General features: G+C 37.4%; 4 protein-coding genes and 1 non-coding gene across 6 annotated transcripts; 4 read left to right on the top strand and 1 right to left on the bottom strand.

The window, feature by feature from the left end:
* The first annotated feature begins 24,464 nt into the window (after nucleotides 1-24,464).
* Nucleotides 24,465-27,517, top strand: LOC107794709 (large ribosomal subunit protein eL14z). Its single transcript, XM_016617230.2, has 5 exons — nucleotides 24,465-24,580; nucleotides 24,704-24,805; nucleotides 26,598-26,727; nucleotides 26,853-26,965; nucleotides 27,291-27,517. Exons 1-5 carry the CDS (start codon nucleotides 24,578-24,580, stop codon nucleotides 27,345-27,347), a joined length of 405 nt encoding a protein of 134 aa, XP_016472716.2. The 5' UTR covers nucleotides 24,465-24,577; the 3' UTR covers nucleotides 27,348-27,517.
* Nucleotides 25,648-25,729, top strand: LOC142172283 (small nucleolar RNA SNORD34). The gene has a single exon (XR_012701655.1). It is a non-coding gene; the product is annotated as a small nucleolar RNA SNORD34 (small nucleolar RNA).
* A 1,004-nt stretch (nucleotides 27,518-28,521) lies between the features above and the next one.
* Nucleotides 28,522-33,631, top strand: LOC107794710 (vacuolar protein sorting-associated protein 2 homolog 3). The gene is made up of 11 exons (XM_016617231.2): nucleotides 28,522-28,680; nucleotides 29,184-29,228; nucleotides 30,677-30,711; nucleotides 30,903-30,953; nucleotides 31,054-31,158; nucleotides 31,253-31,324; nucleotides 31,742-31,813; nucleotides 31,923-32,003; nucleotides 32,343-32,378; nucleotides 32,498-32,553; nucleotides 33,375-33,631. Exons 1-11 carry the CDS (start codon nucleotides 28,647-28,649, stop codon nucleotides 33,424-33,426), a joined length of 639 nt encoding a protein of 212 aa, XP_016472717.2. The 5' UTR covers nucleotides 28,522-28,646; the 3' UTR covers nucleotides 33,427-33,631.
* A 2,828-nt stretch (nucleotides 33,632-36,459) lies between these two features.
* LOC107794711 (uncharacterized) lies at nucleotides 36,460-47,240 on the top strand. Of its 2 annotated transcripts, none has more exons than XM_016617233.2 (3): nucleotides 36,460-36,938; nucleotides 45,683-45,876; nucleotides 46,869-47,005. In XM_016617233.2, the coding sequence occupies exons 1-2, from the start codon at nucleotides 36,582-36,584 to the stop codon at nucleotides 45,842-45,844; spliced, it is 519 nt and encodes a 172-aa protein (XP_016472719.2). In that variant the 5' UTR covers nucleotides 36,460-36,581; the 3' UTR covers nucleotides 45,845-45,876; nucleotides 46,869-47,005. The 2 variants fall into 2 exon arrangements, with proteins under 2 accessions (XP_016472719.2, XP_016472718.2); XM_016617232.2 differs by having other exon boundaries at nucleotides 36,463-36,938; nucleotides 46,851-47,240.
* Nucleotides 47,241-47,469: 229 nt separating this feature from the next.
* On the bottom strand, nucleotides 47,470-53,464 carry LOC107794712 (casein kinase 1-like protein 10). The gene is made up of 14 exons (XM_016617236.2): nucleotides 52,712-53,464; nucleotides 52,522-52,562; nucleotides 52,026-52,095; nucleotides 51,564-51,712; nucleotides 51,364-51,459; nucleotides 51,071-51,141; nucleotides 49,698-49,759; nucleotides 49,528-49,591; nucleotides 49,337-49,421; nucleotides 49,024-49,150; nucleotides 48,820-48,893; nucleotides 48,669-48,729; nucleotides 48,443-48,576; nucleotides 47,470-48,051 (listed from the first exon to the last, which is right to left on the bottom strand). The coding sequence occupies exons 1-14, from the start codon at nucleotides 52,785-52,787 to the stop codon at nucleotides 47,791-47,793; spliced, it is 1,371 nt and encodes a 456-aa protein (XP_016472722.2). The 5' UTR covers nucleotides 52,788-53,464; the 3' UTR covers nucleotides 47,470-47,790.
* Nucleotides 53,465-72,089: the final 18,625 nt, after the last annotated feature.

The raw sequence follows: 72,089 nt of genomic DNA, 5'->3' as shown, positions 1-72,089 counted from the left end.
ATTCACGGTTTAAAACACTGTTTAGATGATTTTTCTTCATCGCCTTCACGAAGAGAAATTTTTCGCGTTGACCGGTCAACCCAGAAATCCTTCTTCGCGTTCGCGAAGAACAAAACTTCGAACCAGAAACCAACAATTTTGTCCGACACAGAAATGGGCATAACTCTCTCATACGATATCGGAATTCGACGATTCTTATTGTTATGGCTCCGTAATTATGATACGAATCTAATGGTTTAATCCAATCATAAATCAAAGGTCGTTTTCCCAATATAGTGCCCTTTATGCCTAAAGAAACGACGCTGAAACATCAAATAAGAGCGCGACACAACCCAAACACCTCTGAAACACACCCGAGGCCCCCGGGACCCCGTCCAATTACACAAATCAGTCCCAAAATATAACATGAACATGCTCGAGGCCTCAAATCACACAAAACAATATCAAAACTATGAATCGACGATCGAAACCTTTCTTTAGACTTCCAAACATTCAAACTTCGACTAACGCGATCGATTCATTCTTAATCATTCCGGAATGACGCTAAACTTTACGCACAAGTCACAAATCACGATACGAACCTATTCCAAGGCTCGGAACCTCAAACGGACATTGAGAACACCAAAGTCCACTTCAAATCAAATTTAAAAAATTTTAAAACCTTCAAAATGCCAACTTTCTATATTAAGCGTTGAAATGCTTTCGGACCACTCGAAATCATCATACGAACCTATTGGAACCTTCAAATCCCGATTCTGAGATTGTTTACTCAAAAATCAAACCTTAGTCTATTCTTCCAACTTAAAGTTCCGAAATTAGAATTTTTCTTCCGAATCAACTCTGAACTCCCCAAAATCCAATTCCGACCACACGTACAAGTCGTAATACATGAAGTGAAGCTACTCAAGGCCTCAAACCATCGAACGGCACGCTAGAGCTCAAATCGACCGGTCGGATCGTTACACTAAAAATCGAGGGAAAAAATCCTCAAAAGATTTTATTTTATAATTTGTTACAAATGTTATTTTGTTATATGATCATTTTCATATGAGATCAGAAGATTTTTGTAGAGTTATTTTTTTATATTCAAATTGTAAGTTAGCATAGGGAATCAATTCCTCTCACTTACGCAAAAGTTTTAGTTCGCTCTATCCCCCTCAGCTTCAGTATTTTCTATTTTTAACACGTTCTCCTCAACTTAAATTTTTCTTTATGCTCAGTTTTTTGAGGATTAAGTTCAAAAAATATGTCTAAGCAAACTGTTCTCACATACGTGTGATAGCTATTTCATGTGTATTTTTAATGGGGCCTGTACAATTTAAATCAATACTTTTATTTTTCAAATAAAGGTATGGGAGAAGAAAAATTAAAGCACAAAAGAATAGCTTTGTGTTTGTGTTAAAATAATTAAATACATTGACAAAATGCATAAATAAACACTCAAATTTAGCCCTAATTATCAATTTAACACACAAACTTATCTAATGATCAAATTGATACATCTTGTCATAAGTGTGCCTCGTGCACATCCCAGTCCGGCAGACCTCATGCATGTGCTACAAGCGTGAGTGATGTGGCAAAGTAACAAATAACAAAGTGACACATGCAGATTTTTATAAAAACGGAAAGAGAAAGTCACATTTATGATTTAGCTGCAAAAAAAGAAGAAAAACATTTAAGAGTCACAACAATTGCTTGGTGGATTTTAAACACCACTCTATTTTTTATATTAAAATTACAATTTAGAGTTAACTTACAATGTATTATGATTGAAAATATTAGAATATGTTATATATATATCACCAATAATTGTTAGAAAAATATCATTTATCTCTCCGGACCTTTGTTACAAAAAACTAATTAGAAAAGATAAAAGATATGGCTTGCGTAATTTGTTATGCCAGCTATAAAAGAATAAATTGCATTAGAATTGGTAAAATTTTGTGGAGTTCATAGTTACATGAGAGGCTCCCGTCCGCTCTTCAATCAATGATCGGATACTTCCTCTTAATTGCGGGTGCCCATGCTTTAATTCGAAAGTACTAACTAATGATGAATCCCTAGGTATTTAGTGTCTCCAATTTGAACTCGTCATTATTGGGCCAGGTTAGGGTAAGCCATGTTGATCAGTCTATGAGCTTAACCAACCCATTTGCACATAGTTCGAAACTTAATTGTGGTATTTTTGGACTCAAATGACCTTAATAGGTAAAAAATAAATAAAAAATTGGACGCCATTATATATATAATGTGGTTATTCAATGCGCTATACTTTAACTGCACGTTTGTCCGTTAAGGTATAGCGCGGTGAATAGCAACGCAATATTTGAACTTAAAATGAGCGGGAAGGTATAGCGCGCATATGTATCGCGCTATAATATAGCGTGGTACATATGCGCGCTATACCTATATAAAAAAGCGTGCCTACTTCTTCCTTCCCCACAGACGCGACCCCCCCCCCCCCATTTTTAACGAAAAAAGTTTGGTTGGAGCCCACCGGTCCCACCAAAGTGTAGATTCTCGGTATTGTAGTAAAATAACATCGTATCTAAGGCGTTATCACGTAGTGGGTTGATCGTTTCGGCTCCAAATCATCAAATCTTCAACTTTAAAAAAAAATTAAAATCGAGGTATTCTGACTTAATTTTTGTTAAAACTCATGTATAAAAAATGTCTATTAGTTATTTTTTATTGTGTTCTATGTTATTTCGTGATTGTTGTGCGATCTAATTAGTTTGTTATTTTTTATCCGGATTATATTATTAGTGTGCTAAAAAATTAGTAAAATAGAGAAATTGTTATTTTATGAGTAATTAATGTTTTTAGTTGTTATAAAAAATGGTAATTAGTTATTTTTTACTGTGGTATATGTATTTTTGTGATTGTTTTGTGATTAAATAAATTTGTTATTTTTTATCCGGATTAGATTATTTATGTGCTAAAAGATTAGTAAAATAGATAAATTATTATTTTAGAAATAATTAATCTTATTTAGATGTTATTGTTGTACATATATTAATATGTGACTTTAATATACAGTGTTTGTCCCAGACATTCTGCGCTAGACATATACACTACATGTGGGAATTCATTAGGGGCCACCCACTCCATCCCCGTATAGTTAGATGCCTTCAGGATACGAGTTTCTACATGATCAAAGAGATCGGTCGGTTGCAGTTCGACTGGGTGTTGATCATGGCTATTATAGAGCGGTGGAGACTGGAGACGCATACGTTTCATCTACCCATCGGCGAGGCGACCATCACACTTGAGGACGTGGAGGTTCTTTTCGGGCTGCCAGTTGATGGGTTGCCTATAGCTTACCCGCATGCTCTCGGAGATTATAGGGGATTGCATTACATGCATATGTTGCAGCGGATCACCGGATTCCAGCCAACGAAGGAGACGACATTTAGTGGAGCCACTTGTTTGAAGTTGACGCCCGTACGGCAGCATCTGGATGCGATGAATGCAGAGATTACGGATGATTCACCGTCGAAGTTTATCGATCAGCACATGAGATTGGTGCTGCTGCTGATGTTTGGTGGTGTACTGTTCCCGAACACTTCGGGAAACCTAGTCAGCTTGAGATTTCTACATCATCTTGAGCAGCTAGATTATTTACCTGGTTACAACTGGGGTGCAGCTATTCTAGGTTACCTGTATAGGCAGATGTGTCGGGCGTGCATGGGCACCTAGAGAGACGTTGCCAGATTTTTACCACTGCTGCAGGTGAAAACATAGTCAATTCTTTTCATGATTATAACATACATAGGGTGAGAATACCTTAAATTTTACGTCCACAATCTATATTAGGTTTGGGCCTGGGAGTGGTTGCTGCAGTTCCAGCCACTTCTACCACTCATCGCTCCGGATATACCACCTCCATCGTTTATCTATTTAGCTTGGAGGTGGGTTGATAGGCGAGGATACGGACGCGAGGTCGAGGCTCGACATTATCTCCCATATTATAGGGATTTGTTGGATTTGCTTGAAGGCGAGCAGGTACATGGATTCTTAAGTTTACTTGGCCTGGCTTTATATGTGTTGTGTTTACTCACGATTCCTTTGTTTGATTAATAGTTCTTATGGAGGCATATGGAGGCCATACAATGACGTGCTCATAGCTGGTTTGCCTGATTATTGCTCCCGCGATCAAGCTATGTGGAGCTCTTCTGTCCCACTGATATGTCTTGATATTGTCAAGCATCATGCCACCGAGCGAGTCCTTCACCAGTTTGGTCGACCGCATCTTGTACCTATTATGCCTACTTGGCTTAGGACACATTACCAACGGGATGATAGTTCCAGGGTTGACCAGACATACTTGGACTGGCTAGGGGCCTAGATTGAGGTTTGGGACCAAAGGTATGACCTGATTCATCCACCCCCTGCACCTGAGCGTACGCATGGCGAGCATGAGTATATGGGATGGTATCGCAGTGTTACCCAACTTCATGTCGGGAATCCCATTCATCGCGCTGTTGGTCGATACATTCCATACATTGGGAGGCATGAGGCACTGGAATGTTATTTGTTATACTTACTTATAACGTTAAATTATCATTATGTAATTAATATTTGACATGTTATGCAGGCTAATGGATTACATCAATTCTACCAGTTGGGACTGCAGATGTTGCATCATACCGGCGAGGGAGCGACAACTTTGCACGAGTATGGTCGTCAGGTTACAGATCTGGCTGCTCGAACATTGAGGCATGCCCGAGATTATGAGCGATTAGGATACGAGGCTGCTGATGTACCACCAGAGGACTACTATCGCGGGCCACCAATAGAGCTTGAACGTGGTAGACGTGGCAGGCATGGCCAGAGAGGAAGGGGTGTCCCACAAGGTCGTGGTGGTCGGCGAGGATGGAGTTCCCCGCAAGGGGGCGTTGAGGCACCCGTGGAGGATATTAGAGATGATCAGTCGGGTGACCACCCTGAGCCACACGATGTTCCTCATGATATGCCGTCATTCAGCCTGTAACTGTCGCCATGGACTTCGCAGTTGACCCCGTCAGCTCCATTGTTGATCGCGGGCACGACCATTACGCAGCAAGAGTGGGATCAGTATTTTCCTGATCGACTAGGGCCATCGATGGTTGATGAGGATCATCTGATACGAGAGGTGCATAGTGGGCGACGACTAAGTTATAGTTCATTATCGAGGGCTGCCGAGGATGTTTCACATACTTCATCTACTCCAGTGCACCCCGATATTCTGACAGAGCAGTGTGTCGCTACTCAGGCGTAGGTTTGTTTGTATTAGTATTATTTCTATTTGTTTTTATCTCATTGATTGGTTATCAGTATCTAAAGCATTTTTTGTTTTTTAAGACATCATCACCGCCTGTCACATAGGCCACTTTGTGCGATACTGACATGCTGGAGACAGATAATTTTATTCGGGAGCCCGCCGAGACCATGGTATGACCATTAAAAAAATTTAGCTAACGCGTACGTTAGTAATTTATATTTCATATACTAAAATATCTTATTATTATGTAGGTTACTGCTGGACTGACGGTCGCTTCTACCGAGTCTGCCAACCTTACCGACGATCATGCTGCAGCGCACCCTCCGATAAAAAAGCGACGTGATGAGGATGATCCTGATAGCGTAGCCGGGCGAGATGGGATGCGCCTCAGGCCGGCCAATGCTTTAAAGCATACAGGTTGTGGGACACATTGACATTTATTATTATCTGTATATATGACACTAAATATATAATATCAACATTATTTATGTTTTAGATAATTTGCGCATGTGTTTTTATTTCTCGGGTTATTTATTAGTTTAATACTACAACACACAAAAAATGACAACTTAACATAATTTAAATTCGGTACAATTAATGATAATACATGACACGTAAAACATAAAGATAAAATACTAAACTCAACACATCCATGTATTTGTTTAGTCACTATCGCCCATTATTCTGTGCTTCAACCACTTAAATTTCTCTTCCAACATATTTTTCTTCTTTTACCTCTTTTAGTTTATGCTTCACTGCCACAAGTTGTTGTTGTAGTTTAAAGATCTAGAGTTCGTATTCACCGGTCATATTCCAATCATAGTGCAAACATGATTTGCAGTATTCCTGGTTAATGGGTTCATCATACCATTCTTGAATTCTACACTGATTTTTGTCCTACTAATGGGGATTATAACACAATATTATTAATTAACAAGTTATAACAAAAATACTAACTAACGGTTTTTCCAAAATAATCACTTATAAGTTGTTGACAGATCCAGCGTATGCGCCCCAAATTGCAATTTCACCAACATGGCTTCAAAATCGCATGTTTGCCACAATAACACCTTGGTACGTCATTGCGTCTAGACACTTCGTAATGCAAGAAAAATAAAAAATTAATGGAAAGTTTTCCTATTTGTTTCATTAAGCGCAAATAATAACTAAAATGCGCTGGGCTTTTATAGGCAGCAAATACACATAACACATATTGGTAGCGCGCTATGTTTCGCGTGATAATGATTCTTTAGGATACAAGACAGCTTTTCCATAATAACAGCTTTTTCAGATCGACACGATAATACACATAACGTATATTGGTGGCGCGTTATATTGCGCGTGATAATGATTCTTTAGGGTACAAGACAGCTTTTTTAGAACGGCAGCTTTTTCAGGTCGACAAGACAATACACATAACGCATATTGGTGGTGCGATATATTGCGCATGATAATGATTCTTTAGGTTACAAGACAGCTTTTCCAGAACAACAGCTTTTTTAGGTCGACAATTCAATACACATAACACATATTGGTGGCACACTATGTTGCGCGTGATAATGATTCTTTAGAGTACAAAACAGTTTTTCCATAACGACAACTTTTTCAGGTCGACAAGACAATACACATAACGCATATTGGTGGTGCGCTATATTGCGTGTGATATTGATTCTTTAGGGTACAAGATAACTTTTTCAGGTTGACAAGACAATACACATAACACATATTGGTGGCGTGCTATGTTACGCGTGATAATGATTCTTTTGGGTATAAGGAAGCTTCTTAAACGGAACCAAAAGATCTGTATTCAAAAACCATTTGAAGAAACATTACAACATCCATTACAAAAATGACACTAACAATTAATAAGTGGTTCAAGAAGAGGCAAAATGGTGAAGGATGTTCAACAGATCCCCATGGAACACGTCTTAACACTATCGATCCCTACATTGAAAAAAATATGCTAGGTTGTTATACTGATTTGGTTGATGAGAAGTGGCATGGTGTTCTGCGTCCCTTAGAAAATAAGCCTATCAATATACACACTGATCTTAAAGTTGCAGGGCATATTATTGAGGGTGAAGCGCATTCTACAAAGCATGAAGGTATGCGCATTTGGGGCGAAAAACTATAATGGGTTCCCCTTTACTCAAAACGATGTGATTATGAAGTACTATGTCGTTGACATGGGCTTGTTGTGCCACAAGCACTGTCTGTAACCTTACACATATACACACACACACACACACACACACACACACAAAGATGAACCAGAAGTGATTCGACATTTGATGAAGGAGATTCTAAAGATGGAAAAGGCACTAGTTATTCATCATACAATGGATGATCTTAACTACCTGGGAGGAACAGAGGATCAGTACTAAGATTTATTAGAAAATAAAAAATTGCATAGAGACAATGATTATCCTGTTTTCCCAATAGTTGTCTAGAGGGAGGGACTACCTAAGTTTCTACCGCAGACGTTGGACGTTTGAGTCCCATATTGTTGTAGAAATCAAGCAAGTGATCTTATTGATGATAGCGATGAAATATGAGAAATGTGTGTCAATTGGAGCCTAGATTACGATGCCCTCGGTCCCGAAGGGTGTGTACACGATGTTGACGAAGAAGATGAAGACAGTGACAATGAAATAATGCCAAACATAGACGATAATGGCGAATGACAATTTTTTTTGGAGGGGTGTATGTTAAATTGTTGTACTAAAGTATTAATGTTAAAAATCAATTAGATCTAACCCCAATGGAAACATAATTTTATTTTATACATTTTGCAAGCTGAACATTTACATACATTTAATATAACAAATTACTGCAATAAAACACTACATGTATCCTTGATAATTGGGCACATTGGATGAACTTCCACCGGGAGCTGAATTACCACCGCTACCCAAACCAGCTGAAGGACATTTACGACGGTCGGGTCATGTTTGGGAATATATGCCACATTTACGCGCATAAACGGTATCACCAACATTCATTTTATTCCGTATACGCGTTCTTTTTTACACCTGTCGTTGACGCACATAATCCTTGTTACACACCATTTTAAATGGTTCTGTCGGCCAATAATGCTCAGCACCCACTGGCTGCAACTGTCCACTATAGGTGTTTAAGTATGCATCAATACTAATTTCTTTATCAACGTACCTCGTTGCCGCAAAACCTGTATGTTGAAGGCAATTCATGGCATGTGAGCACGACATATGATAGATGGACCATTTCCCACAGGAGCATAAACTTCTGGCTTCATTGACGGTGTGTGTATTATTCCCCCGGTTGTGATGAATAGCAGTGTGAACTTCAAAAATATTTTGCTCGTTACAATACTGTAAAAATGAATGCCACTGTGCTCACTTTCGGTATTTCTCAAATCTTTTCATTGGTATTGGCATAAATTCAACACCCCTTTCCATCAATGATGATCCACCTCTAGATCTTTCAACAAACCTCTCCGCCATCTACTTGAATGACATCTGTACCATGGCAGTGACATGCAATCTACGTGAAGACTTCAATAACCCGTTTAAAGACTCTGACACATTTTGTAGTGATAATTACCCATATTCTTCCACCATCCGCATGCAAAGTCCACTTGTCAAGCTCATATCGCATCAACCAACTATAGGCTCCTTGGTCTTAGTGTCTGATCATTTCCATTCGCTTCCTGAATTTACACTATTGGTGATCTGTTGGATCCATCCACATTAAATCATGAAAGTCTTTGTTCGGATAAGCCCTCTAGAAGTTGTCCTTCAGGTGCCTCACACAGTAACGGTGGTAGGCATACGGTTCCTGCCATGCACACAAATTCTATACAGAACTTAAAATACCGCCATGCTGATCAGATATTAGACAAATACATGAATGATGTCTGACAACGTTATCCTTCAAGTGGTTCAAAAATAATGTCCACATCTCTTGGATTTCATTGGAACAAATAGCAAATGTTAGGGGAAATATACTTCCATTAACATCTACTGGAACGGCGATCAATAACTTAATATCATACTTTCCATAGACATGAGTGTCGTCTATAGATATTACCGGCCAACAATGCACAAAACCATCAATGGATGGTATAAATGCCCATAACACATATTTGAATATGTGTTCTGGTATTTCCGGACTCCGTTCAAGCTTCCATTCAATAACAGTCCCATGGTTAAAGTGTTGCAATGTGGCCATGTATCTGGGTAGAGAGGCAAAGGACTTATCCCAGTTACCATAAACAATTTCAAACGCATATTTTCTCCCGAGAAATGCCTTTCTTTTGGTAATGGTACATCCATATACATGGTGGATAAATGTTATACACTCTTTGATCTTGTACCTTATGGATGCTTCAATGTGTGGAATCAAGACAAGAGAAATCAAGTCAACATTCAAGTTAAAATAATTCCCACTGAATGTGTCCATTTCATAATTATGGGTGCCAATGTATTTACCCACAACCCACATATTTGTTTTCAGCTTCCTCGCACGCAGCATCCAATTACAACCTTGAAATCATCTATGGCAAATAACCTTGTATACTTTTGGAGATGACTCATGAACCACGATCTCATGACACTCTTTTATGCTGTACATTTTCACCGCCCTGCTTAGACGCTCTTTATCAGCAAAAATCATGCCCTTTGACATCACTGATGCTCTAGATTCATCCCACATTGTTGTCCGAATTTTATCAAGATCCCTTGTGAGGGCATCCACATCCGGCATACTTGGAAAATGATAAAGGTAGGGAATCTCCCTTTAATGAAATAGCACATGTGACTCATACACTCTTGGTCTAACGGGAGGTGGAGAATGCTCCCTCATCAAATCAGGTTCAGAATTCTCGTCCTCATCATCATCACCCTCATCAGGGAAGGGTGTGTCATCTCCAAATTCATCAGCATTGTTGTCATAATCACTATTCTCTTCCTGACTCTGCGCATCTTCCAAATCCCATTTAAATATGTCGTATTCGAGTAATTGAGTAAAGACAGGACATTCAAGTTGCTCGTTTTCACTGCACAACCAATAAAATAATAAGTTTCTCAAATTCATCCAAACTTTACATATACACTTTATCACTTCACTTACAAATCATAATGTGTTGCTATCCCATGATGTACATTATCCTGTTGATGATGACTCCCGGATGGACAACCATGATCCAACACACCAAACCTAGGCATATTCCAACTGGCAGTTGGTTCATAACTTGTAAAATTCATATATGGCCGGTACCCCCTGTGGAATATATGAGTATTAATACAAATTTAATACATAAAAATAAACATCGTAACACAAAGGAAAATTGAAGTTTACCACTCGGCTTGTGGATTATGTAAACTAGAGGAGAAATTATTTCCTCACTCTTTATTCGCTCGCGGAGATAAGTTTAGATCAGGCCAAACTCTTTCACACAGAACCTGTTCGGCTAAAACTTCTCCAAAATAACCATCCGATGATTGAGGGATATCCCTACTTTGCGAAACCACATTATTACGAACGTTTTCAGCCTTAACGTACATTTCCAACATTTTTATCACAAGAAGTTCCCGATGTTCATCCAGAGTCCTCAAAAAATCTTTTAGAGTTTCATCGTCTTTGATGTTAAACTCAGCATAGCAAGCAACCCCTTGCGGAGTAACAGAATACGGATATCTTCCGGTTACTTTAATATTCACTGAACGTTTGCTCACACTTATTTTTTTACGTAACAATGATACCAATGTGTCGTACTCCATTATCAGTGGCAACTTAACATGACACTGTGGAGAAAAACTATAGCGTATTGAGTTATTCTCCACCACAACCTCACCCCCTCCAATATAATGAAACCCTAATTTTTCGCTCTTCTAACATTATGACAAAATACAAAATAACTTAACGAACAAATATTTCGGAAGACTTGAAGGATCCTTTTGAATAGGGAAAAAACCAGTCTGGGGGGTACAATGATTTGAGGTATAACGCCTTATATATGGGCGCTATACCCAGTTGAATTATTGGTGTATCATTTAAGCCCAGAACAATTATTTGTGGGCCCAATACTTAAGTATCGCCTTAAATATGCGCGCTATAGGTATAGCGCGGTGAATAACCGCGCTATAGGTATAGCGCGGTGAATAACCGCGCTATATATATAATGGTGCCCAATCTTTTTCTTTTTTTACCTATTATGGTCGCTTGAGTCCAAAAATACCACAATTAGGTTTCGGACTCCAGTACATGATCAAGCACACACATTTGTTACATGTGTAATCTAGAAATAGGACAAGGTAGTCATTTTTAGATACTTTATTTAAAATATTATTAATTTTATAATAATGTTATAAAATAATAAGAGCAGAAGAATAGTATTGAAGAGAAAATTAGAGAAAGACTTCTTATTGATTTGGGAATAATAGCAATAGAATAAAACCTCTCTATTTATAGGGAAAAGTGACTTATCCACCAAGTAACAAATCCTAAAATCTCTCTAAAATACAAACATTCACCTTAAATACAATTCTATTTATAACACTCCCCTTTAAATGTATATTCAACAGATAATGTGCCTCGTTAAAACCTTAACTAAAATAAAACCCAGCGAAAAAAAATTTCAGTGAAAGAAAAAGATAACACATATCTAACAATACGTCTTTTGGTTGCCTCGTTAAAAACCTTGCAAGGAAACTCTGGTGGAAAAAATCTTGTAAGGGAAAAATAATATAACGCGTATTAAATCCCCCTGACGAGAACATCAATTCACATCCTTGAGCCTTCGCATTCCAATCTTGTGCACCATCTTCAAAAGATCGTTGGTAGAGATTTGATAAATAAATCAGCCATATTAACTTGATTGAATATGTTGAACCTTGAAATTATCATTCTTGATAGATGTATTGTCTTCATATGATCTTGTTGGAAACGTCATTTCAATATCTTCACATAGGGGTAAAACTCTTGCTATCATATTATCATGCTTATAGTTATAGCACTTCAGGACCAAGAATTATATATGGTTTAAGCATTTTAAATGGTTCATGGATTGTCATATAAGTATAGTCAAATAAGTCATATAAATAAACTTTAGATGCATATCAAGATTTGATGTCATACTAGACAAATAAGATAGATAAAAGTGATTGCACACTCTGTTGACTTTATACTTTCAAGTATTTGAACTACATGTTCAAAACTACATGTCTTTCATATGAAACCAATTATATTCGAATTGTGTCTCTTCCATTTGATCAATTAAGATCCTCATCTATACTTAGAGCTATCATAGATGTCATCTACGAACATTTTATATCAGTTCCAATATTTTTTCATAAAGACTTAACATAGAGATCTCTTCCTTCATATTTTCAGGTACCTGAACCTCTCATAAGATTTTATGAAGTTTTATGTCATGTAATCTGCTAGATCACTTGCCTCCTTATCATGATCATTTTAATCATTTGCTTATCTTCTTTGTCAAAAATTTTATTTGAAACCAATTTGTCTATATGCTTCGTACCATAGACTTTTTCCTTCTAGGACTTATTCTAATATGAGCATTTGTAGTGAGAATGTAGTTACTTTCTTTGGGTCAACAAATGCGCCTGGCATATTTTTCAATACATTGCAGATGAATTGTCTTGTTATGAACTTCAAGTTCATATTATCTTATTGGGGATCTTGATGTAGAAATGATAATTCATTCCACGTAACTTTTTTCTCAATTGTTTATCACGTCTCCTCATCATGTTAGAAAAACTAACTTGCTTCCTCAACTTTGGAAACCCACCTTTGTATGTTATGGTATTAATCAAAATATACATTGCACGTCAATAACAATAAGATGAATTATTTGATTATTGACCCTTAACCACTTGTGAGGGGGAGAATGTAATATACTTTCGTATATAACATATATCAAACTGATATAGATAACTTTATTCTCATAAGCAATAATTTAGCTATTAAGTGGAGGCACTTAATAAATCATTTTGCTAAACCAACTGTGATGTAAACCAACTTATCAAGATGAACTGTCTTGAATAGAAAATATGAAAATTATGCTCTAAATTAAATTATTGATCAAGTTACCTCGCAAATATCATGTTGCAGGTTAATAATAATCGCACATGTAACCATCTCATAGATGCATCATATGTGGTATACATGAAAGGTGAATGAGCCCATATTCATCTTTGATATTTCCAATATTCATGGGATTCAATCCCAATTTTACTTGGTCTATTAATTAATGAGAACAAACAACATAAGAGAATTCGTAAGGAACTTTCTAGTTCTTTAATATTTACCCATGTGAATTCTTTTTTATTTTTTCGCATCATACTTAATTTAACATGGCTAAACCAATTATGTCATTTGAATAAATTATCAATATTGATAACTTTAGGTTTGCACCCTGAGTGTGCAATTATCAATAAACTCCAAGTTTATTATGATATAAGTTTTTATATCGATAAACTTCTACCTTATTGTGAAATTTTTTTATTTGTGTAGTACAAACTAGAGAATAAAGTGGGTAGCGTTTCACATATATATTACCCCATTACAAGTTGTAGTAATAGAAGATATTAAATCTTTCCTTTATTTATAGTCTTAGTATAACCAACCGCTTTCGCGCATATTTTAGAAACGAAATAAATTTCTTTGAGACTTACTGCGACACAATACTGTAAGGCCCAGTAAATTTTTTTCCTAAAAGCCCGGATTTCGTGATGCCAATGTAGGCTTAGAGGTTAATAATAGTAGAAGGTTCAGACTTTTTGGATTGAACAGTGCGCTGGGAGTTGAAGGAAAATGTTGAGCAGAAGTACGCATTTCTGCAACCTATTCGGTGGTCGCAGAATCACTCTGCGGACCGCAGACTAGTCGTAGAGTAGGGCAGATTTATGGGGCATTTTTTATGCCCAATTTCGCGGTCATTATGCGACCGCATAATCGTTTCGCGGGGCCGCATTCTTGTCGCATATCCCGCCTTGGGATTTTTCTGAGGGAGGTTCTGCAGTGCACTATGCGACCGCAGAACAGGTCTGCGGGTCGCATAGTGACCGCAGACCAGATCAGTTCCATTCTAGTTCTTGCCCCTATTTTCGCGGTCATTTCGCAAACCGCATAACCTCTATGCGGTCGCATATGCGACCGCAGAACCTGTTCCGGAGCTTCAATTTTGGGGTTTTTAAACCCGACCCTATTCCGTTAAAACACATTCCATGGACCATTTTGATCATATCTTCTGATATTTTTAGAGTGAGAGAGAGGGTCCTAGAGGAAGAAGTGATATTCATCAAATTGTTCTTCAATTCTCACTTAAAACTTTGAATATTATAAAGAGAGGCACCTAGGTCTTCTTCTTAAGAGGTAAGATTCTATCACCCAACCTCTTAAGTTCAAAATGTAACTAGAATGGGCCATTAGTAAGGTAATTCATGGGGATGAGAGTCTTTACCTTGCATGCATGTGTTACTATGGTATGTGGGGAGGTTGTGAGTTAAAGATAGAAAAGATTATGGTGTGGGTTGGTGGAGTCTTTCACAAAGAGGACCTTAAAATATTTATGCACACATGGTGTTTGATAGAATGCTCAAGTGAGCTAGAATTATGATCACCTTCCTAATTTTGGGTTCAATTTTGCTATATTGCTAAAATAGATTGAAGTTGCTAATATTCCGGAACATCTTAGAGTTTTAAGAGGCTCAATTGAGGTATGTTGGTTAAACCCCTTTCTTCTTAGAATCGAACCCCACGGTATTCATGTAATTGGAGTAAGCCCTTGATCATTATAGAATTGGCGATTTCTAATGTGTTTGTGTTGATGGATGTAAGTTCAATATTTACTCTAAATGCTTCATCATGTTATCTTGTTATTTGAGGATGCGTTCCAAATGTGGAATATGTGCTAGTAATGTTAAGACTTCATGTCAGGATCGAAATAAAGGTTGTTATGCCAATTTGTATGAAAAACCTCTATGTGCCTAAGACTCCCAACTTGCTCATATCTGAATTTAACGTCTTGAATGAGAAGCTTTATTGTTGTTGATAATAATAATGTTGGAATGTAGAAAAGAACTTGAATTATGAAATACGGCCTAGCGCCAAGAATAACTTTATAATTGGGGCCACTCGTGCCATTGTATTGAAAGTATGGGAAAGAAATATGAATGGAGATGACAGATTGAAAATGGGTGATGTCTCAAATGAGATGTCCGAGCTGATCGGGCCGAGAGCGGACTCCATGTACGAACACATTGGTATTGTAGATGAAATTGTAAAAATGGTTGATGTCTCAAATGAGATGGCCTAGCCGATCGGGCCGTGATCGGATGCCATGCCGCACACATGGCGGTACTATGCTGGAAAAAATAATGAAATTGTGGTAATGTCTCAAATGAAATGGCCTAGCCAATCGGGCCGAGATCAGACTCCGTGTAAGAATACGGAGGTATTGTGAATTGTGGAATATCGGTATTAAAGGTCACCCAACCTAATAATACGGAAATTGACTTGAAAATATATATGATCCTTAACATTGTTGTTTCTATATTATTTGAAGCCCTTATCGAATTCTTGATTGTTCCTCTTGTATTATTATTCATTATATTGAGTTGGTGCTTAGCTTTACATAATAGTGCTATTCGACGGTACTAACGTCCCTTTTGTCGGGGGCGTTGCATCTTTAAATGGATGCATGTGGTTACATAGCAGACAATGTTGATCACAAATAGTGTGCATTCTCTTCTCATCTGACTCGGTGAGCCCCATTTCAGTCCGGGGTCATGTATTGTACCTTTTGTTTATATTGTGGTCACTTTTGAGGTATAGCCGGGGCCTTGTTGCCGACACCATCTTGACTCTCTTTTGTATCTTTAGAGGCTCCGTAGACACTATGTGGGTTGTACATGGGTGCTAGAAAGGTCAAACGGAATATGTTGTATTTTGAATTTCTGTTCCACTAAATCACAAAATGTATGCCTTTTGAAACTTAACAGGAAGTAGCAAAAAAATGAAATGGTTTAGTAATGTCTATGCATATGGTCCTTCTATTGTTTAGCTAATAAAAACATGCCTTCTCTTATCATGGGTGAGTTGGGTAGAAGGTATCTAACAGGTTTGCTCAGTCGGGTTCACTCGGCTGAGCGCCGGTCGCACCTCCCGAGGTTGGGGCGTGACAAATACTTTATTGATAATCAATTTTATTTCTCCAAAATAGTATAATTTTCTCTTATATAGCTCTCAATTAATTTTGTACTATCACATATTCATTAACATCTATATAATAAATATATCTTTCAAAGAGAAAGTTATACTATTATGGTCATAGTCAAAATTATTATAGGTAATATATGTAACTTTCATTACTTTTGCCCTGTAATAACCACATTGCCATAATATTTTGGCATAATCACAATAGGTACATGACCAATGACCATTCATGACATAATAATAAAATTATTTTCTTATTTCATCTCAAATCTCTATCAGAGGTGAGTGTGGTATATTCACTATCACTAGCACGTTCATATTCTTCCAAAAATGAATATGTATTTATAAATCACATGTTTTCACATTCACATCATGAATGAACCATAATCATCTATATGTGCTTTACGAAATCTCATGTCAAATCGATGACAAACACTACTTTCACAAAGTGAAAGATTATTTTGAGAATCCTTATTGTTCTCATTACCACAATGATGACGACTATAATCTCTTCTATTGCCACGTCCATATTCATTGATACCTTCATGGTAATAATTTTGTCTTCTTTTAGACTTATTACATATTGCTACCACATTCTCTTAAGGGAACGAGAATGAAGAAAATTCAATGAGACAAGTTTTCACTTCTTGTGCTCACAATAATATATGAATTTGATCATGGCACAATTGTCACGACCAAAAATTTCGCATGTCAAGATGGTGCCTATCTCAATACTAGGCAAGCCGATAACTTCAATAAATCATTATAATCTAATAAGTTTGAAGACATAATATTTAGTTTAATAGAAAATTCCACAAATACGGATACAAATACACTCCCAAAACCCGGTATCACTAAGTACATGAGCATCTAAATGATAACATAATCCGACTAATAAAACACTGTCTGAAAATATAGAACAATACAAATAACTGAAAGGAAAGAAAGCCAAGGTCTGCGGTCGCCAAACAACTACCTCGATAGTCTCCAACAGATAAAACTCTGAAATCTAGCAGTTGTTGTATCCGGAAGTACCTGGATTTGCACACGAAGTTCAGAGTGTAGTATGAGTACAACCTACCACATGTACTCAATAAGTAACAAGACTAACCTTTGGGCTAAAAATAGTGACGAGCTCAACAGGTACATTCCAATATAGAAATAACAGTACAAAAATGTAGGCATGTTCTCAAGTTCAACATATAAGCTCAATACAAGTAAAATAGATCAATTATACATGATATAAGGAGTATGATATCTCTATATCTACATGCCAAAATACATGCTATATGTGATGTACCACAATGGAAACCTCGTGTACTCCTACTCTGAGAATACTCAATCACTCAGTACTGTATATGGCAAATCCAGCCCAGGGAAGATCCATCCCCAAATATATATTACTGACAGTCAGCCACTCAGTACTGTATAAGGCCAATCGAGCCCAGGGAAGATCCATCCCTCAATATAGATAATTAGGTAAGATCCATGCCATGAAATATCCATCAAAAAATATAAATGATTCGGGCAAGATCCATGCCCATGGAAGATCCATCCTTCAATATAAAATCAATTGCGCTTACTGTGTGGGGTGCAAACTCCAAAGAGGCTCCTTCAGCCCAAGCGCTATAATAGACAGATCCAGGCATAAATAAATAAAATATGTTGCGGCGTGCAACCCGATCCCATAAATATCACTCACAATCTCCAGACTCTCGGGCTCACAATGACATGAAAATCAACCCGACATAATGATATGATGTATCAATGAATGACAACAGAGACTGAGATATGATATGCAAATAATAGATGTGACTGAGTACAAATTATATTTTTAAACAATTAATTCAGCAGCAACACGACCTCTTTGGGTCCCAAAAATATCGTCACGTAGCCTAAACATGATCTTTAATATGAGTCTCAACTTAATTTCTCTAACACGTGGAGGATATGTGGATAATGACTTGATTATTTGATTATGCAACTCCACCAGAATCAATTAAGTCACAATTTGTATGGTGCACACCCACACGCACGTCACCTAGCATGTGTGTCACCTCCATACAATTCACATAACATGAAATTCAGGAATTTATACCCTCAGAATCAAGTTTATAAGTGTTAGTTACCTCAAACCATGCAATTATTTATTCCAATCAGCCTTTTCCTCGCGATTCGGCCTTCAGAACGCCTCGAATTTAGTCACAATAATTCGATACAGTCAACAAAAATTATAGGAATCAATTCCATATGAAAATAGTAAATTTTCCAACAAAAATCCAAATTCAACTAAAATATCATCAATGGGGCCCATGTCTCGGAACCCGATAAAAGTAATGAATTATGAACGCCCATTCAACCACGAGTCCAACTATGCCAAATTTACCAAATTCCGACATCAATTCGACCTTCAAATCCTCAAATCTTATTTTCAAATCCCTATGCCCAGATCCTCGAATTTTACCTCAAAAATATGTAATCTAGTCGAAATACTCAATGATAATTCAATATTATTGACTAACAATGATCACAATTGATTTACCTTAAGTTTTCCCCAGAATTCCCTCTGAAAAATCGCCCCATACCGTGTTGAAAGTCTAAAAATGACAAAAATGTCGGAACCCCTCTGTTTGTACACTACCGAGTGCTTTCGCACTTATGGCCAACTTCCTCACTTCTGCGGTCATGTCTTCTGCATAGCGGAGCTTCCGCTTCTGAGGAGTCGCATGTGCGACATTTCCATCGCTTCTGCGAAGCCAATTCCCCTTCCCTTTTGCGCTTATGTGATCTACCCATCGCAGGTGCGACCTGCTTGTGCGGTGCACCTGCCCGCTTCTGCGACCACTGCCCTCCTTAGCCTAGGCCACATCTACGACCATTTTATCACTTATGTGGTCGTGCATCTGCAACTATTTCCATCGCATGTGCGATTGCACCAGAATTGGAAAAATTCCAGAATTGCTTCAAGTCCCATTTTTTTGATCCGTTAACCATCCGGAATCCACCTGAGGCCCCCGGGATCTCAACCAAATATACCAATAAGTCTCAAAACATCATACAAACTTAGTCGAGGCCTCAAATCACATCAAACAACGCTAAAATCACGAACCGCACCCCAATTCAAGCCTAATGAAAACTAACAAATTCCAACTTCTACATTCGATGCCAAAACCTATCAAATCAAGCCCGATTGAGTTCAAGTTTTGCACACAAGTCATAAATGACATAATAGACCTATTTTAATTTCCATAATAGGATTCCGACCCAGATATCAATAAATTCAACTCTCGGACAAACTTCCAAACTTTCAAGTTCCTATTTTTGCCATTTCAAGCCAAATATAACTACGGACTTCAAAATAAATATCCGGACACACTCCTAAGTCCCAAATCACCATACGAAGCTATTGGAACCATCAAAATTCCATTTTGGGGTCGTTTATACATATTACATTCTCCAGTAAGTTATTTCACTTAAGCTTTAAATATTGAAACTAAGTGTCCCAATTCATTCTAAAACCTCCCAGACAAGTCACATAATTATAATTGAATACAGGATAAGTAGTAAATGGGGGAACGGGGCTATAATACTCAAAATGACCGGCTGAGTCGTTACATTCTCCCCCTATTAAACAAACGTTCATCCTCGAACAATTTTAGAATCATACATGGAGTGTCAAATTGGTGTGGATATTTGCTCCGCATCTCCCGCTCAATCTCCAAGGTAGATTCTCCGACTTGCTGGCCTCTCCACTGCACGTTCACTGAAGCTATGTTCTTTGATCTCAACTTTCGAACCTGCCGGTCCAAAATGGCTATCGGCTCCACATCATAAGTTAAATTACCATCCAATTGAACCGTACTGAAATCCAAAACATGAGACATATCTCCGACATACTTTCGGAGCATATATATATATATGAAACACTGGATGAACACCCGATAGATTAGGTGGCAATGCAAGTTCATAAGCCACTTATCCAATCCTTTTAAGTACTTCAAAAGGCCCAATATACTGAGGACTCAACTTGCCCTTCTTCCCGAACCTCATAACACCCTTCATAGGCGAAACTCAGAGTAGTACCTTTTCTCCTACCATGTAAGCAACATCGCAAACCTTCCGGTCGGCATAACTCTTCTGTCTAGACTGCGCCGTGCGAAGTCGATCCTGAATCAATTTAACCTTTTCTAAAGCATCCTGAACTAAATCAGTACCTAATAGCCCAGCCTTACCCGGCTCAAACTAACCCACCGGAGACCAACACCATCTCCCATATAAACCCCCATACGAAGTCATCTGAATACTCGATTGGTAGCTGTTATTATAGGCAAACTCTGCAAGTGGCAGAAATTGATCCCAAGAACCCCAAAAATCTATAACACAAGCATGTAGCATATCTTCCAATATCTGAATAGTGTTCTCGGACTGTCCGTCCATCTGAGGGTGAAATGTTATACTCAACTAAACTTGTGTGCCTAACTCTCGTTGCGCTACTCTCCAAAACTATGATGTAAACTGGGTGGCCCCGATCTGAAATAATGGACACTGGCACATCGTGAAGGCGGACAATCTCACGGATATGAATTTCAGTCAACCACTATGAAGAGTAAGTAGTCCCAATTGGAATAAAATATGCGGACTTGGTCAACCGATCCACAATCACCCAAATAACATCAAACCTCCTCAAAGTCCGTGGGAGTCCAACTACGAAGTCCGTGGTGATACGCTCCCATTTCTACTCCGGAATCTCAAGTCTCTAAAGCAATCCGTCAGGCCTTTGATGCTCGTACTTCACCTGCTGACAATTTAAACACTGAGCTACACTGAGCTACAAACCCCACTATATATTTCTTTATACATCTCCACCAAATAATGCTACCTCAAGTCATGATACATCTTTGTGGCACCCGGATGAATGGAATACCGCGAACTGTGGGCCTCATCAAGAATCAACTCACACAGTCCATCTACGTTTGGTACACATATCCGACCCTGCATCCTCAACATCCCATCATCTCCAATAGTAACGTCTTTCGCATCACCGTGTTGAAATGTGTCCTTAAGCACAAGCAAATGAGGGTCATCATACTGACGCTCTCTGATGTGGTCATATAAGGAAGATTGAGATACCACACAAGCTAGAACCCCACTGGGCTTCGAAATATCTTATCACACGAACTGATTGGCTAAGGCTTGTACATTTGTTGCAAGCGGTCTTTCACCAATAGGAATAAATGCCATGCTACACATACTCATTATCTTCATACTCAAGGCATTGGCCACCACGTTGGCCTTCCCGGGATGATACCGAATAGTAATATCATAGTCCTTTAGCAGCTCCAACTATCTCCGCTGCCTCAAATTTAAATTCTTCTGTTTGAATAAGTGCTTAAGACTCCGATGATATGTAAATACCTCACAAGATACACCGTAGAGATAGTGCCTCCAAATCTTTAATGCATGAACAATAGCTGCCAACTCTAAATCAAGAACATGGTAGTTCTTTTCATATGGATTCAACTGGTGCGAAGCATAAACAATCATTCTACCCTCCTATATTAAGACACACCCAATACCAATCTGAGAAGCATCACAATATACATTATAAGAACCCGACGATGAAGGCAAAACTAGAACTGGAGTTATGGTCAAAGTAGTCTTGAGCTTCTGAAAACTCTCTTCACACTCATCCGACCACCTGAATGGAGCACCCTTCTGTGTCAATTTAGTCACAGGCGCTGCAATAGACGAGAAACCCTCCACAAAGCGATGATAATAACCAACCAAGCCGAAAAAACTCCGAATCTTAGTAGCTGAAGATGGCCTGGGCCAACTCTGAAACTGCCTCTATCTTCTTCGGATCTACCTTAATTCCCTCACTAGATGCTATGTGTCCCAATAATGCCACCAAACTAAGCCAGAACTCACACTTAGAGAATTTGGCATAAAGTTTCTCCTCCCTCAACCTCTGTAGTATAATACTCAAATGTTGTGCATGTTCCTCCTGGCTACGTGAGTACAACAAGATATCATCAATAAATACTATGACAAACAAATCAAGATACGACTGAAATACACTATTCCTCACTTCTGGGAGACTGCTTCTGCGGTCCTGTCTTCCGCACCTGCGGACCTTCCACTTCTGCGGTCCAAAATCCGCTTATGTAGAGTCGCATGTGCGACATTTCCATCGCTTCTGCGAAGCCAACTCCCCTTCCTCTTTTCCGCTTCTACGATTGACCCATCGCACGTGCGATCCACTTCTGCGGTCCACCTGCCCGCTTCTACGACCACTGCCCTCCTTAGCTCAGGCCATACCTGCGACCATTTTGTCGCTTCTGCGGTTGCGCACATGCGGCCATTTCCATCGCAGGTGTGATTGCACCAGAACTGGAAAAATTTTAGAATTGCTTCAAGTCCTTTTTTTTTTATCTGTTAACAATCCGGAATCTACCTGAGGCCCCCGGGACCTCAACCAAATATACCAATAAGTCCCAAAACATCATACGAACTTAGTCGATGTCTCAAATCACATCAAACAACGCTAAAACCACGAATCGCACCCCAATTCAAGCATAATGAAAATTAACGAATTCCAACTTCTACATTCGATGCCGAAACCTATCAAATCAAGCGCGATTGAGTTCAAATTTTGCACACAAGTCATAAATGACATAACAGACCTATTCCAATTTCCATAATCGTATTCCGACTCCGATATCAATAAAGTAAACTTCCGATCAAACTTCCAAACTCTCAATTTTCTATTTTCGCCATTTCAAGTCAAAATTAACTACGGATTTCAAAATAAATATTTGGACACACTCCTAAGTTCGAAATCACCATACAGAGCTATTGGAACCCTCAAAATTCTATTTTAGAGTCGTTTACACATACTTCATTATCCGGACAGTTATTTCACTTAAGTTTTAAATATTGGAATTAAGTGTCCCAATTCATTCTGAAACCTCCCCGACAAGTCACATAATTATAATTGAACTCAAGATAAGCAGTAAATGGGGGAACGAGGCTGTAATACTCAAAACAACTGGTTGGGTCGTTACAACGACATAGGAATTTTACAGTTCTGGTAGTTATAATTTTTTACAAACTCTATTAGAGTTATAATCAAATTTATTGTCTTTGCTTGTATTTAAAATCAAATTATAGAATTTCAAGAATTTAAAAGAAAAAAATAAGGTAGAATACTTACTTTAAATCCAGAATTTATTGACGAAGGAAGTTTATGGAACAATTGACAATCATTATGCTCAATATTATATACTAGTTGAGCATCATGCACGTATCCCAAAGCTTGTGACCAAAGCAGATGCCTCTACTTAATTGGTTAGAGTCTCGTGCTGATAACGTGTTATAAAACAATAAAAGAAGAAGAAGAGTATTGCACTGAAAAGTAGAGAGAGCATTTTTATTGATTTGGGATTAATTACAATGGTATAGAATTCCTCTATTTATAGAAAATATAGACATTCACCTTAAATACAATTCTATTTATAACAAATATATTATAATTTTTAACCAGATATGTCAAACTTCTTATCGCCCCTCTACTTCATTCCGCGAGTTGAAAGTTCAACTTCCACATAAATTTAAAGCTGTGAACTGTCAAAGCTTAATTTCGACCCAGATGTTTCAACTTCAAAACTTAAGTCTAAAATTTGATTCTAAAAGTTAATTTAGCTATATTTTAAATAGCGGTCCTAAAAGCGACTATTTATGCGCTTCACCTAATTTTATGGGCAAAGATCATTAACTTGCGGCCGAAATTATTTGTATATGATAGCCGCAAAAGTGTATAAAATTGATATATTTTTTATATATAACATACAAAAATATTTATATATATAAAAATATATATTTTTCGGCTATTATTTTGAGAACGATTATACAATGTCATTTTTCCAATTTTCATCGACGAGAGTTCATCAATCTGGGCCTAAGCCCATTTGATATGACACTACAGTAGCCCATTACCCGAAGCCACAAAAACCATTTCCCTTCGTCGGAAACCCTACACTTTCTCCTTTTACCTCTCTCTCCCCTCCGCAGCTTCACTACTCCTTCAGATCACTGAAAATGGTGAGTTTCTCTACAATTTGTGTCGTTCAACTTCTCTAATTCACTTCTTAACTTCTATGCATTTTCATTACTTTGATTTTATTTTTTGAAATTTGAAAAAAATTGCTTGATTTTATTGTTTAGCCGTTCAAGAGGTTCGTTGAGATCGGAAGAGTTGCGCTCGTTAACTACGGGAAAGACTATGGGAAGCTTGTCGTCATCGTTGACGTCATCGACCAAAATAGGGTACATTTGATTACTGTTTCAGTTTTGTTACTTGATTTTAGCTGAATGTTTATGTTTACTTGATTAAGGTGGCGTTTTGTTTTTATGTTTGCAACAATTGAGTTTGCAGACTCAGTTTGTTTGACTTTTTGCTAATATATGTTTGCTTGAGCTGTTTTAAGATTTCCAAACTCAGTTTCCAGAATGGATATGGAGGATTCATATAGCTGACTCAAACTACTTTGGCTTTAGGTGTAGCCGTTTTAGCTTTTTTACTTTCTAGCTGTTTGAAGGGGAGCCTTGGAGCAATAGTAAAGTTGTGTCTATGTGACCTATAGGTCACGGGTTTGAGCCGTAGAAGCAGCCACTAATGCTTGCATTAGGGTAGGTCACGCCCCTTGGGTTGCGGTCCTTTCTTGGACCCTGCTGTGAATGCAGGATGCTTTGTGCACTGGGCTGCCCTTTTACTTTCTAGCTGTTTATGCACCAGTTTGTGCTCACCATGAGTATTCCACCGTGTAGCTGCCACATCCCATTTACCCGCTGTATCTGTCCGCCTAGGCTTAAGTAGATGTGATGAAGTCACCTAGCATTTTTTGTTTGAACCCTGGTTTCCAAAGTTTCACCACTTCATTGACGGCTAGGCACACCCTTGGATGCTACATCCTAGCTATTTATAAATGATATGTTCAAGACTTAGATATAGAGGATTCATATGGTGTTTCCCAACTATCTTGGTATTGAGTGTAGTTGATAGCTTAATCGATTGGTCTTAGCACAGATGCAAGGTTCCTAGTCACGTCTTTGGGAACAATACATTAGATTTGTCTTTTACTTTGTCAGTTTTTAATGAAGGATCTGTATATGGCCTATGATGGAATATGATAATATGCCTACATTGTCTGATCATATTAACTTGATTGAGGAATATTTTCTGAGGCCTTGTATTATGGATTCGAGAATAGTAATCTGTGACTGTGTAACTAGAAGCTCCCACCTCCCTGACCATTTTATTATTGAATATCTGTCTTTGTTGCCTAAGCAATTCAAGTGTATCCTTGTTTCATAAAGTTCTGCCGATTTAATGTAAGCGAGTGTCATTGTTGTAATGTTGTTGGCTCTGTTTTCTGTTATAATCTTGTACCAATATCTTAGGGTTGTCACGTTTCTGGTAGTATAGCGTAGACTACTATGTTCCTTTTGGATTGAGGTGTAGATACTGGGGGGTGAAACTTTACTTTTCAAATATGAAAAAAATCAAGAAAAGTGATGAACCTTTGCCTCTACACGGTTGTTGAACTCTCCATTGATGGGTCCAGTGATTATATCTGTTTATGTGTTAATGTAAGAGCGAAATTTTGCTATGTGGGGCACGGTTTGGTACCCAAAATGTGAAAACGCCATTGTTTACTTGTCCTGAACTCATCATCTGATGAAATTTTTTCATACCCCAAGGGATCATCTTATCTTCTTAAGGAACCATTCAAACATAGACTTCCTGCCTCTTTCTATTTTTCATGTTATTTCACGCTTACTCATTCTCAACAGTTAAAAGAAAAATCTCAATTGCTTCTTGATTTGTTGAGTTTAGTTTTAATTTGGACAGATGGTAACCAGTGCTTCCCCCCCCCCCCCTTAAAATCCCTCCCAATTAGGAGTATCTATAGTGTTTCCACACTTCCCTCCAGCATGACTCGAACCCAGGACAGATGGTAGCCGGTGCTTAATTGATAGATAAATTAACTTTGGAAAATATGATGAAAATATGAATCTTATCTATCCTAATAATTTTGCTATCTCTTTAAATTGATAGGCTCTTGTTGATGCTCCCGACATGGTGAGGAGCCAGATAAACTTCAAGAGGCTTTCACTCACTGATATCAAAATCGACATCAAAAGGATTCCAAAGAAGAAGACCCTGGTTGCTGCTATGGAGGCTGCCGGTGAGTGGCTATAGTTTCTCTTCTAGACGATATGGAGCAGATATTACTTTAGCAGTTCTTTGTCTATCCTATATGTTAGAAAAGTTTGTAAGGTTGACTATTTTCATTTGCTTTATGTCCTTCAGATGTGAAGAACAAGTGGGAGTCCAGTTCATGGGGAAGGAAGTTGATAGTGCAGAAGAGGAGGGCCTCACTCAACGATTTTGACAGGTTTAAGCTTATGTTGGCAAAGATCAAGGTGCGATTGCATATGTATTCAAGTTAACTTCATCTAACTGCATTTAGCCCACTCATACCAATATAACTCAGTGGACTTTATGAGAAATATGGTTTACATGATAGGGTTAAAAGAATGGTTTTCATTAATTGAAAAAGCAAAATGCATATGCCAGGCTTGTGGTAGAATGTGTTTCTTACTTAGTCTCGTGCCAAGTATACTCCTGAAACAAACCTGCATGTTCTTGTGTAAACAATCCGAATATCGCTTGGCTTACTTTTAATTGCATAAGTATTTTATCCTTGTGGGTTTGTATCAATCTGATTCATGGGTGTTGATATTGCAGAGGGCCGGTGTCGTGAGACAGGAGCTTGCAAAGCTTAAAAAGGAGACTGTGGCTTAAGAACTTTCTGAGTAGCCACATTGGTTTAGAACAATTTTGGAAGTTGTATTTTTTTTTTTACCTTGGGGAATGTATTCTCAATGAAAGAACCCCTGTTCTGTTTTTCTTGTTTCTTCGATTGCTTCGAAATTATCTTTCTAATCTATGATGATGAACTGAGGATTTCTTGCTGAGTTATTTCAAAATGTTTGTCATAGATTATTAAGTAATGAGTGTGTTAGCCAAGAATCTGAAAAAGCGTTTTATCTTGATGCTGTCTTGTTTTTTAACACAATCATATGATAACATGTCCAAAGATCCCTATATGGTGCTTGGATTTGGTTTGGTTTACTTTTGGAAATCAATATTGAGAGAAGGTAGTGTTTGGACTTCAGATTATGTCTAGTTTCTAGAAGCATTCAGCTGTAATTATTGAAAAATAAAATCTTCTTTGAATAACATTCAATTTCTGGGAAAATTTGTAAGGTGAAATAGTATAGTTGGAACCTCTGAGAATTAGTTGAATTAATCATTAATTAATGAAAATGGCCAACCAGTAAAACAAATCGGGACGAAAAGAACAATTAACTTTCCGATATGCTGTTTTAAACACTGCAATATATTTGTTTCTGAAAAGAAATTATCAGCACCTACTGTTTATTCTAAACTTGTGGATGTATGATACATATCATTCAATCACGGTAAAATATATGTATTCTCACTTTAGTTTATAACTTGGTTTAATATAAATTTTCATGTTGCGATAAGTAGTTTGCCTCTTAACATTAAGATTCAACTTTATTGTTAACCTTTTATGATATTTCAGTTTTTTTGTTTTACTGCTCTGCAAAAAATAGTACTTCTACTATTATTCTCTAGTCACTAATTAAGTAGGAAAGAAATGCAACCTTGAACTTTATGACTACATTAATGTTAAGATCAAGTACGTTATTAACTTTTTATGATGTTTCAATTTATCTGTTCTTACTCTGCAGAAAAGGAAAATAAACTTCCACCATTGTTCTTTGACTAATTAAGTGGGGGGAAAAGTGCAACCGTGAACTTAGTGGCTATGTTTTGTAAAAACCAAAACTTATGGGGCTTTGAGAAAAATATTGAAGTCTCCTCTCTCTCAGCGTTGACTTATTAAATATATCAAAGGCACAAATTCCCAGGTAGCTTCCCTTCTTCTGTTTAACCGTACAGTATATATATAGCTCACCGCGTATATACATACATTTTCACTCCTATATATATCAAACCCAGATTCCCAATTATCCATACATCTTCCTCTGTTACACAGTGTTGGCTCAATCAACAATGAACATCTTTTCCAAGAAACCCAATGCTAAAGGTTCGATTTTTAAGTTCTTGATTTTCATAAAAGATCAAAATTTGAAGAACCCCTTTTGTTTATTCATGTAATTGCTACCTTAGAATACACAATTACACATATATGATTTTTTTCGACACATATAGATGATTCATATATAGAGGATTCGTGTAACAAATAGTGACTGGTTTGGGATTGAGGAGTAGTTGATTGATTGATTGTTAAGTTCTTGATTTTCATAAAAAATCAAATTTTGAAGAACCCCTTTTTGTTTGTTTCTTTATTGCTACCTTTAGAATACATTTAGATGATTTTTATGTATAGAGGATTCGTATATTGAACACTCACTGGTTTGGGATTGAGGCATAGTTGATTGATTGATTGTAGGTTACTTGAATCAAATTTGAGCATTAATTATTCTTCATGGAATTGACATTTGATCTTCTGCTGGATGTTGAGCATCCACAAAATTGAGCTGTGATTATATTTACCAAGTGTGCAAGTTTGAACTTTTCTTTTGGCAGAGGCACTTCGGGAGAGTAGAAGAGAACTAACCCATGCTACCAGAGGTAAACAGTTTACAGTTTTAGCCCCCTCCCCCCTTCCCCTGCCATGAAGTACATTGATCTCATAGGTGGATTCAACAAATAAGCACATGGGTACCCACTGTCTCGAAATCAAACTATATGGATGCAGAAGTTAATTCAGGATTTAAACGTGATGACTTCAAAGTTTTTTGCACTGAACAGATTGGGCTTTGAAATTATGGTCCAAAATATTTACTTGTTAGAATTTTAGTGTTTTTTACAAACATACACACACATTATGTTCGGTGTAGAAATAGCATGTTTGGTTGAACCGGTAGCTAATCAGCTACATTCACCATTGTATCTATATATGCATATAAAAAATTCATAGAAAAGTTTTAAAATATGTTAAGAGGTGCACACTGCCTTTCAATATTCGTCTTTGACAGAGCTAGCTTTTTGATTGCTTTGTAATCATACACTCTGGATGAAGCTACAAACGGAGGAGTCTTGCAGTAGATTGATGCATGGCCAATGTAAAAATAGTCAGGCTATGATCGGAATACTCTAAATACAAAGAATTCATAATGTACACTAACTAGTTTGGATTGAGACATAGTTGATATGGTATTAAATTGTTGGGTCATTGGTACTAGATGATATTGTTGGGGCTTTGTGAAATTATGCCAATTATAATTTGGATATTTGATAGAAAGTAATGTTAATTCCTATAGACAAGGAAAGTAATGTTAATGAAAACCGAAGGTATACAAGTGACATAAACAATGACTTTATGGGCTTAGGGAGTAAATAGAGTAAACCACTAGTAAGATGTTCCCATTCTTATTTAGAGATCTCAATATCCACCTACCCGAGAGCCTTTGGAAGCTCTTATTAAACTAGTGAAGGTCCATTTTATTTCTTTGTTCGAATGGGCCTGATATATCTAGTAAGATGTTCCATTCTTGCTAATAATAAATCCCAAATTGCTAAATTCAAGATCAGCCAAGATCTTTCTAGGGTGTAAAAGACGTTCTTGATCTATGTTTAGGTTGGCTTAATGTATTCGTTTATCAAATTCATTATTGTTTCTTAGAGAATTATGGAATAAAATGAGAGTGTTAAACAGTGATTCATTTGACTATGCCATCCATTCTACTTGAGCGACTTTATAAGCAGTGCGCCTTTATGTTAGCTTTAATAAGTTTGGAAACCGGATGATCATATTCAAAGGTAGGTAAAGTATAGTAAGTCTTGCTTGGGCTGCTCTATGGCTAAGTCGTTTTCTTAAATAGGGAACTGATTTGATGATAAATCACTGGTAAGCTGTAATTTCTTACACATCAGAAGACACACAATTTCTGTGAATAGAGAAGGAAGCTTAGGAAGACTATCACATTGGTATCCACAATTTCTGTTCTCAATGTGTGAAAGGGCTTCTTTTAAGTAATCGGCGAGTAACTCATGTTAGTTTTAATATTGTGATGTAGGTATTGAGAAGGAAATTTCTGCTTTGCAATCAGAGGTATGCCTTGAGCTTCTTCCTGTTGCTAGCCTATTCTTGAAAGTATTTTGTGACTGTTCGAGAGACAGAAATTTATGCAATTTTAGAGCTTATACAACTTTTTTCCTTTATATCGCACTTCCTTTACTTACTGTTCTGCATGCGGCATAATATCTATAAGAGACATTTTGATGTATTTCTTGGTGAGACAGGAAAAGAAACTTGTTGCTGAGATAAAAAGGACTGCTAAAACTGGAAATGAGGTGGGTCTGAAGTGTCAGCATCGGACGCTTAATTAGCTGTCATAAATTACCTCTGTGCGTTGTAACTCATTTGTCATCTGTTTTCGCTCTGCATTTTTAGACAGCAACAAAAGTACTAGCACGTCAGTTAGTCAGGCTTAGACAGCAAATAGCCAACTTGCAAGGTAGTCGGGCTCAAATGAGAGGTATAGCGACTCACACTCAGGTACTCTACCAAGTCATTTTACATGCTTACTGATTTCAGTTCTTCTGTCCACTTTCTGTGAAATGAATTTGAAAAGCTTTTTGCCTTTTTGCAGGCAATATCTGCCCAATCTTCGGTTGCTGCAGGCATGAAAGGAGCCACTAAAGCTATGACTGCTATGAATAAGGTTTAATGGCCATTGGCCAAAGATCATGACATCTAATTTTAACTTTTCCATTTGTTTGCAAGAGATAATGAAATATAAATGGTTTTTTTTCTTTCTTTCCATTTTTGGCCCGACAGCCCAAAATAATTACAGGCGGTAGCCCAAATATACAAAACATTCAACTTCTTGTTCTCTTGAAACCTCTTGGCTCCTTGCAGATAAATTAAAAATGTGGATCTAGAAGTTTGATTCCCTCGTGTTTCTTTACTCCTCTTTTTGTTGTCCATTTTGCTTCTCCTCTCCCATTGCCTCCATTATTTGGTTTGCTTTCATATATTGCTCGTCAATTTCTTTTTACTCAGTGAAACATGATATTTGTTTTCTATGTTATGTCATCTTCTTGATTCCTTCTCATAATTATCAGTTGATTTTTTGCAGCAAATGGCCCCTGCGAAGCAAGCGAAGGTGATGCAAGATTTCCAGCGGCAATCAGCTCAAATGGATATGACGGTAAGACTGATTGATTGCACACTATCTGTTAAATCTTAAAATAAAATCATGTCCTTTATGTCAACTCATTGTTACAAGTCACATTGATAGTTGGTGTTTGTATTTGTAGACTGAAATGATGTCAGACGCCATAGATGACGCTATAGATAATGATGAAGCGGAAGAGGAAACTGAAGATTTGACAAACCAGGTATGCTCTTAAAAGCCCCTTTCAATTATGATTTATGACTGGAAATAGTTAGTGGGTGTGTTTTGCTTTATGCTAGCTTAGTAGTTGATTTAATTGAAAATATCTATATAGTTTTGATTGTTCAGATAGCATTCTGGTTTTCTTCAGGATTGATGTTTTCTTAATAAAATGTGTTAGCCTGGACTCTTCTGATAATGGAACTAAGATTGAATGTAAAAATTTATTTTTAGGAATCAAACAATTATTAGAGTTCATTTAACTGTACATGTTAATATCTATAACACACGGTCACAGCTAGTTATTGTTTTCTTACAAGTTGATTTGATCTTATATTTGCAGGTCCTTGATGAAATTGGAGTCGATGTTGCCTCACAGGTTGTTTTTAATTATGTTTCATAGTGAAATAACTAGTCTTCTTACTTACAAGAAGGAAAGTAGTTTGACATCGGCAACTACCGTGTTAAATTGACAATCCCATGTTTTAATCTTGACAGCTGTCAACGGCTCCCAAGGGCAAAGTTGCTGGAAAAAGGACCGAGGAATCAAGCAGGTTCATTCTCATTTTCTTTTGATATTGTCTACTTGTTGCTATATTGCCCTTTTCCTTTACTCGCATGTTTTTTCAAGAGATAAACTTATGGAGCCAAAAAAACAAGAAAAAAAGAAGCTTAGGGCGTTGGTTTAACAGTAAAGGTTACGCAGAAGGATATGTGGTAGGCGCACATAATGAGTTCAGATTCGATTGGTGAACTAAGTTTGGTATTTACATGGAGAAGGATAGAGGGAAGGGGCTCAGTATCCACCGAGTTTTGAGGCAAGAAACAGCATATTTCGCGGGTTATTCAAAAAAAAAAACTACAGAGCCAGGTTTCACTAACATGTGTCCTCCACTAGAAATTGCCTTGGCCTTGTTACCTTCTAGATCGCGAGCCTAGTTAAAGCTGTTCTAGTCTTCACTTGGTAAAAATGGATACTATTAACTAATTTATGAAAGCTAAGCGCACTTTGTTTCTTCACTCATAAGAAAACTTTTCTTATATTAAATAGATAGGGGAAACAGTATGGCCCCGTCTCTGGATCCATAAGCTTAGAATCTCGGATCCATAAGCTTCAAATCTTGGCCCCGTCTCTGGAAATAGTATAATTTGCTTCAAGTACTACAGTATCCTCAAGCAAATTATTAGACATTTTGAGTGCACTGCTCGCTGACAGATCAAAGTACGTGCATTTTTCGGTTCTTCAATTTTCTTCTCTTCCTGTAAATAATCGTATTAGTAAGAAGTGCATTTTTCATGTTCTGCGATGAGCTTATTCACTGTAATCTCATTAACTCTCTCACATAAGTTTGTTCTGGTGTTTTCGTACTGGCAGTTCGGGGATTGATGAGCTGGAGAAGCGATTGGCTGCACTTAGAAATCCTTGATCTCAGTATCTTGGACTAGTCCTTATGTTGTTGCCTCCAACATGAAACAGGAATTTCCATAAGTTGTGTACATAATTTTGCTCCAAGAATGATGTGATGCATCAATCCTTGGTCTTCTTTGAGGTTAAGTGTCATAATTGGTCGTCCGAAAGCTACAAACAATGTATTAGTTGTTTGATAAAATCTTGGCATGGCTTTCTTCTTTCATCTCTTGTCATGAAAATTCTTTTCTGTAGTGTGCTAGTAAAAGAAAAAGGATAGCCTGGTGCACGAAGCTATCTCGCGTTTACGTAGGGGTAGTGTGCTAGTGTGTGTGCATTTTTTTATGACGGTGATGTTCAGATCAACTTATCCACTCCTCGATTATTCACCGGGTATCTGCCATAGGCGGACCTATGTATAGAGAAGAGGGGTCATCGGAGTTCATTAACCTCGCAGAAATTCTTGATATATATGTGCATATATGTTGAGAATGGTCATATATTTCGCCTAGATCCCTTAAGATCAAAAGTCTGATAGGACACTGGTTGAGCAGTCCGCTCATGTGCCCCACCACCTTCAAATCCGAGGTCCACCTCTGTTATATGCTACCTCGACTAGCACATGTACCGAGTAATTATGTCACAAATATTTAGATAGATGGGAAGAAATCACATAGTTTAACCACCTCATAATCAATGTCATACTTGCGAGGCTAAAGTTGAGATTCGCTTGTTTAAAATTTGAAATAAAAAAATGTTTAATAAAACAAGTTATGATATGAATACATGTTATCCAACAAAAAAGAGAGAAAAAATTGGACAAATCCTGAAGAAAGAACTAGTGCAGGTAAAGAAAATAGTAGGGTATGTAATTGGAGAATAAGAATTTTGATGATTTATAATTGGAAATTGGTTGAGACACAGTAAAAATAGCTGTTTTATTGCCAAAAGTTACTTCAAGAGATTATTTAGTAAAATTAATTTTGCAAATGAACTAGGAAAATACCAAAAGTGAATTCAAATGAAAAATATGTGGTGAATAAAAAAGCATTAGGGTGAACAAGAAAAACAAAAGCTCGAATTTTTCATCTTGTTAATACAAAAATTAACCAAATTGAAACAACTAATATGTTTCTGACAAAGTAACCAAAATGATATAGACATTATTCACTATTTATCATTTGCTTAATCAAAAAATGTAACGGTGAAAAATTGACGGAATGTGGCAAATATCAAAGTTAAACGTGACAGACAGAAGCCATTTAAATAATCGTTACCCTAAATTACGATTTACAACAATAGATTTTCTATCAAAGTTAAATGTGATTGACATAACTTATAGTTACAAAATTACTTTAAGTTGCAATTTACGACAATAGTTATTTTCTATCAAAATTAAACGTGACATATATGTATGAGTCAAAATCTGCCTCAGTGGGATTTAGCATGAAGCGGTATCATGAAAAACGATATGGTCGGGGTCGATTAGTAGATAACGGGGCTCGTAGCCGAGTAATTAATAACGGTCGAGGTCGAGTATCAAGGGCAGTGCTAATGACTAGTTTTTGTAATAAAATATTCAGGAGAATATTCTATTGAATATTCAGGAGAATATTCTATTGAATATTCTTGGTGTCTGTACTTTTAGGGTTGACTGAGTAATGTACCATATAAATAGAAAAAGAGATAGGGGAGAGGGATATGTAATATTCTCTGATAAGAACATTATTTGAAAAGCATACTTTCTCTCTAGATAAAAGATAATCACTACCTTTCTAAAGAGATTCGATTGTCTACTATTACACACTTTTTTCATTAGATCCGAGAAGGGTCCCAATATTCTAGTATTTATCTATCATTCATCCTTGTCAGAAGAAGGAATTATCCACCTCATTCAATATTGGGTGAATTATTCTCCTAATTTACTTTAATGCCATTTATCGTTATTTATTGTTTGATATTCCCCCATCATTAATGATCTAGAAATATTGAATGTACATCACATTTAATCTTCTCTCAACATTGCTCTTGCGTTATTTTTGTTAATCGATTATAGATCTGAAATTATTATTATTAACTAGGTTTAGCCATTCGTCATACAAAATTAATCAGTTTAATCAAAAGTCTACATTTTTTTTGTCAAACAAGACAAACTTCAAGTTACGACTTATCACAATAGACATTTCCTCCAAATGTTAGCTTTTTAACTAAAAACTACTAATTTTTTAATGAAAAATGATACTGTATAGCCGCTCATAAAATAATAGCCAATATATTAGCGAGATCCAATGGCGAACAACTGCCCAAAAGAAAAGCCGTCTGAAAATTCGTACAACATTTCCACGATATCGTTATGATCAATTAACGAGACTTAGCCGGAAAGTGTTATATATTTGTATATATATACATTTTGTATGTGATATATAAAAATTATATAGATTTTATACACTTTTTCGACTATCGAATATAAATAATTTATGTTACGGGCTAAAAATAATAATACCCCTAATTTAATGTGTTACACAAATGAGAAGCAAAACATACATGTATTAAGATGGATGACTTCTAGTTTGGACAAAAAGAAATTTTGGCCAAGAGTAATCTTTTTCAAAGTTAAGGCATTTAACCAAACTCTTAAAATTAAAAAAAAATACTTTTGAGTGAAAACAAAAGTTGTTTTGAGAAGTTGAAAAAGTAGCTTTTCAAAAAGAACTTAAAAAAAAAAATACTTTTGAGAAAATAAACTTAAAAATATTTTTTAAAAGTTTGATCAAACACTATTTATTGTTCAAGTGCTTTTAGAATTGATTGGCCAATCACACTATTTTTTACCAAAAGTATGTTTTTTTAAAATTACATTTCAAGGGACCGGCAAAGTTGTTGTCATGTGACCAGGAGTTCACATGTTCAAACCGTATAAACATTTTCTTGTAAAAGTACAAGGTAAGTACAATACTAACTTATAGTTAACTCTTTTCCGTAACTACGTACATGACTGCCCTTTTTTTACTTTTTCAAAAGAAAAAAAAGTGTTCTCTTTTTAAAATTTTGGGAGCCAATTTGGCGGCAAAGTCTATTAATTTCTAGTTTAATTTTTCATTTCCGCATATTATACGTGAGCCTAGGGTTTGTGATTGAAAGTTAATACAATCTGCCCCAAATTCTTTGTAATAGATGGCTACAAAGGTTTTTGAATGGGAAATCGTAAACGACGATGGCTTTATCTACAAGCGGAGAAAGCCGCATCAGCTGCCAGTTTCGAGCTCTATCACCTCCGCCTCCGCCGCCCCGGCGCAGCCAAATCCGGCGGTGGCTGAACTGAAAAGGAAGAAACGGTTTCTCTTAAGAATTTCAGAGAAGTTTAAGAAAGAGATTGAAGAGTGGGAGGTCTGGGAGAAAGCAGTGAGCGACTTGAAAGCAAAGTTGGATATCCAACAGCAGCAAAGTAGTGATCCGCAGCCGCAGCCACAGCCACAGCCGCAGCTACAGTCATCGTCGGGTTTAAGCTTAGTTGATCAGCTCTTCTCTCAGGTATTTGCTTGCTTGCCTTTTCGTCTCTTTCACGAGTTGTAGGGGTTCACAGGGACTTCAAGTTAATAGATACTAATAATTATTGAGTTCATACTCAAATATTTATAGATGTTTAGTGGATAATAGCCCTGTTGTTCCAAGCGAGGAATTCAGAAACAATCTTATTTTGAATCGGTAACTGAAATTAGATTTAAAACTAATTGAGATTTAACCGCTTTTTAGGTAAAAAATAATATTTGGACAAACATACACTCTTTTCACAGAGTTGTAGGGTTTTCTACCGCTACTTTAAGTTAATAGATTCCCTCCATCCCAATTTATGTGTCACTTTTCGAATTTCTAGAGTCAAACTAGTTTTTCTTTGACAGAATAAAAAATATATAAAAAAAATGAGTTCTTCTTTGACTGCTAAATTTTTATACGCCTTTTAAATATTTTAAATTATTAATTATTATGACTTATAATATGTTTTATGTTGTTTTTAAATATGTATATCATTATTTCAAAAAATTTAAAGATTAGTCAAAGTTCCTAATATATTTTGACTCTCGAAATCCGTGCCATATAAATTTAGATAGAGGGAGTAATAATAATTGAGTTTATACTCAAATATTTATAGATATATAGTAGATAACAGTCCTATTGTTCCTATTAGAATTTGACACCTACATAAGAGAAGCTGCAATACCCTTTATCTGTTTTAGGGAAATTCCAAATCTCTGAAAATTTCATACTTGTCCACTTAATTTGTATGTTTATAGGCATTTTTCTACTGCATAACACTCGGGTAGTAAATTATCTAATCTGCGGTATATTTCAGTTTTCTGCATCGCAACCTCGAATCTACAGTTTCATTTGGAAAAAAGAACCTAAATCAGAAAATTATCTGAGAAGATGGGCACGTGAGGATCATCTATCGCACATTTGACTCTGGTATCCAACAAGGTCATCAGATATTGTGTCATCTGAAGAGCAACCTCTCTGAACAGTGCATGCCTGAATAGTGCCTGAACCCTAGGTCTGCTAATGCACGCTTGAACAGTGCTTTCTATGGCCGCGCCTCTCCCATCTCTTCTTATTCCTAAAATTCCACCACACTCATCAAAAGCCAAGCTCCCCGCGACCAAACCCCAGTAAATCCCCCCGGCAGTCGAGCTCTCACGCGCCGCCAACTCGCCTGACTTTCCGGCGAGTTCCTGCCACGCGCCGGCGCGTGTGGCCTTTTCCGGCGACATTTCAAAAAAACTTTCTTCAGACAGCCTCTTCTCGAGGCACTTCCGAGCCATCCGGTACAAGTTTCACCAAATTCCGACGACTTTTTCTTTTTCCGGCCTTTAAACCCCAGATTCTGACGTTTTGTTTCTTTGTTCAGTACGAGAAAACATTACTCCCTTCCTATATATTGTTTTCAGCCACTGTGAATACTGTTATCCCAACTATTGAGGTTTTTCCGGCCAGTTTTTCCGGGACAACCGTATTTAGAATATGATGGATTGTACAGAGAGAAGCTCCCTTTTCTCTTTAGAATCTAGAAAACTGGAAAACATATCTTTTATCAAAGCTGTCTCTTGGCCAACCCTAGAACTTGGGGGAAGATGCCATCGAAAGCTCGATGTAGGACAGGAACCGCACTTCACGCTGTCCGAGGAGCACACTCTCACACGCAAGGGTTTCTTGGAATCTAGTTTCATTGGGTCTTTCTCCAAATGGGTTGGTTCTCCGGAGGCTGTTAGAAACTGGGCAGCAGAGGCATGGAATGTAAAGGATGGGCTGAAAATATCGCAATTGGGGACACTCAATATCTCTTTCGTTTTGTTGACAAGTCTCAAGCTTCGGAAATTCTTGTCAGAGGAAACAGGTGGTTCGATGGGAACTTTTTAAATCTAGACAGATGGGTGGAGCATGATGGGTGTCTTGACCCCCGCTTCACTGGCGAAACTTTGGTGGTCAACATGGTGGGTCTCCCGGTGCATCTTTGGTGTTTTGACCTATTCAAGAAGATAGGGGAAATCTGTGGGGTTTTTGTTGATGTCACTTGTAGTTTACACGATCTTTCGCGAGTGAGGATTGTGGTGAGGAAAGGAGGTAGAATCCCTGTCTCCACTGTGGTGGAAGATGGCTACTTGAGTTATAGGGTTTGGCTGAGCCCTGAATTTCGCCCTATCTTTATGCCTGTGATAGCGACGGAAGAAAAGGGAAGGTCAAACAGAAGAGAAGGGAAGGGAAATCAGTCTCTGAGGGGAGGGGAGGGTTCACCGGTTCACTGGATTAAGCCGAAATCAGACGTTAGATCGAGAAGAGACAGGAGGTTTGAAATTGGGGGACGAAGACAAAATTATAACAGGAGAAGACGTAAATGGGCCAGTGATGCGGGCTGGAAAGGCAAAATGGGACGGTCCTCTCCTACTTATCATAGGGTCGGGCATGTTGTTAGCAAGTATAGGCCTGGGTCTCCTCACATGGGCCCATCAACTTTCCCCAATTCCATTAGAATTGATCCAAAAAGGTCCAGTTTATTTCAAGCTGCGCATGATAAAGCTTCTAAGCATATGGGAACAGTGGTTCCTCCTTCTTCTGGCCATAGCGCTTCACACAGTGACACTCCTTCACCAAGCTCTAGTGACATGTGCCCCTCTACGATGGCTGCCGTTGCAGGGGCAGAACTGGCAAATGATGGTGCTGTTAATCCACGGCCCCCCACCTCTGTTGGGCCTGGTTCCATCAACCACTCAACTGCTCCTGGGCTTAGTTGTGCTGAGGACACACTCAAAGTCTCTTCTTTTTTTGGGGAGATTGGTGAGCATGTTCCAATTGATGTTAGTGTCGGACCAGTATCTTCAGTTAATATGCCACCAAGGGTTCCATGCGCTCTTCCGCCATGCTACCCTACTGATGGTTCTGGACATTCCTATAGCAGCAAGGTGTTATTTTCAGAGATTGTTGACCCCCAAGGAAATGGTGAGACCCTTTCGAAGGTTAAAACTCCTAGTGTTCGCAATGCTATGGTCTTGTATTCCTCTGGTAGTAGCAAGGAAAGGGCACATACAGAAGAAGCCTGCCTAATTTCGTCAAGGACCGGAGGAGGGGATACGTCTTTTTGGATGGAGGACAAACTCTTAAACTTTGGGAAGTTTCTAGGTGTATCTGTTGCAGGGAAGGAAGATAGGGTGTTAGAACTATTGAGGGAGATTGAGCAACAATCTCTTTACGATGGTGCAGGGAGGGAGTTGGGTAAAGGTGTTAAGCAAAATAACTTAGGGGATGTAGTTGTGTATCAGAGAAGGGGGCGAGTGTGTGACAAAGAGAAAGGGACCTCGGCTAGGGGAGGTGGGGAAATGGGGGCTATTGTCGCTTATGGAAGTTAAGATCCTTTCATGGAATGTGAGGGGGATGAATGACCCAAACAAAAGGGCCATCATCAAAGTGGGAGTTAGGGAGTGGGGTGCCAACCTAGTTTGTTTTCAGGAGACCAAAATGGAAGTTTTGTCGGATGCGATCGTGAGAAGTGTCTGGGGAGGTAGTTGGGTGAAATATGACTGGGTCCCAGCAGCGGGAAGTGCGGGGGGCATCCTACTTATGTGGGATGATAGAAGCTTGGAGGTAAAGGAGATTAGGAAGGGAGTTTTCTCTTTGGCAGCCCTCGTCAAAGATAGAGTGAGTGGGGTGGAGTGGGGATTTGGGAGAGTGTATGGGCCGGTAGGGGAAGGGTCCAAGGCGTCTTTCTGGAGGGAACTGGCCAATATTATGGGGGAATGGGGCATTCCATGGGTTCTAGGGGGTGACTTTAACACTATTAGATTCCCGGAGGAGAGATTAGGGTGTAGTGTGTTTTCGAGGGCCATGGAGGAGTTTTCTGACTTCATCAATGATCACCTTCTCATTGACCTTCCTCTGTTAGGGGAAAGGTTTACTTGGGCCAGGGCGGAGGAGTCCAACTCAAGGTCTAGAATTGATAGATTCCTGACATCTCCCTCATGGGATGAGCTGGTACCGAATGCGCTGCAGATTCCTTTACCTAGGTTGACTTCAGATCATTTGCCTATTTTGCTAGATGGATGCAGAGGGAGGGGGGTGCGTGCTCCCTTCCGATTTGAAAACATGTGGTTGAAGGTGCCAGGATTCGGTGACAAGGTGAAAGAATGGTGGACAAGCTATGGGGTATCAGGGACACCTTCATACCGGCTTTCGAAGAAACTCAAATTGCTCAAGGGAGATATTATTAGGTGGAATAAGGAGGTTTTTGGGAGGGTAGAGGTTAAAATGAGGGAGCTTATGCATGAATTGGGGGATTTAGAAAGAGGGGAAGGGGCGGGGGAGCTAGACGAATCTGAGAAAGAGAGATTGGGGGAGGTTAAGAGGGAAATAGTCGAGTTAGCAATAGCTCAGGAGACTAGTTGGCGGCAAAAATCGAGGGCGCTCTGGCTAAAGGAGGGGGATTCGAATACCAAGTTTTTTCATAGGGTGGCGGTCGCAAATCGAAGGAGAAACTTCATAGAGTCCCTAGTTGTGGATGGGGTGAGGATTGAGGGAGAGGAGGAAGTAAAAGGGGCGATAGTGGGGTTTTATGAGAACTTATATAAAGAAGAAGTTAGTTGGAGGCCGACTTTGGGGGAATAGAGTTCAACCATATAGGGGAGGGAGACAACGAGTGGCTAGAAAAGGTTTTCGAGGAGAAGGAGGTGCACGAGGCTGTGTCGTCTTGTGCTGGTGATAAGGCCCCCGGGCCTGATGGTTTCTTATTGGCTTTCTTTCAGCTCTTTTGGGACACCATCAAGGGAGAGTTGATGGAAGCCATTGAATACTTCCATGCGAATGGTGTTTTCGAGAGAAGTATCAATGCTTCCTTTATTACTATTGTGCCCAAGAAAGAAGGTGCATCTTGTATCAGAGACTACATGCCTATTAGTCTCATGGGGAGCATTTACAAGATTATTTCTAAAGTGCTTTCCAACAGACTTAAGAAGGTTCTTGACATGACTGTTTCGTCCTCCCAGAATGCGTTTGTGGAAGGTAGGCAGATCCTGGATGCTGCCTTGGTGGCAAATGAACTTGTAGATTCCAGAAGGAAAAATAGAGAACCCGGCTTACTATGCAAGTTAGATCTTGAGAAGGCTTTCGACCATGTCAATTGGGAGTTCCTGGACTTCATTATGATGCGGATGGGGTTTGGGGAAAGATGGAGGGGATGGATAAAGTTTTGCATTTCCTCAGTCAGATTCTCTGTCCTGGTTAATGGTAGCCCGTGTGGTTTCTTTGGCAGCTCCAGGGGTCTCAGGCAAGGTGACCCCTTATCCCCCATGTTATTCATTCTAGTGATGGACGCTCTGAGCAAAATGATGGATCGTGCGGCTGGCGGAGGTTTCTTGAGAGGATTCTCAGCTTCGATTGAGGTGCTCAGTGCCCGAAGAGTCTCATATTTGCTTTTTGCGGATGACACACTGGTTTTCTGTGATGCCGATATGGATCAGTTGACCTACCTGAAGCAGGTCCTGCAGTGGTTCCAGTTAGTATCAGGACTCAAAATCAACATCGGCAAGTGTGAGATTTTCCCGGTAGGTGAGGTTACTAATTTTGATGCCTTGTCTGGTGTTCTCAGATGCAAGGTGGGCTCCCTTCCCACTACTTACCTGGGCCTCCCTTTGGGAGCTTCATATAAGGACACTACGGTTTGGAATCCAGTGATCGAGCGGGTTGAAAAAAGATTAGCAGGGTGGCAGAAACGGTATTTGTCAAAAGGAGGTAAGGAAGTGCTTATCAAAAGCACTTTATCGAGTATGCCAACCTATTACTTATCCCTGTTGCAAGCACCGGTGGGCATCACAGAAAAACTGGAGCGACTCCAAAGGAACTTTCTATGGGATGCGGCGGATGGAACTAGAAAGTTTCATCTAGTGAATTGGCAAACAATCACTTCCCCAAAAAAGTGGGGTGGACTTGGAGTGAAAGATCTAAGGGTATTTAACAGAGCTTTAATGGGAAAGTGGCTGTGGAGATTCGGGGTAGAAGAGCATGCTCTATGGAGGGAGGTCATAGTAGAAAAGTATGATTCAACGGGAGGGGGTTGGAGGACCAGGGCGATCACAACACCTTTCGGGTGTGGCATGTGGAGGAGTATCATGAAGAATTGGGAAGCATTCGGTGGCAACATCACTTACAGGGTGGGGGATGGAAGGAGAATCCGCTTTTGGAATCATAGGTGGTGTGGAGAGGATCCTTTGAGGGTCTCCTTCCCCTACGTCTTCAGAGTTTCAAACCAGAAGGAACTGATGGTCCAACAGATTCGCAAGGAGCATGAAGGGGGTAGTATGGGACCTCTCATTCAGGAGGAACATGCAAGATTGGGAGATTGCGGAGCTTCAAGTTTTGTTGGCACTGCTATACGGGCAAGACATGCTCCAGCCATCCTGCGACTCTTGGAGATGGGGCTTGCGTGGCGATGGTTTGTTCACTGTAAAGTCATTTTACCAGAGTATGTTGGTGAGAGAGGAGACCACTTTTCCATACTCCTCGATCTGGATTCCTAGGGCGCCCACGAAGGTGTGCTTTTTTGCATGGCTAGCTGCAAGGGGAGTGATTTTGACTGCTGAAAATCTCCGAAAGAGGGGAATTACACTTGTTAGTTGGTGCTACATGTGTAAAAGCTCAGGAGAAGAAGTTGATCACCTTATGTTGCATTGCCCTGTGTCCTCAGCTTTGTGGAGGGCAATCCTGAATCTCTTTGGTGTTCAATGGGTGATGCCAAGCACTGTAAAGGAAATGTTATATAGCTGGGGCGGTTTCCGTAGAAGGAAAAAGCAAAAGGCGTGGAAATTCGCTCCGTTAGCTCTCATGTGGGTAGTATGGGGGGAGAGAAATAGGAGAGCTTTTGAGGAGATTGAGTCTCCTTTTTCACATCTTAAGAATAGCCTTTTATCTTTGATCGCTTTTTGGTGCACTCACTTAGCCCCTACTTGTATAGAAGATTGGGCGTCTTTTGTAGAGAATCATGTTCTGATGTAAATTCTCTACGTCTTTGGTATACTTTGTGTACACGGGAGTTCTCTCCCTTTTGATTAATACAATTTACCTTATCAAAAAAAAGAATATACTCTGTTTGTTCCGCTTTGTTTGACACAATTACTATTTGGATACTCTGTTTGTTCCGCTTTGTTTGACACAATTACTATTTGGAGAGTCAAAGAGATTCTTCTTTATAGGTTACATTGTTGATCCGTCTTCGGTTGTCCGGCAAAGTATTGGTTAAAAGGTGATTATGTTAATTGCTTTTTGCTAAAAGTGCAAGCTAAATTAACTACTCAGTACCATTTCACTTTATTTGTCGTAGTTTGTCTTGATACAAAATTTAATAAAGGAAGAAAAACTTTTGAAGTTTGCGGTCTTAAATATGTCAAAACATTTGTGTGACTAAAACTTTTGAAACTTGTAGTCTTCAACATGTCATATCATTTATGTGGCTATAAAAGCTTCTCACTAAGGAAATATAGGAATGTTGTATTGAAATACTATAATTAATGCATTTGTTTTCTGGTATTTTAAACTCTGATTTTGTTTGGGCTCCAGGTCCTGTTGAATATATTGGCAACGGAAAATACTAATAGATTGTGCAGATTCAAATGTTGATTTTTTAAAGTTTTCTTTTGAAAGTAGAGTTAGTCAAAATACTAGTATATTTTTTTGTAGGAAATAAGAATTATGGAAAAGATGTCTGAAAAAATTAGTGACCAACAGTATTGGCACTTTTGAGATGCAAGAGTAACATATTTCATGAGCTGTCAGATTTTCTCTGTTGATAAAATGGCAACCCGGAAGGTTCTGTTTGTTTTGGTAACCCGAAATAGCAAATAGCAACCCGAAATACTAAGTCTGATGCTTAAAAGTGCTGAAAGAACAGGGTGAATTAGGTTTCAAGATTGAAAGGAGTGGTAATAAGAGGATGATCATTTCAGATAACCTTTATGCTGATTACACCCTACTATTGTGTGAAGCAGATAAGGAACAATTTCTCCATCTTAGAGGAATTCTGTTAGCTTTTGAAGCTGTTTCAGGTTTATAAGTGAATCTTGCCAAAAGTAGTCTGTTCAGTGTTAATGCAGACAGTAGTACTAATGAATGATCTGTAAACTATGGTCAGAATGTCAAATTGAAGGTTGGAACTTGTTAATGGAAAAATAAATCAGGTTGTGGACTGATGTTTTGTTGGGAAATGAAGATTGCTGGACAGATTCCCTATTTTGTGTAGTTTAACTATAAATAGACAATGTACAGTTGCTGAATGTTATACTGGGTCAGGTCAGAATTTCAATTTCAGGAGAAATTTCAATGATTGGGAAATAAATGAAATCAGTCAATTATTGCTTTATTAGGAACCTCTGATTCTTGATGCCAATAGGCTTGACTCTCAGATTTGGACAGCAGGTAAGGATGGCAAATTCTCTGTTAAAAGCTGCTATAATATGTTGTAGAAACAAACTGCTACCTTTTTTGGGGAAAATATGATCCAAATGTATTACGGTAGGGTGGTTATATTGAGAAACTGAAATGGAGGGTAGATGTAGCTTATATTCGATATTAAAGGGGCAAATATGGCCCTTAAAGATTTTTTTTAAAATTTTTTTCTTTTGATTTTCTGGGTGTTTCAGGGATGTAACTGCAACAGCTATGCTGCAACTTTTTATTTTTGTACTTTAATGAAATTCCCTTATATTTCATTAGCTCTCTAACTTGGTTATTATCACTTAACTTAGGCTGAAGCTCAGGAAGATGTAATTCGCAATATGTCAAATTTCTGTGATGTTGCTGAAGCCCTATGCACTGCAGCAGAAGAAAGAGTAAAACAATCTGTTTTTGATCTTCCAATTTGGGCACATTCGCCTCGCGGTCTTATAAAATCATTAGGTGAAGAATAACTATGAGAATGACACTAGAGAAAACAGTTGAGGTGAAAATCCTTCCCCTGAGCTTGTTTTACAACAGTAATTGTTTGGCTAAATTTACACATGCAAGCTGATTGACTAGAATTTTTCATTTTCTCATTATATTTTTCCTACTTTTGTTTTAGCCTGTGGTGCTTGCAGATTGAGGCATCTTTACTATTCTCATAACCCTTTTTCTGAAAAAATGAGTGCTTTATAAGTGTTCCTTTTTCCTTTCCAAAATCCATATTTTTATGTGAAAGCTGGTCAGCTGGAGTAGGAATTGACTTCTTATATATGCTATTTGGATTGAATTTGTTTTTTGGTAATTTGGTGGCTTACTGTTGAAGAACCAGTTATTCCCCTTGTTCCAGAAATTTTTACATTTGTTTAGCAATTGGTTTCAAATTGTATCTACGTGTCGTGATACAATTGATTTATATAAGAACCTGATAATGGAAGGATACTAACATAGAGCTAAAACTTGCCTCAAATGTTAAAAAGAAAGGAAAAGTGTAGAGATTGATTAATTGAGCATATCAATGTTTTGGAGTATAAATCAAAGGCAACCGTGAAGAAAACTGAATTAATTTGAATTTGGATAGGGTAATGGTGGTAGTTGTTGTTTCTGTTCTAGCATTTGAACGTAGCGTCAAGTGAGATAACCGCGTAGAGGTTGGTTCATTGGAACATAGTTATTGATTTTCTGTTCTAGTATTGATTAAACATACAGAGGAGTTTGGTTACCATGTCAGAGCATATGTCACTATTTTTTAGGAGGAAAATGGTTTGTAAATCAAAAAAGTCTTTCTTGCTTCACTCAATTAAGTGAAAAAAAATAGCCTTAATTGTAATTGTAAGAGCCATTCTCACTGTGCATCTTCTGGAAGATTTAATATAGATTAGATAATTTCAATATCATATGGAAGTTGTGAAGAGTTGTAGGTATAATTCAATATTGTACTATGACTGACAATGTCCTGGAAATTTGACGTTGCAGTTTTGCTGGCATTCACAGAATGTAGCTAAGTTGAATTGTATTGCAAGTTTGCTAAAGTGGTTGCGGAGCTCAACTTGGCAAGCTTCATGAGTGAACCACCTAAAAAACTAGATACAACATGTTTCTTAGGTGACTGATCGAGCGATAACAACCAGGAGGTTGGCTGGTTACAAACACAACTTTGTCATATTTTGGCATGTTTATATTAGTTACATATTGTTGTACATATTCTGAATGAATGCAAAACTAAATGGAAGTTCATCAACTTTGCGTTTGTCTTGTGCTTTTGTGTAGGATAGTTAGTTGAGAGAATTACATGATAACTCTTGTATAATATTGGGACAGTTTTCATGTTCTGCTGATTGTTTCCCTTAGACTGTATTTCTTTCAGTTTTTGTTTTTTGTGTTTTTCGGTTGACATGTCTCTACTTTATTGGTTGGGTTGCCACATCGCATTTGGTTTTTTGAACTGATTGTTGGTTTAGTGTTAAGTAGGCACATTTCTTACTAAAGTCAGGTGTTAAATAGGTCACACGCTTACTTAGTTAAGGTTCCAGGGGCAGCATATGTATTCAGCCAAATTATAACCATCACAGTTTAATTTCCATAACGAAATTCCTTCTCCCAAACAATCTAAATACTTGTATATGAGTTAAAAGATACATTCATGGTACAATAATAATATTTATTACATCTATCCGAGTGTACATGTGTAAAACTCTAGCACTTTTTACTCATCATTTCGTTGGATGAGTCTAAAGGCTTTTACAATGGCCAGAAGCTCTAAATCAAAACCAAAACAAAGGGATAATGGAAAGTTGGATAAGCTTTAGTTGTCACATAGAACATTTTCAATATACAACACTTAAAAAGACATCCGTAAGTAGGATAGCAATGTTCCAAACAAACAGGAAATTCTCTCTTTACAAGTGCATGCCATTTACTTTCTGATCGAAAGGAACTCAAAGCTCCGAAGAGGGTCATCACGTGTCCCCTTACGTGAGAATGGTGATGGTTTTGGTTCGATGCCAGGATGAATTCTCTGTGTGGTAGACACGCGGCCATTGCTTGACACTAGTCTGCTCGAGCGACTATCAGTGATGGTGGGATCACCAGAGGAGCTCGGTCTGCTGCTAGAAATGGCAGCCCTTTTAGAAGAGCTTCCATTTCTTGAGGTACGGCCTCTTTCCGAATCAGGTTGCTGCAACATACAAGCAGATTTATTGGTACTTCTTTGGCAAGCATATAATCCAGTCAACAAAATGCAGTGACGGAACTAGGAGGTCTAATAAAGGGGCTAAAAAGCATGCAAGAATACAACACCTGAGATTCAGAACTGCAACCTAAAGCAATTTTTTGCCACCTTTGGCTCTACACTAGAAGCTTCCTTGATTCTATATATATATATATATATATACATACAAGTGTAATAAATGAGAAGCTCTAAACTATTGATTCACACATTGGCTAGTCATTTTTTTTTTTTTTTTGAATACACAGGTCAGCTAGTTACTAAACTGAGCAAGAACAAATAAGGCAACTAAAACAGCACCAACTCCAAAATACAATTGAAAAGAGGGAATGATCAATACCACATCTTTAGATGAAGTCATATCCTCTGAAGTCTTATGTCTGGAATGTTCCCCATGCCTTCCCGTACCCGAAGCATTCCTTCTCGAAAATGCTTCAACAGCACCAGAAAACCTGTCTCGAATATCTTGTCCAACTGGATTACAGAAGCAAAACATGTCAAGCATCAATTAACAATAAATTGTCAGTAGCAATGGTGCCATTTACTACTTCGTTCAAATATAATACCTGTCCTTCCTGGTCTTTCAGCAGATGGCCCAGCGTTTAGTCCGGCACTTCCACCTGGATTCTGGTAACAAGACAATGCATGACTATCGTTCATAATAAGCGAGAAAGAGTGAAAAGTAATAATCGAAATGAAAGTTTGACAAGCACTAACTCGTCCTCTAGTACTGGCACCGATCTGAGGATACTTCAAAATGGTCCAATCAAAAACATAGTCAAATTGATAACCTGATGCAATGTCAAAGATTAAGGTTAAGAGACTAGAATACATATCAAATAAAGACAAGAATCGAGTAGTTACAAACAGACAACCGTTGGACCCAAATTTGTAAAAGAAAAGAGCAGTAGTAGTATTTACCTTCACGGATAAACAAGTCTCTGAAAAGCCTCTTCAAATATGAATAGTCAGGTTTATCTTCAAATCGTAATGACCGGCAATAGTGGAAGTATGATATAAATTCTGATGGATAGGATTTGCATAACACCTGTTACAGTAAAATTGAATCATGTGTCAATTGCCTCATTGCTTGTAGTGAAGAATTTCCACCATAGCTCGACAAGATAATACGGCATAAGGATGGCTGGAGGTGTCATGACAGATGCTCTCGTAATTTACAAAAGGTGATGATGGTGTCACATAACTAAGACCCTCTGATGATCATAACAAGTACCTCTATTGGAGTTAACATCTTCTTCTCACTGATTTTGTCGTATTTCTGCTTCTTGGTACCAGCTTTCAGTCCTTGCCATGGAAGGCTAAACCAAGAAGAAGGTGTCGGAGGTCAGCGAACAAGTCTACAATTTACATTAGGAAGAAACAGAGAGATGCTAAAACGAAAAGGTGAAACCCCTAAAATCCAACCTTCCTCTAAGAAAATACATAAGCACATAACCCAGAGATTCCAAATCATCTCTTCTGCTTTGCTCTGTCCAGAAAAAAGAAAAAAAGGAAAACAACAATTTATGAGTTATAATTGATTCTAAAGCTTCAGTAGTGCCCCTAGTTTGACAACCTAAATAATATACACCTACCAACTCCAAGGTGTGTGTTGACACTGGCATAACGAGCTGTGCCGGTCAGATTCTTGTTTTCTCTGGAAAAATATTGAAAAAGAAAATGTATCAGCGGCAGTCCAGATAGAAATTCATAATTGAAGGAAAGAAACAAAGTGTATAACCAAAATTAGATCGACATAAGATTTTATGATTTGAAGGTAACACAATCTAGTAGTGCCAGTCAGTTCAAACAATCAACGGTTGCAAAGGCCATCAATACTGAAGAACTTTCTGAAGGTTCTTCCTTTTAACTAATACTTGGAAGCAAGAAAAAGTTTTGCCTACAACAATGTCAATGGGATACAGTAGGAGATGAATTGAGTTTCATACTCTACTAATCTAAATGTAGATGCCATCCCATTTTCAGAGATAAATTCATTTTTTGTACTCTAGTTTCTATATGTATTTTGAGTAATATTTACAAAGGAAGACACATGGTTCAATTTCGCGAAATACTAGTAATGATACTAAATTTTTCTTCCACGAGGCTCCCCTCTTTAATGTTTTTGATATCATAAACAACAACAACAACAACAACAACCCAGTATAATCCCACTAGTGGGGTATGGGGAGGGTAGCGTGTACGCAGACCTTACCCCTACCCTGAGGTAGAGAGACTGTTTCCAAGAGACCCTCGGCTCCCTCCCTCCAAGAACTCCCCACCTTACTCTTGGGGTGACTCGAACTCACAACCTCTTGGTTGGAAGTGGAGGGTGTTTACTACTAGAGCAACCCCCTCTTGTCAAAAACACCTTACTAGAAATTGACCACTCAATTCCTTGGTAGTATATTACATAAAGATTAATTAGATCCACTAATCCTATAACCACCTATAGAATGTCATTGATCTTTTTGAAAGCCATATAGAATTTTCTATGACGGTAAACTTGTTAACTGTGAGTTTACTGTTCTGAAAATGCAAGAGTTTTTATCAAGTGTGTGTATGTGTGTGTGTATATATATATATACATATATATATATATATATATATGTATACATATATACACACACACACACACACACAATAATGCTGTACTAAGAAGTCATTTGCCAAATATTTCCTTGATAATTTTTCACGGTGGACAAAGAATCTCCAGAAATGTTGACTTCTCCATTAAATGTCACCATTGCTTGTAATTAGTCCTAAGCAGGCCTTTCACCTAAAGTGAAGAAAGCAACAAAAACATTTATGCCTCAATCCAAAGCTAGTCCGGGTCGGCTATGTATATCTTCATTATCCATTTTGCTTCATTGGACCCCCTTCATTCCAATCTTCAATAGTTTGGGTTCTCTAACTCTAGATTCTCTCAATATATAAAGTGAAAAAAAAGGAACAAAACAAACAATACCTGTATGGTATATGCTTGTGAGTCTGTAGGTCCCTATACTTTTTGGCAAGCCCAAAGTCGATCGCGTAAACCTGTCATTAGTGTGTAGAATTAGTTTTATTGCAATATAACGACTGTCATATTCTGCAACATATCCTTTTCACTTGAAGCCCTTACCTTCAGCACTAATATTTGGTAAGAGTATCACAAACATTGAAGCACAATAGATAGAATTGTTTTATAGTTTTATAAAGTAAATGTTCGCTTTAGAATTGCATTTCCTATTCAAGAATAAAAATAGCATGAACAAATACCTGATTTGCTTTGCGACCTAGGCCCATTAAAAAGTTGTCTGGCTTTATGTCGCGGTGAAGAAATCCTCTTGAGTGCATATACTCAACTCTATTAATCTGAAAATGACACAGATCAAGATTATTACGTAAGACCCATACTCAATAGTTATAAAAAAAAAGCTAATCTATGAAAAGAAGTGGCATGACAATGAACTACTTACTAGTTGATCTGCAAGCATTAAAACTGTTTTCAAAGAGAACTTCCTATTGCAATAGTTGAAGAGGTCTTCCAAACTCGGTCCAAGAAGGTCAATAACCATTACATTGTACTCGCCCTCAACTCCAAACCATTTGAGGTTGGGAATCCCGGCTTCATAATTAATGGAAGAGATAAGTAGTCAATTTTCTATACATAACATTCCCATCCCAAAAGTTCTTTGATTGGACGAAACACATAGAACTAATTGGTTGCTACTTCCACTCTACCAAATATTTTCAAATCAGAACAAACGTCATGTAAAGCGGACAGAAAATAGCGTATTAAGAAATTAAAAGGGCCCATTCAAGCTAATAATTAGCGAAGAAGGGGTCGGTGAGTATGAACTTCCAACAAGTAGCATATAAAGCAGTTGCATCATTATTGGAAAGCTGGGGATATGTTAAGGACATGAAGAAAGACTTACTTCCTCCTTGGAGAAGCATATATATTTTTGACTCGTAATGAAGTTGAGGGTGCTTCGTCTTGACAGATTCCTGATATTTGTGGTAATAAGATGAGATGAACAGCTCCACTAAGTAGGAAAGCAATCTATTATGTAAGATTTTAGATTTAGGAAGAGCAAAACAATAATCATCCGTAAATGCAATGCAGAATCAGGAGAATAGTTGCTCCTTAACATTTTAGTGCTATTACTCTAATAATATTAAAAAGACGAGCTAAATGTCATATCAATAATTCAATCAATAAAATACAGCTCAATCTCAAGTTAGTCGGGGTCGACTATACGAATCATCTTTTCTTTGAATGAGTATGAATTATCTGCATTTATTCCCCTATATTCCGGTTCTCTAAAACTAAAGGTTCTCTAACTTGCACACAAATCTCTATATAGACATAACACAACAACAAAGAAACAACTTAACAGTATGAAGCAAACACTAAGAAGCAAAAGCCATTACCAGCTTAATGGCAACTTCTTCTCCATTCTGTATGTTCACACCTGAACCAATAAAGCAACAACAAACAGAAAAACATAAGAAACACAAAAACAATAGCTAAAAAATTACACTAAAAACACAAAGAAAAATCAAAATCAAAGGAAATGGAGTTGACCATAGAATCAAAATCTACCAAGTGACATACACATACCTAAATAAAGCTCACCAAATGACCCACTACCAATCTTCCTCCCAAGCTTAAACTTCCCACCCACAACATGATCCATGTTGATACAAGATTCAACAACCCCACTTCAAAATTTTCACCAACAACAATTTTCAACAGCCAAAATAAGAAAATATTACTCAGATTTTCACCCCACTTAGATTAATCCCCCAAAAAACCAAGAAAATCCAAGAATCAATAACCCCATCAAAATCAAGAATCCACTGTCAAAGTTCACAACTTTGAATTAAAAAACAAGAAAAAAAGGAATAAAAATCCTATATTCACAAAGAAAGGCCTAACAAATATTGATCAAGATTCAAGAAAATTATTTTCCAGCTACTTCCTTAGATAAATACAAACACCCATCATCTAAAAATACTCAAAAAAGGAATAAAAATCCTATCTTTATGAGCAAAATCACCCCATTGATTAATAAAAATCAAAATCTTTCTGCAAACCCAGATGTAAAAACTAAAAATCTGTATTTGGGTTCTCTTTTTTTTTTCTGCCTTAAGTTTCTGTTTGACAGATGAATCAAAGAAGGGTCAAGAATTCTCGGCAATGGAGAAAAAGAAAGAGAAGGGACAAATGAGCTAAGATTGAGGAGAGAGAGATTTAAATAAAAATAACAATTAATTTTGTGGGAAATAACATTTAATTTTGTGTTGTGGAAAAGCAAGGAGGATAGAGAGAGAGAAGAAGGATTGATTGGATTAATAATATTTTGTTTGTTTCTTCTTCTGTTTTTATTTGTTTATTTATTTCTATATTGTTTTGTTGTTTAATATATATTTAAAAATATATAAAAATGAAAGATTATTAACAGGGAGTACTACATTATGTGAGTGATTTATTAAATTAATAGAGTGCAAATGATGATTTGATGAAAGTTTAGAGCTTTGTCTTCTCAATTTGTCTGCCGCCTAGCACGTCTCTTTATGCTCTGAGAAAAGAATACATTTTTTGTGTAAAACTCTCTAACGACCCGAACTATATATATATATATATATATCAATTGTCACAATCCGAAATTTCCACATTCGGACCGTGATGACGCATAACATTTCACTTGTTAGGCAAGTCAACGTTAGAATAACATTATCCATTTTTAAAACAATTTTTAAATTCATTAATAACAAGAAAGCAAATGCGGAAGCAATTTTGAAATAATCCATAATAATAACGGTATCTAAATACCATCCCAGAATTGGTGTCACAAGTGCACGAGCTTCTAGAATAAATACAAATAAAGGTCTGAATAAAATAAAACTGTCTGGAAATAAACACACAGCTAAAGTACAATAGACGGGGACTTCAGAACTGCGAACGCCATGCAGTTATACCTCAAGTCTCCTTTGATAGCTGAAATCCGAGCAAGTCTATAGTACGCCGCTGGGACCAACTCCAAAATCTGCACAAGAAGTGCATAGTATAGTATCAGTACAACCGACCCTATGTATTGGTAAGTGTTGAGCCTAACCTCGACGAAGTAGTGACGAGGCTAAGACGGTTCACTTACATTAACTTGTACGCAATATTAGTAACAACAACAATAATAGGAATAAATCAAGTAATTCATTTATAATAATTGAAGGTAACTCAGCAGTCATAACCAATTATCATTTTCATTATTTTTGTTGCAGCGTGCAACCCGCTCTTACAATATATCCACATTCAGTTCTGTTGCGGCGTGCAACCCGCTCCTCCAACATATTCATTTTAATCAAGTCTGTTGCGGCGTGCAACCCGATCCTCCAATATTGACTTTTAATAAGTCTGTTGCGGCGTGCAACCCGATCCTCCAATATATTCATTATAATCAATCATGTTGCGGCGTGCAACCCGCTCCTCCAACATTTATATTTACCAATTCTTATAGAAGAAATTTTCCCAATAAATGTAACAATTAATATAAAATTACAAGACAATAAGCATACAATAATTATGGTTTAATTATGAAGCAAACAATGACAAATAGCAAATTATTATGGAAATCAGGAAGCAAATAGGCAGTTTAATATTTATTATGCTAAATGTCAAATAACAATTAAGGCACATAATTCAAATAGCATGTAACAATTAATGCAGGAATTCAAGAATTTATATTTGCAAAGAATAAGAGAGAAATAATTATTATAATAATTAATTTATGATTAAAAACAATTTATGATTTTTCAAGTAAGTAGGCAAACAATTAATTTGACGATGTATAGACACTCGTCACCTCGCCTAAACGTCGTTTACATGCAATTCGCATAACAAACAATTTAAGGGTTCTATTCCCTAAGTCAAGGTTAACCCCGACACTTACCTCACTTTGCAAATTCCAATCAAATATTCAACCACAATTTTTTCTTTATAATTTGCCTCCAAAAGTTTCAAATCTATTCACAAACAATTCAATATATTCAATACTAATCATAGGAATTAATTCCATATGAATTTATAAATTTTCCTGATAAAAATCCAAAATTCATTAAAATATTTGGCAGTGGGACCCACATCTCAAATCCCGAAAAAACTCACAAAATTCGAATACCCGTTCCGATACGAGTTCAACCATACCAAATTTGTCTAATTCCGATATCAAATGGACCTTCAAATCTTAATTTTTTATTTTTGGAAAGTTTTACAAAAATTCCAATTTCTTCCATCTAAATCCGAAATAAATGATAAATATAGACATGGATTTGTGAAATACAATCACTATATGATAAAGAGCACTTACCCAGACCGAAATCGTGAAAAATTCATTTGAAATCGCGCCCTAAGCCGAGTTATAATTGAGGGTTTGTGAAAAATGAGAAAAATCTCGTTTTTGGTTATGTTTTAAGTCACAGGGGTCAGGCCTTCTTCGCGTTCGCGAAGAGTAAACTGGGCAGCTGGATCTTTCTTCTTCGCGAACGTGAACGCTTGGTCGCGAACGCGAAGCGATGTGGGCATTACCCTTCGCGAACGCGTAGTGTTAGGCACACCTGGGGAGGGTCGATCATTCCTTCAACGCGAACATGAGCTATGCCTCGCGAACGCGAAGGCCGGGAGGGAGGAAACCTTCACGAACGCGAAGTAGGACTCGCGAACGCGATATATATCACTTGATTATTATTAAATAATATAGATTTTCACTTTAATTTTTAAATTTTAAAGTTAAATTGTTTGATTGTATAACATCAAATTTGAGTAAATATTTACCATCACCCGCCACCCACTTGATCCATTCATCACTAAAAAATGTATGCTTAAAATGTATCTTCCTTGAACATTTCCATTTTCTTGATTTTAAACTTTTTCTGAACATAAATTTATTTTCATATTACTTCATTCGTCTTATTTTATTCTTCAGTATTTGACTTAAGAAGTAAGTTTACAACTTTACTATTAACTTATACAAATGTTATTTCAGTGATACTGTAAAACTATTACAGTTAGGAATGTTGATTTAATAGAGAGGATATTACATCAAAGTTTAAAATTTATATTATGGTAAAATATAAACGAGATATAGATTAAGATACAAGTAGAATGGTAACAATTTTTTTTAATGTTTAAAATGAGAGGAATATCGAAATGTATAAATTTATAACAATCTCACCGCGTATTACTGATTTTGAATCTTGAATTCGCATTATACTAGCAATAGTAATGTGATCACTTTTGGTGATTTATAATGTTGTTGTTGTTGTAGTAGTAATATAAGTATTAGATCGTCTGTTATTACAATTTGATTTGTAAGTGAGTTTAAGTTTGGGATTCTAATAGTTGTATGTATTAAAGTTTCATTTTATGTCCTAAATTGATATTTATATAAGTATCATAAAAATTACTAGCTATTTTTAAAAAAGTAACTTTAACTTTGTCTAAGTAGAGACAGTAAAAGGACCAAGACAATATTATATGTGTCAAAAGAGTTAGGAAAATGTGGATATAACAACTGCCCAACAATCTCATTAATTAATACTTCGATTAACTGTAGCAGCAGCAGTACATAAATGTCCCAAGTCCCAGCTGGTGATTTGTAAAGTGTTGTCATGTCTTGCAAGAAATGCATTATTAGAAATCCTAAAAATGCATCACCACCTTTAGATCTTGAAACTTGATAAGTAATACTGCTCCCTTACGAATTAGAAAATGCTTTGTTGTGTCTTAATTGCAGTGGCGGAGCTAAAATTTTCACTAACGGAAGTTAAAATTTGAGAAAAATATTTTCCCTATCACGATAAGGGAAAATATTTTCCAAAACTCTTTTTAAATCTTCCTCCCATTCCTCATCCCCACCAACCCCTATCCCCATCCCCACCCACCCCAACCTCGCCTTCCACCCCACCCCGCCCTAAATAAAAATAATATTAATAGTACTTTCTTTTCATGTTATAGATAGATTATTATTTTTTTTAGCAAATGAGTATTTTCTTTTCATGAGATAATTTTTTTTTTCATTTTAACAAAAAACATTACTCTTTTTTCAAGATGTAGAAAAAATATTTTTTTCATTTCAACAAAATGGTGTAGTAAACAGTATTTTCTTTCATTTCAACAAAATGAGTACTTTATATTCATGTTGTAGAAATAATACTTTTTTTTTCAACAAAAAAAAAGTATTTTTTTTATAGTTATGGAGCATTAATTTCAACGTTATTTTTGCGTAAAAAAGTAAAGCAACACATTAATTCCTTTAGGTTTGTGTGAATTTTTAGAAGAATAATTAAATTCTTGAAGAAAATAGAGTCATGAAAATGTTGGGTATTTAGAGGAGAGGAAGGGAGAGCACAAGAAACATGAGTCCGGAACTAAAGTGTGGTTGTTTTGGACTCAAACGACAAAAATAGGTGAAAAACAAATTGACTACCATTTTATACGCGCTGTATTTGAACTCAAAATCAGCGGGAGGTATTGCGCATATGTAGGAAGCGCTATATTACAGCGCCTCCTATATATGCACTATACCTACTTTAAAAGTGGGTCATCTCCTTCCCCAACCAGAAACCAGCAGCACACCCAAACACCCAAACCAGTGCCACCCCCCCTATTTTTTAAGCAAAAAACTCCATTGGAGCCCACCCATCCCATAAAAAGTGTATCTTCTCTGTATTGTAGCAATCTAAACACCGGATCCAAGACGTTGTCGTGTAGTGGATCTCGTATATTACTAGTTTCGGCCCCCGAATCATCAAATTTTCACATTTCAAAAAACTTTAAATCGATATATTCCGACATACTTTTTGGTAAAACTCATATATATAAAATGCTTAGTAGTTGTTTTTTTATTGTGGTCTATGTCTTTTTGTGATTTAATTAATTTGTTATTTTTTATCCGGATTAGATTATTTATGTGCTAAAAAATTAGTAAAAAAGGATAAATTATTATTTTATGAATGATTAATGTTATATGTGATTTTGTGGCGCTACTCAGGCTCAGGTTTGTTTGTATTACTATTATTTCAATTTGTTTTTATGTCATTGATTAATATCTAAAGTGTTTATATTTGTTTAAAGATTTTGTCATCGCCCGTCATGGAGGCCACATTGTGCGATACTGACTTGTCAGAGACGAATGATTGTATTCAGGAGCCCGCTGAGACCATGGTATGACCATTAATTTTTATTTTTTTTGCTAACACATATGTTAGTAATTTATATTTCATATACTAAAATATCTTATTATTCTGTAGGTTACTGTTGGCCCAATGACCGCTTCTACCGAGTCTGCCAGCCTTACTGACGATCATGCTGTAGTGCATCCTCCGATAAAGAGGCGACGTGATGAGGATGATCCTGATAGCGTAGCCGGGCGGGATGTGATGCACCTCAAGCTAGTCAATGTTTTAAAGCATACAGGATGTGAGATTCATTGATATGTATTATTAGTTGTATATATGACATTAAATATATAATAACAACATTATTTATATTTTACATAATTTGCGCATGTGTTTTTATTTCTAGGGTTATTTATTAGTTTAATACTAGAACACAAAAAAAATGACAACTTAACATAAATTTAAATTCGTTACCAATTAAAGATAATACATGACACGTACAACATAAAAATAAAATACTACACTAAACGCATCCATGTGTTTGTTTAGTCACTATCTCCCATTATTCTATGCTTCAACCATTTAAATTTCTCTTCCAACTGATTTTTTTCTTCTTCTGCCTCTTTTAGTTTCTTTTCAGTATGATAGCTTTTCAGGTCATCAACTTTTTCAGTCCGACAACATTTTCAAGTTGACATGACAATACACATAGCGCATATTGGTGAGGCGTTATGTTTCACGTGATAATGATTCTTTCGGGTACAAGTGTGTCCAGCCTTTTTAGGTCGACAACCTTTTCAGATCAACAATTTTTTCAGGTCGACATGACAATACACTTAATGCATATTGGTGATGCGCTACGTTTAATATACAAGTTCGTGCAATATAGTTCTTCTTAAGTTGAATCAAGAGATCAATATTCAAAGACCATTTGAAGAACCATTACATCATCCATTTCAGAAATGCCACTTACATTTAATAAGTGGTTTAAGAAGAGGCAAAGAGGTAAAGGTAGTTCAAAAGATCCACATGGAACATGTCATAACACAATCAATCCTTACCTTGAAAAAAAAATGCTAGGTTGTTATACAGATTTGGTTGATGACAAGTGGTATGGTGTTCTACGTCCCTTGGAAAATAGGCCTATCAATACACACATTGATCTCAAAGTTGCAGGGCACATTATTTAGGGCGAAGCGCATTCTACTGTTACACCCCATATTTTCGTACGTGAAAGTACGCCATAAGTAAATTGATATAAGCTCGAAAATGAGATGTAACATTTCGCATTTTCGTACGTTAAAGTTTCGTTGTAAGTTAATCGACGTAAGTTCGGGAATTGGACTATTTTGAGATTATAAGCATTATGCTATTTCAAACAAGTGACGAGTAAATTCGTGAACGTGAGAGGGTAAGCAAATCGAAGAAAATGAATTTCGTCGAAGTTTGACATTTTGGGATAAAATACAGTCCAAGCTATAATACCCGATATTTATAGACTTGTGCCCTATAAGGTACCGCATGACCATGATAGTAAGGTGTATAAGGTGTTACTTAATGATTTTGATGGGATAATTAACTAAGAATTAAAGTCTTTGGATTATGTTTAAGGGCCCCAATGTGGCAGCCAAGAAACTTGGTTAAATATGACTCTTAAGTCATAAAGTAACGTGGCACCCTTAGAGAATTATATGGATTAGTCATCTTATCATGTGGGTCCCACCTAAAGGTTAAATAACCTTTCTAATTCATAATTGAATTGCTCATCTCTGAAGATCAAGCTTCAGCAAGGTCCATGAATTGCAATGGCAACGTGAGTATTTCAAAACATTTCATACAAAGTTAACATTTCTTTAAGCCTTCAGCACGTGAATTGCATAGATGCATTCACTTTAGCAATGCAAGCTAATGTTTGCTTACGCCCCCTTAAAAATTAGAAGATACAACATCACGCTGCAGAGAGATTGCATACGTGATTTACAATGGTCAGAGATGTAATGTGATATTTTGCGATTCTAAGGAAGTACGGTGTAATCTTTCTCGAGAATATCATATGGATTTTTCCCTACTTCGATCTGCCATTACGTGTTTTCGCAAAAGACGCGTGTTAGAGGAATTGTCAAGAGAATCGGTTAAGGTATGTTAAGGCTATCCCTTCTTTCTTTTGGCATGATCCAAATGATATAAATGAAACAAGCAAAATACGCAAGTTTCATAAATGACTCTATTCATAGAAGTATTAGGGGTGTCTGTATTTTTGATTTCCCATGTGAATTATTATTATATCTTCTGTTCATGGGTCTCAGAAAAATATGTATTTGATAAAGTTTATCCGAAAGGCATATTGATTTTATGACATTCCGAAAGATCTTATTAACGTATTTCTCATGCATTGCATATATTTATACATGTGCATTGACCCATGACTAGATGGCATTATATACGCGTATATTATATGTATATGGGATATGGAAAAAGGTTACGGCATTATATACGCACCACCACCTGATCAGCTGGTATACGTTGATGATTTGCCCACAGTGGCCGAGATGATATGATGGGATGCCCTCGGGGGCTTGATGATGTTATGTACGCATATACCTGTGCATGGCATAACATTTATACGCATATGCATGGCATTATAAATATGAAATGATTTACAGAGCTATTCAGACATACGTGTTGAGTCTTGTATTCCATGTTTCTCTCATGTCTATTATTTACTGATTTTCATTACTTACATACTCGGTACATTATTTGTACTAACATCCCTTTGCCGGAGGACGCTGCATTTCATGCCTGCAGGTCCCGATAGACAGGTTGAGAGCCCTCCAAGTAGGCTATCAGCTCAGCGGAAGATGTGGGTGCGCTATATTTGCTCCGGAGTTGTTATTTGGTTAGTATCATTAGGACATGTATTGATTGATATGGTGGGGCTCTGTCCCTACCATTATGATGTTTATGTACTCTTAGAGGCATGTAGACAGATGTCAAGTATATGAAAGATTGTACGGCCTTGTCGGCCTATGTTCAGTGTAAGAGTGCTCATTTTGGCCTTATAGGCTCATATGCCTTAAGTATAAGTTGGTATTTCATGTTGTATTTTACTTGTCTCACGGCAGCCTATCCAGCTTAATTATTTATGATAGTATGATACAAAAAGATACGTTATGTTGGTACTCGGTTGAGTAAGATACCGGGTACCCATCGCGGCCCATCAGTTTGGGTCGTGACAAAAATGGTATCAAAGCAGTTCTGTCGTAGGGAGTCTACAAATTGTGTCTAGTAGAGTCTTGTTTATGGGTGTGTTGTGCACCACACGTATAAGCATGAGGCTACAGGGCATTTAGGACTGTCACTCTTTCTTCTTACTCTAGATCGTGTGGTAGAGCTCAGTTGTAAGAACTCAATTTTCTAAACTCTATCTTATTCATAATACAACGATACCTATATCTAGAAAGACGGTTGGTAAGAGATATAGCTGTGGAAGAGCTGAGTCAGAGGAACTCAATTTTTGCATCATGCTTATGATGGATAAATATGAGGTATTCAACAGATCATGTGTGTACTAAGATGTGTAAGCTTCTTGATAAGGACCCCTAAGGCAAGAATGTCTATCCACTCTTACGATAAAAAGGAATAAGAGAATCAATCGGAAAGTAGACACAAGTTTCAGCAAGTAAAAGAAGCAAGATGAAAAAGGGTACGAGCTACCCAGCTAATGAAGATTATAGCAGAGAAATATAAGCATTTGAGTTACCTTCAACAATAACAGAGGTATGTACAATTGGCCACACCCATCTCATTTATACCCTATGGGGGCTAACAGGATTAGTATAAGAGAAGGCAGGATGTTAGAATCTAGCTGGGATTAGGGTAACCCAAAATGGTGGATGGATTGTTAGCATTAGCTGACATTTCCGAAGGATATTGCAAATGTTCTAATATATCTCCTTGTAAGACACCCAGAGGGTGTACTCTAAAATAGTACAGCTAGATATGAATACTACAAAGACATGCACTGGAAGCCTTGAAGGGATAAATATTACCTTACTGTAGCTCCCGTCCCTAGTAGAGAGAGAATGTTAGGTAACCCGAAGAGCCAGTAGATGGAGCAAGGGGAGCTAAAAGCAAAAGAATGTCTTGTTGAAGTTTTCAGAATAAAGTGATAGACATAAATGTTAGCAGGGAAATAAGAGAGAGTTAATGAAGCATTATGAGTAAGATGTGATACATGGATGAAAACGGTAGACCAAAAAGATGACAGTATTACAGAGTCTATAGTCAAGTGAAGGAAAGGACGAGAGGTGACAGGCCTTGAGATAACAAAAGAGTATAGGCCATAAATTCATATCCTCATTTCGAGAAATAAGTTCGTGAGTCCAACGTGATTACCAAAAGGAAAAGCTAGACCCCAGAGTAATAAGAAATCAGCATGGACTGATGAACAAGATAAGCTAAACATGAATTAGGGACTGAGTGATTTGATAATAGTCGGCATTATGAGAATTTCAGATTTGCGTCCCGGCAATAATGGAATGGACGACAGAAGAATAACCTTTGAAGGTCATTTAGGAAGATGCTTCCCTAAAGCAAGCAAGGTGAGCAAAGTTAAGCTTAAGGGACTGTATGTGCTAGTTACACTAAGTGTCACCCTCGCGAGTAAGGAATTTCGTTATCCTTGGTACAAAAGGATTACCGCGAGGCGAGTAAGGATCATCGATGATGTGAAAAGATGCCAAAGTTCAGAAGGTAAAACATCTATACATAGATCATTGTAGCACTAAATCTTAGTGATCCCCTAAAGGGAGGAATATTGAGTGATGTGGAATTAAGTCAGAATCAAGTGGTTCTAGTAACTATGGAATGGTAAAGGAAGAATGCGAAAAAAATAAGAAAGAAATGAGATTGCACTTATCCAAATCCTACAGATATGCTACGATTTCGGAATATTATGCAAATGCGATGTCAAGGAGAGGAAGTAAGGGTTCCTGCTAGAGATGTTATTGATAAATAAGGAGCCAGTGCGAGACGTAAGTTAAGACAGAGAAAATAACCCAAGAAAGATTAGAGGGAATATTGATATGAGAGTGAGCCAACGAGTGGTTAATAGTTGATTCAGAAAGAACCTAGTCATGGCTAGACAAGAGGTTACAGACAAATCAACAGATCGTGCAAGATAAACATAGTGAACCCCTAACATAGTGAATCCAATCTCGCAGATAATGATATCGTGACCCTTGAGATATATTCAGATAGGAGTTGGGGTAGTTAAAGGTAAATAAAAAAGAATGTAACTAGGAAGATAGTGTCAAAACTTCAGTTCATGAGCAACCCTACAAGTACGAGGGTGTGGAAATAAGTAACTACGGATAATTATAGGCAAGGAAGAACATCAAAATTTTTGTCAAGTATACGATGTTATAAGTTCGCAGTTTTACAAGAGTCAGAAGGTCTTCCCTAAGTATTACAACGAAAGACTAGCTGAGGAAATAAGGAAGAAGGCTTCAACCTAAGCACAGTGACCTAAAGAGGAAATGGTCATGTAAAGAAAAAAGTCTCACTACAATATTGTATGCACTCCATAAGAAAGTGGCACCTACCGTGGATAATGAACGGGAAGTAAAAGCAACAGTAGGATTCGAGATCATATGAGTTGCACGAAAAGAATTATTCGATCAATGATCCAGAGTTAGTTACATTATGAATGCACTTAAGATTTCAGAGTATCATCCATGCAGCATATATGTTGACAATCATACAAGCGTAAAAGACTCTGGTATAAGTTAAAAGAAAGAATTAAGCCCAGGTCATAGACAAGGGATTGACTTGTTAAAAGATTGTATCATGGATATTCCATAATGCCCATAAAAGGCTAAAGTAATTGCTAATATCAGAAGCCGCAGATCGGAAGATAGCTTAAGCCTACATAAAGGCTGATCCGAAGGAAGAGGAAACTAAAGAGTTACATCAACAAAGTAAATCAGGAGTCTGATTATTGGACCCAAAAAATTATAGAAATCGTGATTGAGAACATTGTAGAATCACTCTTAATATCAGAAGTATAAGAGTACAACAACCATATTCTATAACGGCTCTACGAGAAAACCAGTTAGAAAAGTACCAACCTCATAAGAAGTCAGTATGAAGCTCCCACCGGATTATGTATGCACCAGAGGTGCAAGTATTATAATAGAACTTCAAATTATGGATGTAAATGATACCTATGTGGAAAGGAGGTCATGAAAGAGATAGAAGATACGATGCGAGACTTTAAGGTAAAGTAAGGTAAAGGTGGACAACGTACGAGATACTTAAACATAGAAGGTTGTGGATAGTCCATACTTCGGATAGAAGGCTAAAATCACTGGGATTCAGTATCCAGGAATAATAGCGGCATCGTCAGTAGCATATCTTCCAGCCTATGGTTTCTAGGTACCGAGATATCTAGCCAAGAGAGTAAAGAAGAGTTAGAGACGAGGTGATGTCTCGCTTGATGTTCCAAGATGACATAAGGAAATCTATGGTGCAAGCAAGTTGAAGGAAGGTTGCGAGTAGTATAAATAGATACGTATAGGTCGCAAGCTAAAGTATAGTAAAACGACAAGGTTTTATGACAGGAATAAGGATAAGAAAGGGCGAGTGACAAGGTGACGAGAATGGATAAGTCCTCAGGATTAAGCCCATGAAAACAAGAGAGCTGATGATTTCTCTAAGTTATAAAAAGCTCAGTATAGCCTGAATGAACTCAAAGAAGTCTAAGACTAATGGCATTTAGAAGAGATGGAATGCCGCCCTGATAGTTCAATGAAGGTGTAATTGTGATAGATGAAGGATGACGATTGGGCCGTCGATTGAGTAATGATTTGAGGAATTATACGGGATTAAAATACCCATATAAGTGAGTCATATTGGGATGCTACAAAATACAGTTATGGAAGTATAGTATCGCCCCTAGGTGGATCAATCTAATTACTCCAGATGTCCCCGATGAAACGTGAGCCCTAACGGTAGTGTTACATAAGAGATCAAGTTATCAGTGGTAGATGATAGATCAACATTAAGGTGAATCAACAATGGATGGACAAAAGTCACAAAATATATAAGGTGAGATTAGGCCGTCATTCTTAAGATGAATAGTAATGAGGAAGCATTAAAGGACATAGATTTATACATATGGGATAAGCAACGAACGTAACATGGAGTTTGGTAGCAGACCTCAGAAACGATAAATGGAGGCAAGAGTTATGGTATATTATGACCTACTTAAATGCAGTAAAGTCATGCGGATAGATAACCGGATCTATGAAATAAGGTATAGCAATATTCGTAAGTTCGACAAAGTACCGATCGAAGGACTTCAATTTACATATAGATGCCCAGATGGACATCTTGTCAAGTTCTGTATATGTTCACAAAGTGAGGCCTAGAGATCGGCTAAAAGCTGAAGGAAAGAGTCGCATAGGTGCATTTACAAGGTCAGGGTCATACAAGCTGCATGATAGAAGGTAGTAATAGTTACGAGATTGGAAGGATTCTGACCACAAGTCGTGGTATGAGAAAGAGGCCTAAAGGGAGGGGATGCCCTAACCTTTGGATTTATTCAAAGAACAGTTTCCTAGATGGCAAGGAGAGTACTAAAGTGTTCAAAAGACATAAGTTACGAAAATGATAAGTGCATCAGTCAACATTCGAGGACGAATGTTCCAAAGGGGGGAATGATGTTACAACCCATATTTTCGTATGTAGAAGTACGCCATAAGTAAATTGATATAAGCTCAGAAATGAGATGTTACATTCCGCATTTTCGTACGTTAAAGTTTCATCGTAAGTTAATCGACGTAAGTTCGGGAATGAGACTATTTTGAGATTATAAGCATTATATTATTTCAAACAAGTGACGAGTAAATTCGTGAAGGTGAGAGGGTAACAAAATCGAAGAAAATGAATTTCGTCGAAGTTTGACATTTTGGGATAAAATACGGTCCAAGTTATAATACCCGGTATTTATGGACTTGTGCCCTACAAGGTACCGCATGACCATGATAGTAAGGTGTATAAGGTGTGCTAAAAGTAAGTAGTATTTTAAGTAATTTGAGATAATTCTTAATTATGTGAATAATTGGGTTACTTAATGATTTTGATGGGATAATTAACTAAGAATTAAAGTCTTTGGATTATGTTTAAGGGCCCCAACGTAGCAGCCAAGAAACTTGGTTAAATATGACTCTTAAGTCATAAAGTAACGTGACATCCTTAGAGAATTATATGGATTAGTCATCTTATCATGCGGGGACCACCTAAAGGTTAAATAACCTTTCTAATTCCATGAATTGCAATGGCTACGTGAGTATTTCAAAACATTTCATACAAAGTTAACATTTTTAAGCCTTCTGCACGTGAATTGCATAGATGCATTCACTTTAGCAATGCAAGCTAATGTTTGCTCACGCCCCCTTAAAAATTAGAAGATACAACATCATGTTGCAGAGAGATTGCATACGTGATTTACAATGGTCAGAGCCGTAATGTGATATTTTACGATTCTAAGAAAGTACGGTATACTCTTTCTCGAGAATATCCTATGAATTTTTCCCTACTTCGATCCACTATTACGTGTTTTAGCAAAATACGCGTGTTAGAGGAATTGTCAAGAGAATTAGTTCAGGTATGTTAAGGTTATCCCTTCTTTCTTTCGGCATGATCCAAATGATACAAATGAAACGAGCAAAATACACAACTTTCATAAATGACTCTATTCATATAAGTATTAGGGGTGTCTATATTCTTGATTCCACGTGTGAATTATTATTATATCTTCTGTTCATAGGTCTCAGAAAAATACGTATTTAATAAAGTTTATCCGAAATGCATATTGATTTTATGACATTCCGAAGGATCTTATTAACGTATTTCTCATGCATTGCATATATTTATACATGTACATTGACCCATGACCATATGACGTTATATACGCGTATATTATATGTATATGAGATATGGAAAAGGTTACGGCGTTATATATGCACCACCACATGATCGACTGGTATACGTTGATGATTTGCCCACAGTGGCCGAGATGATATGATGGGATGCCCTCAGAAGCTTGATGATGATATGAACGCATATACCTATGTATGGTATGACATTTATACACATATGCATGTAATTATAAATATGAAATAATTTACAGAGCTATTCAGACATACGTGTTGAGTCTTGTACTCCATGTTTCTCTCATGTATATTATTTACTGATTTTCATTCCTTACATACTTGGTGCATTATTTGTACTGACGTCCCTTTATCGGGGGATGCTGCATTTCATGCCCGCGGGTCCCGATAGACAGGTTGAGAGCCCTCCAAGTAGGCTATCAGCTCAGCGGAAGATGTGGGTGTCCTCCATTTGCTCCGGAGTTGCTATTTGGTCAGTATGATTAGAACATGTGTTGATTGGTATGGCGGGGCTCTGTCCCGACCTTTATGATGTTATGTACTCTTAGAGTCTTGTAGACAGGTGTCATGTATATGAAAGATTGTATGGCCTTGTCGGCCTATGTTCAGTGTAAGAGTGCTCATTTTGGCCTTATAGGCCCGTATGTCTTAAGTATAAGTTGGTATTTCATGTTGTATTCTACTTATCTCACGGCAGCCTCTCCGGCTCAGTTATCTATGATAGTATGATACGAAAAGATACATTATGTTGATACTCGGTTGAGTAAGATATCAGGTACCCGTAGCGGCCCATCGGTTTGGGTCGTGACATTAACTAAGCCTGAAGGTATGCCAATTTGGGGCGAAAAACTATAATGGGTTCCCCTTTACTCAAAACGATGTGATTATGAAGTACTATGTTACTGGTATGGGCTTGTTGTACCACAAACACTGCCTACAACCTTCCAAACAAACACACACAAAGATGAACCAGAAGTTTTTCAGCATTTGATGAAGGAGATTCTAGAGATGGAAAAGGCATTAGCCGTTCATCATGCAATGGATGATCTTAACTACCTGTAAGGAATGGAGGATCACTATTGGGATTTATTAGAAAATGAAAATTTTCATAGAGACAATGATTATCCTGTTTTCCCAACAGTTATCGAGTGAGAGAGACTACCTAAGTTTCTATCACAGACATTGGACGTAGGAGTCCCATATTATTGTAGAAATCAAGTAAGTGGTCTTATTTATGATAGCGATGAAATATGAGAAATGTGTGTCAATTGGGGCCTAGATTACGATGCCCCTGGTCCCGAAGGGTGCGTACAAGATGTTGATGAAGAAGGTGAAGACAGTGACAATAAATAGTGCCAAATAGTGACAATAATGACGAATGAAAATTGCTATTTATTTCTTGGGGCGTATGTTAAATTGTTGTATTGAATCTTTAATGCTAAATGTCAATTAGATTTAACCTCATTGAAAACATAATTTATTTCATAAATTTTGCAAACTGAACATTTACAGACATTTAGTACAACAAAAGTACTGTAAAAAAACACTACATTTATCCTTGATAATTGGGCACATTGGATAAACTGCCACCTGGAGCTGAATTACCATCACTTCCCAAACCAGGTAAAGGACATTTACGGCAGTCGTGTTCTGTTTGGGAACATATACCACATTTACACACATAAACGATATAACTAACATCCATTTGGTTACGTATCCGCATTTATTTTTTGCACTTTCCGTTGACGCACCTAATCCTTGTTACATACTATTTTAAATGGTTCCGACAACCAATAATGTTCAGCACCCACTGGTTGCAACTGTCCACTATAGGTGTTTAAGTATGCAACAACACTATATTCTTTATCAACGTACCTCGTTGTCACGAAACCTATATGTTGAAAGCTCTGCATGGCATGCGAGCATGGCAAGTGATAGATTGACCATTTTCCACATGAGCATAATCTTCTGGTTTCATTGACGGTGTGTGTATTATTCCTGCGGTTGTGATGCACACCAGTGCGAACTTTAAAAATATTTTGCTCGCTGCAATACTGCAAAAATGAATGCCATTGTGCTCGCTTCCTATATTTCTCACTTTGTTTCATTGGTTGCGGCATAAATTCAACACCCATTTCCATCAATGACAATGCACCTCTAGATCTTTCAACAAACTTCTCCGCCATCTGCCCGAATGACATCTGCACCATGGCAATGACAAGCAATCCACGTGCAGACTTCAATAACTCGTTGAAAGACTGACACATTTGTAGTCAGAATTCCCCATCTTCTATCACCATCCTTATGCAAATTTCACTTGTCAAGCTCACACTGCATCAACCAACGATAGGCTTTTGGGTCTTCTTGCCTTATCAATTCCATTCGCCTCATGAATTTACACTCTCGGTGATCTATTGCAGCCATCCACATTAAATCATGTAAGTCATTGTTCGCATAAGCCCTCTGAAAGTTGGCCTTCAAGTGTCTAACACAGTAATGGTGGTAGGCATACGGTTCCTGCCATGCACGTAAATTCTGTACAGAACTTAAAATACCGCCATGCCGATAAGATATTAGATAAATACCTGAACGTTGTTTGACGACGTGCTCCTTCAAGTGATTCAAAAATAATGTCCATGTCTCTTGGCTTTCATTGGCACAAATAGCAAATGCTAGGGGAAATATACTTCCATTAGCATCTACTGCAATGGCGATCAACAACTTAATATCATACTTTCCATAGACATGAGTGCCGCATATAGATATTACCGACCGATAATGCACAAAATCATCAATGGCTGGTTTAAATGCCCAGAACACATATTAAATATGTATTCTGGTATTCCCGAACTCCGCTAATACTTCTATTCAATAACAGTCCCGGAGTTAAAGTATTGCAATGCAACCATGTATCTGGGTAGGGCGGCAAAGGACTTATCCCATTTACCGTAAGCAATTCAAACACACGTTTACGCTCGAGAAATGTTCTTTTGATAGTGGTACATCCATATACTTGGTGGACAGATGTTATACACTCTTTGATCTTGTACCTTATGGACGCTTCAATGTATGGAATCAAGACAAGAGAAATCAAGTCAACATTCAAGTTAAAATGATTCCCACTGAATGTGTCCATTTCACAAGTGTGGGTGCCAATGTATTTCCCCACAATTCACTTATTTGTTTTTCACTTTCTCACACGCAGCATCCAATTACAACCTTGAAACTATCTACGACAAATAACCTAGTATACTTTCGGAGATGACTCATGAACCACGTTCTCATAACACTCTTTTATGTTGTACATTCACACCGCCCTACTTAGGCGCGCTTTATCAGCAAAAAACATGCCATTTGACAGCACCGTTGCTCTAGATTCATCCCACATTGCTGTCCGAATTTCGTCAAGATCCCTTGTGAGGGCATCCACATCCGGCATACTTGGCAACTAATCAAGGTAGGGAATCTCCCTTGAATGAAATGACACATGGGACTCGTACATTCTTGGTCTAACGGGAGGTGGAGTATACTCCCTCGTCAAATCAGGTTCATCATTCTCGTCCTCATCATCATCACCCTCATCAGGGAAGGGTGTGTCATCTCCAGACTCATCAACATTGTTGTCATAATCAATATCATCTTCCTGACTCTGCACATCGGCCAAATCCCGATTAACTATGTCATCTTCGGGCAATTGAGTAAGGACATGACCTTCAAGTTACTCGTTTTCATTGCACAACTAATAAAATAATGAGTTTCTCAAATTCATCCAAACATTACATATAAACTTTATCACTTGACTTACAAATCATAATGTGTTGATATCTCATGATTCACATTATCTTGTTGTTGATGACTCCCGGATGGACCATCATGATCCAACACACCAAAACTAGGCATATTCCAACTGTCCGTTGGTTCATAACTTGTAAAATTCATATTTGGCTGGTACCCTCTATGGAATATATGAGTGTTAATACAAATTCATTACATAAAAATAAATATTGTAACACAAAGGAAAATTGAAGTTTACCACTCGGCTTGTGGATTATGTAAACTTGGGGAGAAATTATGTCCTCGCTCCTCATTCGCCCGTGGAGATAAGTTTAAATCTGGCCAAACTCTTTCACCCAGAACTTGTTCGGATAAAACTGCTCCAAAAATACCACCTGATGATTGAGGGATATCCCTATTTTGCGGAACCTCATTATTACGAGCGTCTTCAGCCTTACATACATTTCCAATATTTTTATCACAAGAAGTTCCCTGTGTTCATCCGGAGTCCTCAAAAAATATGTCAGAGTTTCATCGTCGTCGATGTTAAACTCAACATAACAAGCAACCCCTTGCGGAGTAACAAAATACGGATATCTTCTTATTACTTTAATATTAACCGAACGTTTATTCACACTCATTTTTTTTACATAACAACGATACCAATCTATCGTACTCCATTATACATGGCAACTTAACATGACACTATGGAGAACAACTATAGCGTACTGAGTTATTCTCCACCACAACCTCACCTCCCCAATATAATGAAACCCTAATTTTTCGCTCTTCAGACATTATGACAAAATGCGAAATAACTTAACGAAAAAATATTTCGAAAGATCTGAAGGATCCTGAATGGATTTTTACCAAATTTTGAAACTCCTTAAATAAAAAAACCAGTCCCGAGGTACAATTATTTGATGTATAGCTTATGCATAGTAGGCGTTATATATGTAGCGTGTATACTGCATATGCCATGCCCATATGAATTATTGGTGGGTCAGTAAAGTGCAACTGAATTATTGGTGAGGCAGGAAAGTTCAAATATAGCGCGCTATATATAAAATGGTAGTCAATTTTTTTTCCACCTAT

The sequence above is a fragment of the Nicotiana tabacum genome, chromosome 17 (assembly GCF_000715075.1).
Source record: "Nicotiana tabacum cultivar K326 chromosome 17, ASM71507v2, whole genome shotgun sequence".
Taxonomy (NCBI): domain Eukaryota; kingdom Viridiplantae; phylum Streptophyta; class Magnoliopsida; order Solanales; family Solanaceae; genus Nicotiana; species Nicotiana tabacum.
This window is presented reverse-complemented; position numbering and strand designations above follow the sequence as displayed.

Excerpts from the sequence above, each read along its gene's own strand:
- LOC107794709 (XM_016617230.2), top strand. Across the intron at positions 24,806-26,597 it reads ACGTCATCGACCAAAATAGG|GCTCTTGTTGATGCTCCCGA; the intron begins GTACATTTGATT and ends TTAAATTGATAG. Across the intron at positions 26,966-27,290 it reads TTATGTTGGCAAAGATCAAG|AGGGCCGGTGTCGTGAGACA; the intron begins GTGCGATTGCAT and ends TTGATATTGCAG.
- LOC107794710 (XM_016617231.2), top strand. The coding sequence starts at position 28,647 with ATGAACATCTTTTCCAAGAAACCCAATGCTAAAG. Across the intron at positions 29,229-30,676 it reads ACTAACCCATGCTACCAGAG|GTATTGAGAAGGAAATTTCT; the intron begins GTAAACAGTTTA and ends ATTGTGATGTAG. Across the intron at positions 30,712-30,902 it reads TTTCTGCTTTGCAATCAGAG|GAAAAGAAACTTGTTGCTGA; the intron begins GTATGCCTTGAG and ends TTGGTGAGACAG.
- LOC107794711 (XM_016617232.2), top strand. The coding sequence starts at position 36,582 with ATGGCTACAAAGGTTTTTGAATGGGAAATCGTAAACGACGATGGCTTT. Across the intron at positions 36,939-45,682 it reads TTGATCAGCTCTTCTCTCAG|GCTGAAGCTCAGGAAGATGT; the intron begins GTATTTGCTTGC and ends CACTTAACTTAG.
- LOC107794712 (XM_016617236.2), bottom strand. The coding sequence starts at position 52,787 with ATGGATCATGTTGTGGGTGGGAAGTTTAAGCTTGGGAGGAAGATTGGT. Across the intron at positions 49,151-49,336 it reads AGATGTTAACTCCAATAGAG|GTGTTATGCAAATCCTATCC; the intron begins GTACTTGTTATG and ends TTACTGTAACAG. Across the intron at positions 48,052-48,442 it reads TGACTTCATCTAAAGATGTG|CAACCTGATTCGGAAAGAGG; the intron begins GTATTGATCATT and ends TGTATGTTGCAG.